Here is a 57,500-nt window from a genome sequence, read left to right as displayed (position 1 = left end):
CGTAACAATACTATCACTTTATCATGTTGTGACTGCATAAATCTCTCTGAGAGATTTAGAAATATATTTTTACATTTAATAATGTTTCATATAGCAGTCATTCTTTGGGCGCCTTAGATCATTTGAGTAGCACGCACTCACACACACACACACACACACACACACACACACACACACACACATATATATATATATATATATATATATATATATATATATATAAATATATACACATAATATACACACATAATATGAAATGATATAATGTAATCTATATCTATAAAACTGAGAATGTCTGTGTGTGTGTGTGTCTGTCTTTCTATGGAGTATCATGGGCCGAGGAGGTGTCCTCCTGGGGCTACAAGCTACAGTAGCATCCACCCTTAGGGGTTAGCCACATTTAAGTGTCAAATATACTTCACAATGTCGTGCAGCTACTGTTTATACTTCGCTCAGAGATTTATTATTACTGATGTATATATATATATATATGTGTGTGTGTGTGTGTGTGTGTGTGTGTGTGTGTGTGTGTGTGTGTGTGTGTGTGTACATATGTATTTATACATATATCTGTGTGTATGTGTGTTTGTGCATACAGATAGAGAAGGAGAAGGTGAGGGAGAGAGAAAAATTAGGTGACAGAGAAAGCTAGGCTTCATAATTTACAGTATACACCCATATACTTAAATAAGTTGTTTGTACAGTAGATATTGCAGTTAATGTTGTGACCTACTTTGATAACAAGATCATATACTTTACAATTTACAAATACATTCATTCTTAACTAATCATCATATTCAAACATGACTACCTTAAGTCTCCAATACAGATTGGGTTTATTTACATTTGCGAAGAAAAAAAGATACCCTTCCCCCACCCCTAACACTAACCCTAACTGGTGTTTGTGGAATTTCATTGGACTGGAGGTGGGTGACGTCAGCATCTTGTGTTTGTATGGTGATTTGGAGCTGCGGTTTCGAAATCCGGGTGGAAGATTGTTACTAAAATTTTATTGTTTTTTTGTGTTGAAATTGGGTGTTTTTTCTCTTCTTTATACTGCTTTTTCTTCTTTCTAAAGGATATTTAGCAGTGGTTTATATTTTTTAATCAGTATGTTTTCCTTATTTAAACGGAATTGGGTTGAAGTGGTCCAGTGCATTGATAGAGAGGGAAGATTTGGTATTTAGGGTTTCATTTAACAACATTGAAACATTTTAATTCAACATTGATTTGTCAACATTGAAACTTATAACGATGTTTTTTCTAATTTTACACTTTTACCATTGATAAACAAAAAATATTGTTGAAACTAGTTTGGTATACATGTAAATAAATGTAGTTTAAACATTTACGAGTTTTTGAAATTTAAGTGCATTTTCAGCAACACATTTTCCTATATATTTTTTTTTTCTGCGTGGAAACACCACTCCCTCTTTTGCTATATATATATATATATATATATATATAATATAATATAATATAATATAATATATATATGTATATATATATATATATATATATATATATATATATATATATATATATATATATATATATATATATATATATATATATATATATATATGAAAATAATGACTTCACTGGTAGTTCTAATCAATTTAATTTTTTAATGATATAATTTGGGTCTGTAGATCTAGTAAGTTCTTTGTTAATTTCGGGAGATCTTTTAAAGATTCCTTGTTAACTTTGCTAGAGAACTTTCTCGCATTCAGGTTGTGTTGTGCTGTGTGATTCTATACATAAGAGATTTAGGTGTGTCTGGGGTGAGGTTGGGATTTATTAAAATGTGTGGGAGTGATGGAGTGTTGATTAACAAGAGCTGAAAGAAAATAGTGAGTGGTAAAAACACCATAATTGATTGAGAGTGGAGTTGGGAGGGGGAAATTTCTCCAGCAAAGTTAACAAGAAATCTTTAAAAAATCTCCCCAGGCCACGATTAACTTAATACCACTAACTGGAAAAGATGATGCGTGTTTGTGTGTCTGTCTGTCTATCTATGCGCATCCCTAATCACTAAGACTCGAGACAAACGCAACCGATTTTAATGATGTTTTACCGAAAATGTGTCAAGTCCAACAGGAAACTGTGTTTCCTAGGGCTAAATAACAGTAGCAGTCTTCCTTTTTATGGGACTGTAACATTAAGTTGACAACAATACTATCACTTTATCATGCTGCTAATGCATAAAACTCTCTGAGAGATTTAGAAATATATTTTTTTACATTTAATAATGTTTCATATAGCAATCATTCTTTGGGCGCCTTAGATCATTTGAGTAGCACACACACACACACACACACACAACACACAATATACACATAATATACACACACGAAATGATATAATGCAATGTAATCTATATATATAAAACTGAGAATGTATGTGTGTGTGTGTGTGTTTGTGTCTGTCTGTCTGTCTATGGAGTATCATGGGCCTAAAAAAATGTTCAGCTTCTTGCTTAATGTGAGCCCAGAGCAATCTCTTAAACTGTTTCGGTATTACATGTACAAATGTGAACCAATAACATCTCTATTAATAGTGAGACTATTAAAAGTGAACCTATTATCTCACATTACTGATATACATGCATACATACAAATATACATACATACATACATACATACATACATACATACATACATACATACATACATATATATATATATATATATATATATATATATATATATATATATATATATATATATATATATATATATATATATATATATATATATATATATATACATGAAATTCAAATGAATTAGGTACTGAAGTTGAAGCACCAAAAATTAGTGCAGTATTATCCGTACAACAAAATATCGTGAGAATAAGTGGGATAATACAGAAGTTTGAATTGGGTGGGTGGATAGGATAGGAGTGATTGGAGTGATTTTAGTAAATGATGGCGAGAAATAATATAGATGCTCAGGGGTGCGGGTTTCTAGTTCTGTTACAGAATCTGGTCAACAGGTCCATAACAGAGGTGATGCATTTCGACCGTTTCAAGTGACAACAGCATGGACTTCGTCTGTCTTCTTATCCTATGAGAGGATTTAAGTTAAATTATAACAACGTGTCTGGGAGCCACTTGAAACGGTCGTACTGCATCACCTCTGAATATCCTGTTGGTCATTTTTATTTTATATATATATACATAAGAAACGGCGAGCATTCTTTCCTGTTGACCCCATACGCTTCCTGGCTTCCGGTATGTGGAATTCTAGCTGGCAAGGGTAGTGAGCTGGCAGAATCGTTAGCCCGCCGGGCGAAATGCTTAGCAATATTTCGTCTGCCGTTACGTTGTGAGTTCAAATTCCGCCGAGGTCCTCTTTGCCTTTCATCCTTTCGGGGTCGATAAATTAAGTACCAGTTACACACTGGGGTCTATGTAATCGACTTAATACCTATGTCTGTCCTTGTTTGTCCCCTCTATGTTTAGCCCCTTGTGGGTAATAAAGAAATAGGCATGTGGAGTTCTCGACAGGAGAAGCCTCAGGAAGGACAAGAAGAAAAAAGAATGGTACCAGTGGAGTCAGAAAAAGAAAAGGCAGAGGAAGAGTGGGAAACCACGGGAAAAGGAAAAAAGAACAAAGAAAAAGATAAGTCCAACGCATACAAACACCCCCTTACAACTACTCAAGGCCCACCCATACCCTCTTTGTCCTACCCTCTCCCTGCAGACACTAAGCCTTCCAACACAAAACAAAAGAGAACACTTACAATAATTCACAAACTTCCCCTCCCATTGGTTGTTTTGCGTGTGTGCTGTATGAGGACGCGGAAGACGAACTGGTTGAAAGGGTGACTGAATGGGAAAACACAGTATATGTTGGTGTAGAGGATGAGAGTATTGGCGAGCATACGTGTTTATTAATAACAGAACAACAAAGGAATGAAATAAAGGTATACAAAGGAGAATGTGAGCTGCGGAAAGTAGACTACGGCATGGGAAAATCACCAAAGTCTATAGAATATAAGAAACTGAAAAAACGTTACGGGATTGACATAATGGCGAACAGAGGAAAGGGACGTGATGTTACTCGGTGGGGCAAGTAACACCATTTTCATTTCTCATTATATCATACCTATTTCTTTACTACCCACAAGGGGCTAAACACAGAGAGGACAAACAAGGACAGACATGGGTATTAAGTCGATTACATCGACCCCAGTGCGTAACTGGTACTTAATTTATCGACCCCGAAAGGATGAAAGGCAAAGTCGACCTCGGCGGAATTTGAACTCACAACGTAACGCAGACGAAATACCGCTAAGCATTTCGCCCGGCGTGCTAACGTTTCTGCCAGCTCGCCGCCTTCATTATATCATTATATCATTCTCATTATATCATACCGTTTTATTATTATTTTTTCATTTGTTATATATCGCCAGATGTGTTGTATTGTACCGCTTTGTTGGCTCATTATGGGTAATAAAGAAACACCGTAACTAATGTTAATTGTTGAATTGCTGAATTATCGAATTGTTATTTTGCCTAATTGTTATTTTGCCTAATTGTTTTCTTCCCCATTTATGGGTGAAGTTGTTACAAACGAAATAATTAGAAAGTCGACCAGGTCCAGCCGGTAGCTATGCTGTAGTAACTGGAAAATATTTGACTGCTGATATATTACAAGTGAGAGAAGTAAAACTAGACGAGAAGAAATTGAAAAAGGTTAAGAAGATAACAGCTTGAAGTTGACCCCGCTGAAAGAAGTGACAGAAAATACCACTAAAAGGACAGTAATTTATAGAACGCTGTCCACAGCAACTAAAATGATCAAAATAGCTACAGCGGATGCAGTAGAAGAATGTCTAAAGGGCATGATAAGCCTCATGACATTCTATACTAGAGGCAAGAAATATGATTCGTTAAAAAATTGATGACGTTTTTCTTCCGGGACCTTATCTTTTGAACGGCACATGTCAACACAATTTCTAGTTAACTAAACACTTTTAAACTTCGTATACTTGTAGAATGTGTTTATAAAACATCATTTTTTTTCTTGGCTTTATTGAGAAAATTCTATAGTTTGTAAGATATTTCGTCTGAAATTTCGAGCATTTCGGCAATTTTAACCAATCGCTGACCTCCATTTGGGGTAAAAACATTCCGTGCTGTATGAATATGTCCCTCGTTTAAGAAACAAATTGGGTTTATTTACATTTGCGAAGAAAAAAAGATACCCTTCCCCCACCCCTAACACTAACCCTAACTGGTGTTTGTGGAATTTCATTGGACTGGAGGTGGGTGACGTCAGCATCTTGTGTTTGTATGGTGATTTGGAGCTGCGGTTTCGAAATCCGGGTGGAAGATTGTTACTAAAATTTTATTGTTTTTTTGTGTTGAAATTGGGTGTTTTTTCTCTTCTTTATACTGCTTTTTCTTCTTTCTAAAGGATATTTAGCAGTGGTTTATATTTTTTAATCAGTATGTTTTCCTTATTTAAACGGAATTGGGTTGAAGTGGTCCAGTGCATTGATAGAGAGGGAAGATTTGGTATTTAGGGTTTCATTTAACAACATTGAAACATTTCAGTTTTTCAACATTGAAACATTTTGATTTGTCAACATTGAAACTTATAACGATGTTTTTCTAATTTTACACTTTTACCATTGATAAACAAAAAATATTGTTGAAACTAGTTTGGTATATATGTAAATAAATGTAGTTTAAACATTTACGAGTTTTTGAAATTTAAGTGCATTTTCAGCAACACGTTTTCCTATATATTTTTTTTTCTGCGTGTAAACACCACTCCCTCTTTTGCTATATATATATAAACTTAGATAAACTTAGATGTGTTTCGACCAATGATTGGTCCAGGCCATGTCTAACTTAATAGCACCACCTGATAGGATTATTTGAATCCTGTTTAAGTCAAGTTTTGTTTATGGTCCATTCAAGTTGTGAATTTTTGTTGGGTGAGTTGTATCCAATTATGGGTGGCTTATCTGGTATTCTTTGAAGGAATCTATCCAGACTCCGTTTAAAGTTGATGGGATCCTGTTCCTCTTTGATCTCTTTCGGGACAATCTTAAATAAGGCAGGGCCTGTTGAAGAAAAGAAATTATGTTGTAGTGTATATGTATGCTGTGATCTTGAATTGGGCAGGGGACGTATGGCCCGTGGTCCCAGTCCTGGATGAACCTTGAAGCTTATGTTCAGGTCGTTTGGGCAAAGTTGGCGGTATATTCTCCACATCGTACAAATGATGTACCGCTCACGGCGACGCTGGAGAGAGTAAAGTGTCAAGGCTTTAAGGCGATCCCAATTATCGAGAGCAGCCATGCCTTTATATATATAATATAATATAATATATATATATATATATGAAAAGAATGACTTCACTGGTAGTTCTAATCAATTTAATTTTTTAATGATATAATTTGGGTCTGTAGATCTAGTAAGTTCTTTGTTAATTTCGGGGGATCTTTTAAAGATTCCTTGTTAACTTTGCTAGAGAACTTTCTCGCATTCATCGGTAGCGACTGTCAAACTGATTTCAGGTTGTGTTGTGCTGTGTGATTCTATACATAAGAGATTTAGGTGTGTCTGGGGTGAGGTTGGGATTTATTAAAATGTGTGGGAGTGATGGAGTGTTGATGAACAAGAGCTGAAAGAAAATAGTGAGTGGTAAAAACAACCATAATTGATTGAGAGTGGAGTTGGGAGGGGGAAAGTTCTCCAGCAAAGTTAACAAGAAATCTTTAAAAAATCTCCCCATCGAAGTTAACAAAGAACTTACTAGATCTACAAACCAAGCTGTAAAGTTATATTATTAAAAAATTAAATTGATTTGAACTACTAATGCAGTCATTCTTTTCCATCTTCAAATATACAGGCGCAGGAGTGGCTGTGTGGTAAGTAGCTTGCTAACCAGCCACATGGTTCCGGGTTCAGTCCCACTGCGTGGCATCTTGGGCAAGTGTCTTCTGCTATAGCCCCGGGCCGACCAATGCCTTGTGAGTGGATTTGGTAGACGGAAACTGAAAGAAGCCTGTCGTATATATGTTTATATGTGTGTGTGTTTATGTGTCTGTGTTTGTCCCCCTAGCATTGCTTGACAACCGATGCTGGTGTGTTTACGTCCCCGTCACTTAGCGGTTCGGCAAAAGACCCGATAGAATAAGTACTGGGCTTACAAAGAATAAGCCCCGGGGTCGATTTGCTCGACTAAAAGGCGGTTCTCCAGCATGGCCGCAGTCAAAATGACTGAAACAAGTAAAAGAGTAAAAGAGTAAAGAGTATACCTAACTGTACCAAGGATGTCACACATTTTTCAATACACACACACATGAATAAAGATTTTATTATTAATAATAAATAATAATATAGGTGGCCAGTTAGCAAAAAAAAACCCAAAAAAAAACAGAAGGCAAATTTATAAACAAGGGTACTAGATAGCACCAGAGTCAAAAGAGACTCAATTAACCACAATAGAAGTTAACAAGCAGACGAAATCGGGGGAGCGAGAAAAATAGCCAACATATCAAAACGAGTTCGAAATCATGTGATATGGGTATATCTGCAATTTCATTTGCGATTGTCGCTCGCTTTGGTATGCTGGTTGTTTTTCTCGCTTCCCTGACTTCGTCAGCTTGTTAAGTTTTAGTGCTATTGTGGCTAATAATTTCTAACAACGCTGATGCTGCCTACTACCCTTGTCTATATGTATGTATGTATGTATGTATGTATGTATGTATGTATGTATGTATGTATGTATGTATGTATGTATGTATGTATGTATGGACCTGATAACCAGATTCTGTAACAGAACTAGAAACCCGCACCCCTGAGCATCCACGTTATTTCTCGCCATCATTTGCTAGAATCACTCCTATCCTATCCATCCACCCAATTCAAACTTCTTTATTACTTCACTTATTCTCACGATCTCCAATGTCCCTCGAGGGCATTTCCTGACATAGTTTCACCACAATCCCTCTCACTATCGCTCTCTTTTCTTTTCCAACTGGGATATCTATGTATTCACTCTACAGTAAGACACCTATCTCTGTCCCTTTTTACCTTTAATGTGGGGGTGGCACAAATCCACCCCCACATCCCACATCCCAGTGGGGGTTCTTGTTTTGCAAGATACTTGGTGACCTTGTCGATTATAGGGCCACATAAAAAGCACCGGTGCTGGAGCGATGTAAAAAGTACTGGTGTTAGTGCCACTTATAAAGTATATTCTGTAAGGTGGTTGACGTTAGGAGTAGCATCCGGCTGTATAAACCATATCAAACAGACATGGTGTGCCTGTCAGTTCGTCCAACCCATGCCAGTATGGAAAACGGGTATTAAATGATGATGATGATGATGATATTTATAAATATCTTTTTGTTAAAATCAATGGTTAAGTTGTTTTTAACGCGTTGAGTGTAACCAATAAAATATTTCCCCATCAAAATTAAGCATCAACCTAAAGCATTTTTCACTTTTAGATGGATATGGTTGTGGAGCCATCTAATGTGACTCTACTCAGAAAGCTGTAGTATCATTTGACAAGAAACCCGGTATAAAGAAATATATGGAACAAGGTGGTAACTTTAAATGTCTTTAATGCCGGCCACATATACATATACACAAACTGAATGATAAATGGAAGTGGTTGATGTACATTTATTCATATCTACATGCATCTGCGTGGGTTGTATGTTAGCTGTTAACCCTGGTGAGAAAAGTTCACAAATAGTGATATGTTAGAACCAGTGCAGTGTGTTGGTGCTGTGACGGCTCTGGTGAGAGACATGATGGTGGTGACGAAGATGGAGGTCGCTGTATGTGGTCAGCGGTTAGACCTTAGAAGGTCTGGAACCAACAGACTTCGAGGCTAGGAGGAGGTGAGTTTATATAGCTAACGGTAGGCTCAAATGCAATTTAGAACAGACTATCTCACGTGATTTATTTGGAGGCTGCGATCGGTTGGCATGCGATGGAGTAAGAGACAAATTGCACCAATATAAAGCAATCTGAGTGGTAGACACAACAGGGTCCAAAACAGCGTCCAAAGGTTAGCTGTTACCTGCTACGTTCGTATGTATGTATATGTAATAGAGAGAGAGGAAGTTCACTAGAGTTCGCTACACACCTCTCAATAAGAGGTATCTTTAGTCTATTAAAACTTTTTGATTCAGGGAATTTCTGTGCTGTATTTGCCAGGAAGGTGAGTTGGTTAAAGAGTGTGTATTGAAACTACAGCGACTGCAGCGTGGAAGACACATAACTAGTACTCTTTCGGTTAAGACAACGAGGGTTCCAGTTGATCAGATCAACGGAAGAGCCTGCTCGTGAAATCAACGTGTAAATGGTTAAGCACTCCACACACACACGTGTAGTTCTCGGGGAGATTCTGCATGACACAGCGTGTGACAAGGCTGGCCCTTTAAAGTACAGGTATTACTCTTTTTTTTTTGCCAGTTGAATGGACTGTAGCAACGTGAAGTAAAATAACTTGCTCAAGGACACAACACGTCACCGAGAATTGAACTCGAGACCATATCATCGTCAGCCGAATACTCTAACGACTAAACCCGCGCCTTCACGGAAGACACATAGCCATTTTAATACATAATGACTCCAGTTGAATCGCTTCAGGGCGATGTTTCGGTTGTCGTAGCACACGCTTCCGTCGATTTCCGTAAAAAAATTCTATTTTTTTACATAAGTAATGAGAGCGAAAGAGACTAAGAGGAAGCGATTTTATGACGTGGAAGTTTCTCTTTGAAGTCCCCGTGTGTGTGTTTGATGGGGTGTGCGAGACAGACAGTATGATGTGTAAGTGAAGTGCTTCTGTTAGTGTGTGCGAAGAGACAGAGAGAGTAATGTGTGAAAGAGAGAGATAACTGAAAATTGTTACTCGGTGTATGTGTATGTATGCATGTGTGTGTGTGTGTGTGTGTGTGTGTGTGTATGTATGTGTATGTATGTATGTATGTATGTATGGCCGATTCAGTGTTTACATATTTTACGGAAATCAATTTGTACAATCGTTTCGATGTGGTTACGCCAGTACCAAATTAGCTAGTTCTCTTTAATTACTTGATCAGCTTTTTATTTCAACATCGTAGGATACCTTATAGTAATTTTAAACCGACAATTGGCAACGCTAGTATGAAAGGTAAAGATTGCTCTAACCGGATATGAACAGGTGAATAAATAAATAACCTTAACGTTTTACATTCCGATGATGTAATGGAAGTCAGCCTTTTATAGTTAAAAAGAAATGAAACGGTAGCGATTGTCAAAACAACTTTGCATTTGAGACAACCCCCCACACACACACACATACACACATGAATATATACGTATGTACATAGATACATACATTTGTGTGAAGGAGAATATAATGTATGTAAAGGTGACATGCGTGCGCATGTTGTGTATTGTATTTTTCTTTTCAATTGAAAAGTATACGTAATATATGTAGACAGATACAAACAACATAATAGTATACACTTTTTTCCTGCTTTAATACTGCGATTCATAAATTTCTTTACTGTCACATTATTCTATCAGTTATAATTGTGACTGGTATCTGCATTTTTAAAAGAAAATTTTTACCAACCATATTTTCCTGTGTGGCAATAGAACGGTAATACAAACTTCAACAGGTAATTATTTTAATTTTATCGACTTCTTCACATATATGTCAAACTTTGTATCTAGAGCAACCAAAGATATACGAAGAGATAGCAAGACACATGCCTCTTTTACCACTTTGATCAAAATGTATTCATTTATGTGTATAACATGTAGTTTAGGTGTTTAAAAAAAATTAACGAATTTTATGTGTATAGCAGGTCTTGATTTTATATACTCAAAGAGAACGACGTGAATTTCCTGAGAGAGTAATCAGATTATCATAAAATGTTTTTAATGGCGTTTAGGGATGACCATTTGCGTAGCTGATATGATTTTGGTAATACATTGAACATTTCTAATATATATATATATATATATATATATATATATATATATATATATATATATATATATATATATATATATATACGAGGGGCGTTCAATAAGTAATGCCCCTGACCCACTTCCCATAGCAGTAGAGCAACGAAACTTGGAACAGTTATTAGTCTTTTTCTACATAGGAACCACCCAGAGTTACGCATTTCTCCCATCGTTTGATGCAGCTCTGAAGACCGTTTTTGTAGAAGACCCCAGCTTGGTCCTCCAACCACGACGTGACTTCAGAAATCAAGGCTGCATCATCTGGGAAACGCTTTCCTTTCAAAAACAACTTCATGGCTGGGAAGAGATGAAAATCAGAGGGTGCAAGGTCAGGAGAGTAGGGGGGATGGGGGATGAGTTCATAGCCGCACGCCTGTGCTTCTGATCTGGCAACACGCGAGTTGTGGATCGGAGCGTTGTCCTGCAGGAGGAGGATGCCTTTGCTGATCTTGCCCCGCCTCTTGATTTTGATAGCTTCTCTTAATTTCCTCAAAAGTGAAGCATAATAGACTCCTGTAATTGTGGCACCCTTTGCCAGGAAATCTGTCTTCACTACTCCGTCCTGGTCCCAGAAGACTGTAAGCATGATCTTGCCAGCGGAGGGCTGCACCCTTGCTTTCTTTGGAGGAGGTGAGTCACGGTGCTTCCACTGCATTGACTGGGCTTTGGTCTATGGATCATAGTGATGGACCCAGGTTTTATCCTATGCAATCAGTCTTTTGAAAAATTTTGACTCATCTTCTTGGCACATCTCCAAATTCATCCTCGAGCAATCGACGCGTTCTTGCTTCTGGAAAGGTGTGAGCAACCTGGGAATCCATCTGGCAGACACCTTTTGCATATGCAAATGGTCATGAATGATCGTTTCCACAGACCCGGTACTAATCTTGACCTCATGGGATATTTGGCGAATAGTTATGCGTCGATCTTCCAAAATGGCAGCCTCAACTTGACAGACAGATGCCTCATCAATGGCAGAAGGGGGCGACCAGTTCTGGGAGCTGTTTCCACAGAGTTCCGACCATGTTTGAATTCATGATGCCAGCCTTTTACAAGGTCATATGATGGGGCATCATCACCATAAGTTACTTTCATTTCATCAAAAGTCTCCCGTGGTGTGCGTCCTTTCAAATACAAAAACCGGATCACTGCTCGACACTCAACATGCTCTATTTCACACTTGACTCAGTTCAAACACCTGTAAATCGGAAACCACAATTAGTTCAGAGCTGTAATTTGCCACTTAATCTATAGAGATATAAATAATTGCACATGCACAATTTCAGCTAGATCAAACAACTGCAAGTGGGTCAGAGGCATTACTTATTGGACGCCCCTCGTATGTATATATATATGTATATATAATATACATGTTTGTATACATATGTATATATATATGTATATATACATATGGATATATATATATCTATTTATAAAACTGAAATGCGGAAAGTTTGTTTGTTTGTTTGTTTGCCTGGTTTTGGCATTGAGAACGGGTTAAAGGCCACTAGACCCCGTCGGATTGACTCCAAAATTTACAGGGACATGTAAAATGAGGTGACGATGCCAGTGGGCTAGGTTAGAAGTCCCCATCTTAAAAGGTGTCGTTGCTTGGACCAAAAACGCACTTTGACAAGTCTACTCTCATTATTTTATGTATCTGTCTTCCTCCGTCACTCACCATCTTTCCTCCCTTCCCATCACTTTCTATATATAACGTCGTCTAATAGCGTCTAACTCCCCTTCACTCTACTATCCTCAGATTCTATCCTTTCAAACTTTGGTTTCCAATTTTTTTTTTTTTTATTCAGCTCGCAAGTTCGTCTGTCCCTTTTAAATGTTAATGTTTTGCTTTCTGCCTTGAAGCAGACCTTTCCGTTGTCACTGCCTGATATTTATGATTGACCTTTCAAACTACTTTCTTTCTCAACTTATTCAAGATCTTTTGTTGTTTGTAAATGGGAGAAAGATAAAGAAAGATAGAGAGTAAGAGAAAGCGAGGGAGAGTCCGAGAGAAAGGAAGAGTAAGAGAGTGGGAAAGGGAGAGAGAAACAAAGAGGGGGAATCATCATCATCATCATCATCGTTTAACGTCCGTTTTCCGTGCTAGCACGGGTTGGACGGTTTAACCGGGGTCTGGGAAGCCAGGAGGCTGCACCAGGCTCCAGTATGATCTGGCAGTGTTTCTACAGCTGGATGCCCTTCCTAACGCCAACCACTCCGTGATTGTAGTGGATGCTTTTTTCGTGCCACCGGCACAGGTGCCACGGGGAAGGGGCGCTGGCAGCGGCCACAATCGGTTGGTGCTTTTTACGTGCCACCGGCACAGAAGCCAGTCGAGGCGGCGCTGCCATCGGCCACGTTCGGATGGTGCTTTTTACGTGCCAAAAGGATGCAACAGAAAATAACAACCACACTCTTACCCGCGCGTAGAGCGGGTCACCTTAAGCTAGTGTATATATATATATATATATATATATATGTGTGTGTGTGTGTGTGTATATATACATATATATATGTGTATATATGTATATATATATGTGTATATATGTATATATATATATATATGTGTGTGTGTGTGTGTATATACATATATATATACATATGTATATATATATGTGTATATATGTATATATATATATATGTGTATATATATATATATATATATATATATATATATATATATATATATATATATATATATGTATATATATATTTTATTTTATTTATTGTTTATTTTATTTTATCTAGTTTCAGCTCACTAGCTGTGGCCATGCTGGGGCACCGCCATTCGGTGTTGCTACATGATTTTACCTCACGAATGCTTTTTAGCAATTGACATTTGGTGCATGAGAGAGTTTGATGCAGCTGCCCTCATCTGCACCTCCTGATGTGAAGTTGGTTCATCTGGGACACTTGACAGGAAGAGGTCCAGCTTTATTTTGAAGACATATGCATCCACCTCATGCAGGTCCCTCAGGTCCTTCAGGAGGATATTGAAGAGCTGTGGACCTCTGAAGCCCAGGCTATCGCAGTATCTTGTCCTACATCTTCATGGCAAATTTGGAGTCCTTGGCACTATGCAGTGGCGCCCAGTTCTAGTATTTGTGTAACTCTCGATGCCAAAGTTTGGGACAAGTCCTTCCAGGATCTTCCAGATGTATATTATGGCATATCTTCTCGCCTACGCTCTAAGGAAAAGAGTCTTAATCTCTTGAGTCTTTCCCAATAGCTTATATGCTGCACAGAGGCTATCTTCTTCGTGTAATTTCGTTGGATCGCCTCAAGTTCTGTGATTAATTTGACACTGGTTGGTGACCATAGCTGAGAGCAATAGTCAAAGTGGCTTAGGACAAGTGTCCTCCAGAGGACCATCATGGTTTCCTGGTCTCTTGTTCTAAAAGCTCTAAGAATCCATCCGGTCAGCCGCCTACATTTCATTGCCAATTTAGCAACATGCACATGAAAGGTTGCATCATTACTCATGTAAATACCCAGGTCTCACACTGATTGTGCCTCTGGGATTGCAATCCCTCCAGGTCCAGTGTATTCATTGGGTATTGCATTTAGTTTTGCATGCTGATAGCATAAAGCTTGAAACTTTTCAGCATTGAACTACATACTATTCTTTTCAGCCCACTTGTATATTTTGTCCAGGTCACATTGCAGGTGCATAGTGTCTTCAGGGTTCTGTATTACCTGTGAAACTTTTGTATCATCTGCATAACTTGTGATCGTGGCTCTCTGCGTGGCTGAGGGCATGTCTGAGAGGGCCATTATGAACAGCAGTGGTCCCAAAACAGTGCCTTGCAGATCACCGCTCACTATTTGCGTGTTATTGGAGGTGGCCCTATTGGCTACTACCACCTGACTTCTATCCTTCAGAAAGTCATGAAGCCATTCTCCCAATTTTTTAACTATGCCAAGATCACGCAGTTTGTAACATATCATTCCATGATCAACTTTATCAAAGGCCTTTGCAAAGTCGAGAAATATCACTTCCACATTTGAGTGGTTGAGCAGTTATTTCAGCACCCAGTCATAGTGTTGTAGGAGCTGAGTTAGCCAGCTTCTTCCTGGTCGGAAACCATGTTGGGTGTCAGGCAGCAAGTCATTTTCTTCAAGGAAGGCGATTAGTTTTCTTCTGACTATTCATTCCCTGACCTTGCTGATGTGTGAGGTCAGAGAGATAGGTCTGTAGTTCTTAGCCACCGCTCTGCTACCTCCTTTATGAATAGGGCACATTTTACCCTCCTTCAGTTTTCTTGGAAGTTTGCCGGTTGCAAGGAAGCTCTTAAAGAGGAACTGCAGTGGTCTTGCTAGGACTCTCTTACATACTTTTAGAAGGATTACTGGGAATCCATCGGGGCCAGTAGCTGAGTTTGAGTTCATTTCATCTATAGCCCTTTATTACATCGTCTTCCTTTATATTGATGTAATCAATCATCGTTGCCTCTGATTTTATATCTGCAGTGGTAAAGAAGTCAGTTGGATTGCTGACTTGAAAATGCCCTAGGGATGGAGTGAAAATACTTTTGAGTTGCTCATTTAGTATTTCACTTATTCTCATTGGATTTCCTGTGAGTGTACCATCCTTTTCAAGGAGTGGCCCTATCCTACAGTGCACCAAAGCTGTTTCTTTGGTAAACTTGTAGAAAGCTCTGGGGTTAGATTTTATGTTGTCTATAGCCCAGGCTTCTTTGCTCTTTCTTTTTCATGGGAGAGTTGCAGACATTTTTCAATTTCCAGCAGTTTTATTTTCAGGTGGGACTTTTCACTGCTTTCAATTTGTTTGTTTAGGCGATTTGAAACTTTTGCACGTCGTCTCATAAGAATTCTTCTCTCCCATGGGGATTTTGTTCTTGTGTACAGTGGCCTTTCTCTCTGGGACACATTTGTAGCATATGGCTTGCATTACAGACATGAATTGTTGAAGTTTCATGTCGATGTCTACTGAGGAGAGACATTTAGGTCAGCTTTGTTTGAGGATCTCTTTCTCAATTTGTTTCCAGTTTGCCTTATGGAAGTTCAAGCTGGAAAGATTCTGAGAGTTTCTTGTAGGCTGCATGTCCATGCTTTCCTTTGGCCTGTACATGGTCAGCTCTACCATGTAGTGATCCGAGAGTAGCGGCGGTGTCACTTTCACATTATGGATGAGATCCATATTATTTGTGAAGCAGAGATCTAGTATGTTACCTGCCCTGGTTGGTTGAAATATTATTTGCTCCATGTACAGAATGTTGATGAGGTTCAGGAGGGACCTTGCATGTCCTCGTTCGCATCGTGTCATTCCTGGGAGAGAAAGGCCCTCGAGCCATCTGACATTGGGCAGGTTGAAGTCTCCCATAAGAAGTACACTTATGTGTTGTTCTAATGTGACTAGAATTTCTTCTAATTTTGTAAGGCAGTCTTCAAACTTGCCTACATGACTTGGAGCATCTGGAGGGCGATATGTAGCACATATAACTACACCGAGTTGCCTTATATGTACAATTAGTGTGTCACACACCGAATTTGAGTATAACAAAAAGGACCTGGAGTGTGAAGTCCTCGCGGATGTACACAGCAACTCCACCATGACTCCTTTCTTTTCTGTCGGTCCGTAATACAATATACTGTGGTATGTGTATTTCCGCATCTGCTATATCTGATTTCAGGTGTGTTTCCGTAATTGCTATGCATAAGGCTTGATTGCATGCAACAAGGTCTCTCAAGAAAGGGATTTTTGACCTGTTACTGAGTGTTAGCAGTCCTCTGATGTTCAGTAGGAGCATCGAGGTGATGTGTGTGTTGTTGCCAGTGGTGTCCACCTTGGGTCTATTTGCTGTGGTGGTCTTGTGTATTTTGGATAGTCCCATCTGTGAGTTTGAGTTTGATGGAGCCAGGTTAGCTGCTGTATAATCTTTCGTGCTATGCACAAAAAAGATTCTTGTTCAGCAGCTGCCCTTTCGATAACATGTTGATGGTTTGTAACAAACACGCACTACATCTGCGTACCTCCGTTTTGGGGCAGGTGGTGAGTAGTCCTTTCCTTTTCCTTTTGGCAGGTGGTTTCCGCCGTTTCATGTTCATGTGGCGGGGTCTTTGGTGTGCAAAACGGAAGCCTGCACCTTCCTCTCCATGCCAGCAGACACCTTTCAGGTAGAATTTACCCATTCGTGTGTGCTGTCTCTTTCTATCCTTTTGGTATATGGATAGTCAGGTTTGCTTCTTTCCTTGGCTGTTTCATCTTTTGTTTTTCTTTTAGTTTTTCCTTCTTTTACTTCTTTTTTTTGGCTCTTTCATCTCCATTGTTTTGCCTTTTGATGCTGGTAAGGGCACTTTCACTTGGGTTTACTTCCCGGGTAGGTTTCTCACTCGAATCTTCTTTGTTGTCCTGGGTGTCTACCAAGTGGGGTGACATCTTCCATCTGCATCCGTGCCTCCATCCTTGTAACCTTGGCTTTGTTCGTTGTCAAAGATGGCACCAAGAGTGCTGACATGGGATCTTATAAGTGCATAGGAGCGTATAAACTCCTGCTTCTTTCGCTCTATCTGTGCTAACGTCCTGGTGTAACCATTGCTCTTCAGCGCAGCTGTAATTGTATTTAGAGAGACTGAGCAGGTGAGAGAAGATAAAAAGAGAGTGAGAGGAGGAAGATTGAGAGGCTGAGAAGAGAAAGAAGGTGTGACAGAGAGAGGTGAAGAGACAGAGAGAGAGAAATTAATGAAAGAGAAGTTATGCAAAAGATTCTACTTGGATAGTAGAATATATAAATAAAAGTAACAAATATATATATATATATATATATATATATATATATATATATATATATATATATATATATATATATATATATATATATATATATATATATATATATATATATATATATATATATATATATATATATATATATATGTGGAGGCGCAATGGCCTAGTGGTTAGGGCAGCGGACTCGCGGTCGTAGGATCGCGGTTTCGATTCCCAGACCGGGTGTTGTGTGTGTTTATTGAGCGAAAACACCTAAAAGCTCCACGAGGCTCCGGCAGGGGGTGGTGATCCCTGCTGTACTCTTTCACCACTCTTTCTCCCACTCTTTCTTCTGTTGGCGGGGTGGCGTCATTCGAAGGGTAAAATAATGCGAACGCATTGTGACCAGCGATGTGTAACTACATCTGATGGACTGGTCGGTCATGTGATCACGTGATATATATATATATAGTAACAAATAAATATATACCTATCTGCAACTACGAAAGTTCTCTTCTAAACTAATTATAAATATATACCTATCTGTAACTACGAAAGTTTTCTAAACTAATTACGATTATATTTCTAATGTTCGCGTCTATATATTTGGGAAGATTGAGAGGCTAAGAGGACAAAGATGGTGTGACAGAGAGAGGTGAAGAGACAGAAAGAGAGAGAAAGTAATGAAAGAGAAGAAGTTATGCAAAAGATTCTACTTGGATAGCACAATATATAAATAAAGTAACAAATAAATAAATATATATATAAATATATATAAAGGTTCTCTATATTTCTAAATAATTTTTTAAAATGAAACAATTTTAAACAAATGAAAAGGATTTCTGAATAATTTTATAGAGATAGAGTGAGAAATTGATAAAAGCGAAATGGGCGCTGCAACAGAAATTGAAAGAAGATTATTCACAGAATGTAAACAGAAATGAGGTCCTATATATATATATATATATATATATATATATATATAAATTAGAAAATAACACCTTTTATCAATTCAAAATGAACAATTAAATTACACCATCTAGAAAATTACATGTAATAGAAAAATTAAAATTAGAATAACAATTAAGTGTAAAGATTAAGTAAATTGCAAAAAATATTAATAAAAACGTATATAATAGGTAGAAAAATGACATGTGTTTCGTGGCTATATTTAAGAAATGATTATAGTTGTAGAGAAATCACTTCGATATAAATGTAGTCGCTCATCAGGTTAAAAATAAACTAGAACAATAGAATAATTAATTAATAAATATGCTTTAATATATATATATATATATATATATATATATATATATATATATATATATATATGAAAATTCTAAATATACATAAGGGAAAAATAAAATAATACATAAATAATTAAATACCTAAAAATTAAATAAAATACACAAAGCTAGTAGAAGTCATTAAATTGTAATCAAAGTAAGAAATATTTCAAATATAGACAAACTCCTTAAATAAGCTAACCAAATAATAAATATACATGTGTAGTATCTAAAGATTTAATATAACAATCTATAACAAAATTGACTAAATATCAAATAATATAATACCTAATTAACTTAAATTTAGTATTACAAATACATAAGCCACCTTCTTCCCTTCTTTCCTGAGCGTCCAATAATACTTTATTTGTTCCACATCCTTGCGTTGTTGTCTTTTTGTTTTCTTGTTTGGATTAACTTTATATATATATATATATATATATATATATATATATATATATATATATATATATATATATATATATATATATATATATATATATATATATATATATATATATATATATAATATAATATAAAATATTATAATAAAAAAAGAGAGAGATATAATAATTAATATCTATCGTAAGTAATATCTATCAATATATATAAAATATATAAAAAAGATATAATAGCGAGAATAATATGTTAATGGAAAGTAAGAAAACCTATCAACCCCAAATTAAAGAAAGGTGCAAAAATATTAGAACCAAAGAACAATACACTATGAAGATGTACAATCACAATCACCAGTCCTCTACCAAACCAGTCAATAACAATAAATATAATAACAACGATCAAAGTCAAAATAATAACAGGATCTAACTAATATTGATAAGCAAACTAAATTACTAATTTCAACGATTCTGTTAATCTATCTAGATTTTAAATTTATCAATATAATAAGAGTATCTTAATTAGACGCTTATCATATTGATAAATTTATTTGAAAGATCAATGAAGCAAATCCATTTTTAAAGGTATATCCTTTAACTAGTTTTGATCATATCGTTGTTCCTGTTCTATTTTAACAAAACTGGTATTTGAGTACTCTGGTACTCGAGTACTCTTTTTTTCCACCTTGTTTCACATTTATGTGCTTACTCCGGTATATAGGTATATATGCATATATATAAGTATGTATATATATATATATATATATATATATATATATATATATATATATATATATATATATATATATGTATATATATATATATATATATATATATATATATATATATATATAGGTGTATATATATATGTACTAGCAGTATCGCCCGGCGTTGCTCAGGTTTGTAAGGGAAATAACTATAAAGCATTTTTAGAGAGTTATAGCCAAAAAATAGCAAAAAAATGGAAAAAAATGATGGTAAATTTTTTTTGAGATTTAAAAAAGGTAGAGTTGCGTCCCCTAGACTATTTGTGGTTCGTATTCCTGATTCTCGACCCCATGTCGAATTTATCGGTTTTTTTCAGAACTGGGGGAACTTTTCAAAATTTTCGCTGCGTTAGTTTTGAATTATGACATTGGGCTATGTGTGTGTCAAGTTTCATCAGAATCGGTTGAAAGCCGTGGTCAGGGTGAGGGTACAAGCAAACAGACACACAGAAACACGCACAGACAAACTGCCGTTTATATAGAGAGAGAAGAGATATATATATATGTATGTATATATATATATGTATGTATATATGTATGTATATATATATATGTATATATGTGTATTTATATATATGCATATATATTTGTATATATATATATGTATATGAATGTATATTTGTATATTTTTCTGAGAAAAATCCAGTGGGTAAAGTTCCATCTTTTTTAGCTGTTTCTCCTTTCTACTTGTGTAGAGTCGCTCAATTTTTTTCTAAAAAGGAGCGGGTTACACCGGAGTAAGCACATAAATGTAAAACAAGGTGGAAAACAAAACTGTCCGACGAACGGGAACGTGAAAATCTGAGTAACAGTTTTTCTTATATTTCTGCTGCTTTTAAATAGAGCATATTACTCTACCTTTGGTATTTGAGTACTCTTTTTTCCACCTTCTTTATGAAGGAAAAAAATTAAGGAAATTAACAACTCGAATAAGATCTTCGTTATTTCTGATAAGACAAGAAACATGCACTTGATAAAGGAGTTTGCAAGTGTCTAATTTCGAATAGCATCACGGATACATACAAAAAAGATAACACAAATATATACAAAGAGGTGAATTTGGAAGCAAGAAGAATAGCTAACAATCTTAAGATTAGCGATAGGATAGAATATCTTTCCCCGCAATCCGCTTTTATTACCCTAAAAGTCCATCATAGAAACCCTAAGTGTAGATAGATTTATCCGGCTAAAACTGAAATAGGCATTATTAGCAAATATATTTTGGACCGTATTTTAGCTAAGTTAGATAGTGAATTAGATTTGAGAATTTGGAAGAATAGTAAGTCAGTTATAGATTGATTCAAAGAGATTAACTATAAGTATAACTGCAATTTTATGCAGTTTGATATTATTGACTTTTACTCGTCAGTATCTAGGCCTTTACTCCTAAAAGCATTAGACTTCGCCAAGCAGTATGTCAACATCGATAACTCGGAAATAGATATTATTATACATGCGAGGAAATCACTTCTTTTTTACGAGGATTCCACCTGGGTTAAGAAGAATGAGGATTCTCTTTTCGATGTACCGATGAGGGCATACGACGGATCTGAGTTATGTATGCTCATAGGAGCTTATATTCTACACAATCTAAAACTAGAATTCCCGATTATAGACGCAGGTTTATATAGGAATGACGGCCTTATAGTCACTCATAATTTCAACGGCCATGAATCAGATAAACTTAGGAAGGACCTTATTGCTTTCTTCCAAAGGATAGGTTTACGGGTTACGATAGATACTAACCTGAAAAGTGTAGATCTTTTTAGATGTAAATTTGGATTGAAGGTCGGATAGATTTAAACCTTACCGTAAGCTTAATGATAAGCTATGATATATTAGCAAAGAATCAAATCATCCGCCAGTTATTCTTAGGAACTTAGTCAGTCATGTAGGTAGACGAATATCGTCAATTTCTTCGGATGAGGCAACATTCCAAAATGCTGCACCTTGTTACAATAACGCATCTGAGAAGATCCAGTATAACCTACTTAATGCTAGCAGTAATGCTACACGTAGAACTAGGAGTAGGAAAGTTTTGTGGTTCAACCCAGCTTTCAATTTGGCCGTAAAAACAAATGTAGGTAGGGAATTCTTGAAATTAGTCTCTAGACATTTTCAACCTGACCATAAGTTTTATAGAATATTTAATAGAAGAACGCTTAAGATCAGCTATTATTACTGCAGAAACTTCGCCTTTTTCATTAGCCAACACAACAGTAGGATAATTGCTAATAACCATAGTGCCAATTCTCTTCTTAAAAATTGTAATTGCAATGATGGGTCCTGCTGTCCGTTGGAAGGAAAACGTCTGGAGAAAGGAATCGTTTATAGAGCCAAGGTGCAGATAGAAGGCTCACACGAATATAGAACTTATACAGGGGCTTCCGAAAATTCTTTTAAAACCCGATTCTATTCGCATAAAAATTCCTTCAGAGACCCCGAAAATAGGACGAGAACCAGCCTAGCGAAATATATCTGGGAATTAAAAGAAAAAGAAGTCCGATCTTTCAATGTGACATGGAGTATTTTGGATAGAGCTGCACCGTACAGGCACGGTGCACATAAAAGAACTATCAAGTGCGACTTATGCCTGTTGGAGAAATATTTCATTTTATTCCCAAACAATAACTCTTTAAATCAAAGAAGCGAACTCTTGAATTCTTGCAGGCATGCAGCTAAATTTAAGATGTCGGCTAGCAAATCACACTGTTGGATTTGTTTCTTATTATGCATGATTTATTTCTCATCGCAAAGTTATTATGTATATTTCGACATATTTCTTTAGGAAAACCTTCGAATGTTATATACAAATATTATTTTCTTGTTTAGGATTCTGCTTTTATTTTATTTTATTTCATTCTATTGTATTTTATAAGCCCATTTTAACCGTTTAATTTATAGATAATTCGATATAGGGTGTTCTATTTTGCATGTCTTTTATCTAAATTTTATTATCATGCACTCAGCAATTTTTTAAAAATAATGATGTTTGTATATATTTCAGGACCTAGACATGTTTTTATGTGAATATTTGTATTGTTAGCCTGCATATGTATTCGTATGTATGTGCCTATGTATATGTGTAAGTAAGCATGTATGTTTATACTTATGCACATACATACACGGATGTATATGTATGTATGTATTCACTTGAATTTGTGTGGTTGTGTATATACGTACTTATCTCTATATATTTATATATGTGTTCTTATATGTGTATTTACTGCTAATATACACTTTTATATACACATGTATACGTAATTTTATTTTGTGTAAGTTCGTTACGCATATTCAGACTTCTTGCTTTTTTCCTTTCTTTCGTTAAAGAAAAGTACTGTTTCTCCCCCTATTCGTTACTTGTATAGAGTCCTGTAATTGTACACCCCCTCCCCTTCTCTTACTTCTTTAGCTATCTGTTGCTTATAAGATCGTTACCTTTTCTTTTTCTATTTCTTTCCCCTCTCTGCGTTTTACTTCTCGTCTATATGTATACACCAAGTGATTTTTGCATGCGGGCAAGATTGTGTATACATATGTATATGTGTATTTGTGTGTATATTTACGTCTTGCATATATATATGTCTGCATATATATGTGGTCTGTGTATTTGTATGTATATATGTATATTGATGGTTTAGTATACGTATATACTGTTGTGAAATATTAAAATTTTTAATGTATTAATTGTATTAATCGAATTATATTTCATATATAATTAATGACAGTATGTATTTTGAATCCGCTCTTCGATTTAAGGTTATTCCTCGATTTTTATAATTTATAATTTATATTGAATTCATTTATTTTTGCTTATTTTGTTTATCGCATGCTTAAGACCGTTGAAAGGACCAATGAAACAAATCCATTTTTAAAGGTGTATCCTTTAACTAGTTTTGAACATATTGTTATTTCTGTTCTATTTTAACAAAACTGTCCGACGAACGGGAACGTGAAACTCTGAGTAACTGCATCTGAGAATATTTTATGTTAATGGTTTTTGTAAGTTAAGAGTGTTTGAAAACCAGCAGCAAATGTCCTCTCTATTTCATTTGTATTGAACTTTTTTTTTGATTTTAGATAAGTCTCACATAACTATTGAAGATGCTTGTTCGTCACACATACTCAGGGTTAACATTAACAGGTATAATGCATTTGGTCCTTGGGGGTTTTTGTTTTGCTTCTTCACTGGTTGCCTTCAATACAAAGCGTTGGTTTGGCAGACAACTACTCTATTCACCCTACTATGGAGTCAACACTGAAGAGCTGCCCTACATATCTGCCGTATTTGGATGTATTGCAAGCCTGTGGGTAAGTATTGACATTCTTTGTAACAGTTGCATATTGATCAAAGATATATTGATTTCCAAGTTTAGCACAAGGCTAGTTTAGGGGATGAGGTAAGTCAATTACTTAGCCCCAGTGCTCAACTGGTATCAAGGCGGCGAGCTGGCAGAAACGTTAGCACGCCGGGCGAAATGCTTAGCGGTATTTCGTCTGCGTTACGTTGTGAGTTCAAATTCCGCCGAGGTCGACTTTGCCTTTCATCCTTTCGGGGTCGATAAATTAAGTACCAGTTACGCACTGGGGTCGATGTAATCGACTTAATACCTATGTCTGTCCTTGTTTGTCCCCTCTGTGTTTAGCCCCTTGTGGGTAATAAAGAAATAGGTATCTATGTTATCAACCATGAAAGAATGAAAGACAAAGATGACCTCAGCAGAATCTGAACTCAGAATGTAAAGATGGACAAAAGGCCACTCAGTATTTTGCTGGGTATGCTAACAATTCTGCCAGCTGGCCACCTTACACTGATCAAAGTTATATTGCAATAAATATTTTCACTTCTTACTGTTAATATTCATGGCAAAATATTTAAGGACTATTAACCTGAGCCCTTTCAATTTTTTACTTTGTAAATTATGACATCACTTTTCAAACTATTTCATCAATTGTCATCAGGTGCCAAAATTGGGTGGATTTTTTTGTTTTGTTTTTGTGGGGGTCTTTTTAAAACCTGAACAAGAAATAAAGAGTTAATTTCTGATGGCAGAGATCAACTCTTTCAAATGTAATGTTTTATCTGTTTCATTCAAATATGATAAAAATGGTTCAAAAGTTTCAGAATTTTTCACAGAATAAAGAGTATTGGACATAAACAAGATACTCAGAATTGCCCAGGAGACAAAGTGGACAGTTGGTAGCCAATTTGTTGAATGCTGATAATTGTAATTCTGCATAAATTTAGTATTTCAAACAATGTATATAATATTTGTAACACAAGTCCATGATCATTTTTACCTCTTAAAATGTTACTTATATTTCATTAACTTACAATAAAAGGAATTAACAGAATGATTTATTACTTTATAAACTGGCCTTCACCTGTAATAAATATAGACTGCTCTACTTCTTAGAGTGAGCTTCTTCACCAGATATATGTTTTTCTAAAAAAAATTGTGTGTGTGTGTGTGTGTGTGTGTGTGTGTGTGTGTGTAATGTATGTATGTAATGTATGTATGTAATGTAATGTATGTAATGTAATGTATGTATATATGTAATGTATGTATGTAATGTATGTATGTAATGTATGTATGTAATGTATGTATGTATGTAATGTAATGTATGTATGTAATGTATGTATGTATGTATGTATGTAATGTATGTATGTATGTATGTATGTATGTATGTATGTATGTATGTATGTATGTATGTAATGTATGTGTGTAATGTATGTATGTATGTATGTATGTAATGTATGTATGTAATGTAATGTATGTAATGTAATGTATATATGTATGTATGTATGTATGTAATGTAATGTATGTAATGTATGTATGTAATGTAATGTATGTATGTATGTAATGTAATGTGTGTATGCAAGGTAATGTATGTATTGCAATGTATGTATGTAATGTATGTATGTATGTATGTAATGTATGTATATAATGTATGTAATGTATGTATGTAATGTATGTAATGTATGTATGCATGTAATGTATGTATGTATGTAATGTATGTGTGTATGTAATGTATGTATGTAATGTATGTATGTAATGTATGTAATGTAAAGTATGTATGTAATGTATGTATGTAATGTATGTATGTATGTATGTATGTAATGTATGTATGTATGTAATATACGTATGTAATGTATGTATGTATGTAATGTATGTATGTATGTAATGTATGTATGTAATGTAAGGTATGTAATGTAATGTATGTAATGTATGTATGTAATGTATGTATGTATGTATGTATGTAATGTAATGTATGTAATGTAATGTATGTATGTAATGTATTTATGTAATGTATGTATGTATGTAATGTATGTATAGAAATATAAACAGGTAATGTTTCTGGCCACTTTAACATGACTGTTCCATATGGAGCAACGTTATTACTATTTTTTAACCCCAGGAGAACACCTCCAGTTGGTAAATGACACAACCTGTGTCCACTATAGCAGGGCAGTAAACCCCAACCATCTAATGATTTGACAGGACCAGTAGACCAGCCTGGTTTCAGAGTATTTGCTCCTCCTCAGTACTGAACACCTGTCTGCTAATGGCAGCCATTCGCCCCAGCTCGCAATATATAAAAAAAGTAAGCGACATTCAGCTGCTGATCTTACAACATGCAAAGTAGCTAGTTCTTGCATCTCTATTAGAGATGTAAGTAGTAACTCTGCTAAAAAGTGATGTTTGTTGCCACTTCAACATGGCTATTTGGTATGGAACGACATCGTTAACCAGCTGAACCCTGAGGTTGAAAAATAATAGTAACGTCATTCTGTATGGAATAGACAATGCTGAAATGGCAACAAACATTTCTTTTCAAACTCAAAAATACACACACACAATGGGCTTCTTTCAGTTTCCATTTACCAAATATACTAACAAGGCTTTAGTTGGCCTGGGGCTTTGTTAGAAGAAATTTGTCCAAGGTGTCACACAGTGGGACTGAATCCACAACTTGGTTGTGAAACAAACTCTTAAAAAAAAACTATGCCAATTTTGATACAATTGAAGCATTCCTATTGATAAAAATTTTAATTCACTCTCTGTATTAGCTGTAATAGCTGTATTAGCTGTAATGCAGAAAAAATTTGTGTATCCTGAATATAATGATTTTAACTGGAAATGTTAGAAAATATTGATGAGCTGACTGAATGTGACTGTTTGTTCTCATGTGCAAAAATATTGCCATATACTAAAAGTATGCAAATTTAAATAGAGCATTTAGCATCCTAAGTCAACTCTGATTTAAAACATATGATTACCAGCCTTTTTTTTTATTTTAACTCAAAGAACAATACAAATCAAAATCAATAAGAGGACAATAGGAAAATCAACATTAATAAAATATAACGCATATTATCGATTCATGTTATGCCCCCACTTCCGTCAGTCAGGAGTTTTGTCTTGTGAGTTACATGGTTACTTCACCTGTGCTAGTGTCATGTAAAATGTACCCAGTACATTATGTGTGAAGAGCTCGCTGTTAAGAAGGGCATCTAGCTGTAGAAACCATACCAAAGCAGACATTGGAGCTTGGCACAGTCCTCTGGCTAATCAGATCCTGTCAAATTGTCCAACCCATGCCAGCATGGAAAACAGGCATTAATATGATGAATGTGATTTGAGTTATGTAGTGTGATGGAGGAAAAAGACAACAGAAAAAAGAAGCAAATGGGAGAAAGAAATACAAAGGGCCTTACCTATTGGGCTCAGCGGAATGAGCGGTCACTCTCAATAAACATGTCTTTTCTCGCTGCTGTCTCTGCTCGAACTGACCACACATGCTTCCTGTCCATGCATGCCCCTGTGGCTCTTCTGCCAGCCCCTGCAGTCTTCACTTCCCTTTTACCTCATCTACAATCCTCTCCACCAACACCACATAGCTCATCACAGCACATAACACCGCTAACACCACAAGTTATCGACAAGTGTAGGTAAACAAAAGAAGTGGTTATATTCTTGCTGAAGCTATGGGAACATGGGAGATAAGACTAAAAGATATTCTTTTGTATTTGTTTCTATTTCTAAACATACGTTTTTTTATAAACTTCATATTTGTTTGATTTTAATATGTTTTATATTATTATATGACATTTATATGATTTTAGGTTATGGTAGTTGGGATATTTGGAATGATTGTTGGTAAAAATTCAATCTCACCAATTCACTCTATGAAACTGGTAAATATTTCTACAATTATTAATCCTTTCTATTCAATGTTCAAAATATTTGAAGTTTAATTAAAGTGCGAAAGTTATTGAAATGGCTGTATAATTATATACATATTGACTATATCCACTTAAAGCTAGTAACACAGTAGAAATTTCTTATATTCATCTGGTCTTTCATTAGTAGACCTCATACTTGACAGAAACAATAAGCACTAATATGTTGCAAACAAATGAGGCATCTATCCATGGTTGGTTGATGTATTAAAAGTAGCTGTCACATCACAATCTATTACCTTTAAAAATGAAGGACACATTGGTTAAAATAGCCCTAGGTATACTGAAAACTATATGGTCATGCTGAATAGTGATGTTAGAGCACCTTTCATGATATATCTGTTAGATCATGGCTGACCTGAAGTTAGACAACTACTAATGCTTAATATAAATATCAAGTCATTAAGAATGAAATGTCCAATTTCGAACTAAAAGTTTATTTTACTTTATCTCAACAGAAAGCAATGTAGTTAATCAAAGTATACACCTAAATTATCAATACAATTTTGCCATTTTATCAATAGCTTATTTATGCCAGCAGTGAAGAATTCTGGAGAACAAGAGGTGGCACATATAAAGCACCATTTGAGCGTGGCCGTTGGCAGTACCACTTGACTGGCCCTCATGCCAGTGGCACATAAAAGCACCCACTACACTCTCGGAGTGGTTGGCATTAGGAAGGGCATCCAGCTGTAGAAACTCTGCCAGATTAGGTTGGACTGTGGTGCAGCCATCTGGTTCGCCAGACCGCAGTCAAATCATCCAACCCATGCTAGCATGGAAAGCGGACATTAAACAATGATGATGATGAAGAGGTGATGAAACCTCAAAAGGCTGTTTTTGCATCTTCTTCAGATTTGAAATTTTTTCCTTGCAAAAAGTTGTCTAATGCCTAGAAAATGTGATTGTCAGTTGGCGCAAAGTTAGGTGAATATGGTGGATGACAGAGTACTTCCAAGTTCAGTTCCTGTAACTTGAGAAGCGTTCTTTGAGCAGCATGTGGTCATGCATTATCTTGCAAGAGAATTGGCTTGTCTCTGTTGATCAATCTCAGTAGTTTAATTGTGAATTCACTCATCATTTCCTCCAGTTGGTTGATGTATACATCTACTGTAATTGACTTACCAGGTCTCATGAAGCTGTAGTGGATGGCACCAGTGCTGGACACCAAACAATAATTAGCTTTTTTGGTAAATATTCTTTTTTTGATTGTGTTTTGGTACTTCATCTCTAGCCAACCACCATGCAGAACGCTTGCTATTTTTAAAAAGAATTCATTTTTTATCATGCATAACAATACAATGCAAAAATGGTTCACTTTTATGTCGTGACAGCAAAGAGCAGCAAGTTTTAAGATGATGTGTCATTTGATGCTTGTTCAGTTCGTGTGGTACCTACTTGTCCAGCTTCTTTACCTCCCTGATTTGTTTCAGATAGTCCAATACAGTTGGAATTGAAACATAAAACCTTGCTACTAACTCACATGTAGTGTGAGATTTATCCACTTGTACTACAGTTTGCAACTTATCATTATCCACCTTGGTCTCAGGTCTACCACAGGGCTGATTTTCAAGAGTAAAGTCACCCAACAGGAACTTCTCAAACCATCAATGTACAATGCACTTATTCGCCACATCTTCACTAAACACCTCATTGATGTTTCGAACTGTCTGGGATGCATTGGTTCCACGACGGGACTCATATTCATAAACAACATGAATTTTTTATCTATCCATGGGCTCACAAAAACTGATTTATATATATATATATATATATATATATATATATATACACATACAATTGTCCATTTTGTGGGTATTTATGTTTGAATACTTTACATAAACACACATCTGTCTCTCTTTCTCTCTTTCTCTCTGTATACACATCCACCCAGAGAAAGAGAGAAAGAGAGACAGATGTGTGTTTATGTAAAGTATTCAAACATAAATACCCACAAAATGGACAATTGTATGAACTGACAAAATTAGTCAACACTCCCTGCACAATCTCATATACACACAACCATACATGCACACAGTCACATACAAATATCTATGTCTGTATGCACACACATACACACACACACACACAAACACACACATACACACACACATGCATATTTATATACATATGCACATAAATATGTTGAAAACAAAAAACTAAAACTCTTTAATATTTCGTTTCAGAAAATTACCTATATGATCCTTTCCATTTTGTCAGCATCTGTCTTTGCACACACTGGAATTGGTGCTTTTGCTAGCCATGCATTATGGCTTGTAAGTGTATTTTTAACCAACTGTTTTCTGAGCTATATACTTAAATTCAAGAACTATAATAAATTGTCTTCTTTGAATTATTGTACACCAATTAATTGCAGTTCTGCTATCCATTCTGTGGGTAGATAAGTTCATCTGTAAGTGACTAGGAAGAAGGAGAGTAAAAGAATAAAAGATTTTTCCTCTCTGTGTTATCAATTAGAGAAAGTGAAAGTTGTGTAGTCCTGCAGTGACAAGCCGGGTATTTTTAATCTGTACATTAATTTTTCATCATAATTATAAATTTACTATCATGTTGATAGTTGTGAGTACTGAAAGTTCTAAGTGAATTGATTCAAGAACTTGGTTCTAATTCCTTGTAGAAATCATTACACATGTTTGTACTCTCTTCAAAAAAGGGCATGATTCCCCCAACTTTTAACATCTTCCTTGTAATGGAAGGATTTTATACCAATATTGAACTTTTGACCACCTCTCACTCTTCTCTCAAAAAATTTTGATGGGAAGCATTTGTAGATTGTTAAACCCATTTTTTTTTTTTTCTTTCATTTAATTAATTTTTTGTTATGGTTTTGTTTGTCTTCAGGGCCTTGTATTTGTGTTCAGACTGTGCATATCACCTGTTGCTAACCAGTGACTAAATAATTCAAAATTCTGTTTTACAAAATAAAAACTAAATTACAAAACTCATCAAACACCAATTAGCATTAACATTAACTAACATAAAAGACAATGTGGGTACTTTAAAAATTAATTTTAGATATTTGGAATTATGGTGTTATTGTTTGGCTGAAATAGTCAGAATAGATAATCATTTGATGTTGCAGAACAGTAATATAATCATTAATAATTGGATATTATTACTTCATTTTTTCAATAGTTTCTCTAATAGAAATCCTACAGTTAGAATTATGTGTGTGCATTTTATAAACTTCTCTGTAATAATTTCTATAAAACTTTACTTTCCTGAAATTTTCTCTGAGAAACACTGTAATATTTATATGAATTTATATACAAGTTGCTGGATGTAGAAATGGTAAAATGTCTTACAGAACAGGTAGTGATATTTGGTTATGTTCCTTTAGGTTTTGAGTTCAAATCCTTCCTTAGATCAACAACTTTGTTTTTCATCCATCTGAGGCTGATGGAATTAGAACCAGTGAAAGTACTTTAAGTTGACAGGTTGATATAATCGGCTATATCCTTGAAGGTGGTACTCCAGCATGACCACACTGAAATTACTGAAACTAGTAAAACAATAAAAGACTACATTTAAACCATTTTGACATAATGGTTTTAAGAGCAAAATATCAATTTTGCAAGATTAATTCCCATACCACTAGAAAAGCATGGAAAATAACTTTCTTTGTAACAAGATAATCATATCAGTCACTTTCTTTCTCATTCAACTATTCTTTTTCTTCTTTTTCAGCGTTATCATAATCCAACAAGACTCTATATTTTGTTTAGTCTTGCAGCATTTGCTATGGTTGTGGAATTCGTTTTGTCAATTGTCTCTTCATCCTTGTTGTGCTGCTGTTCAATAAATGAGGTTAGTTCGATTTTATTCTTTACTTGATAATTATTTCTTGTATTGCAAATGTCACACCATTTATGTTATCTTAGATTTGGAGCAACCATATATGACATTGGTCATGTTTAGACTGCAAGAGATTGAATCATGTTATTTGGAGTTACTTCAGCTTATAATCCACAAAATTTTCTTTTCAAAAGGAAAATAGTAGAAACAGAAATATATAAGAAATGTGAAGTATATGATATAGTAGGAAAATTATAGACAAAGGTAGTGCTTGTGGTCAAGTACCAGGACAAAATGTGTCCCAAGCAGTAACATTCTAGCAAAGAGAAGAAAGTATTCTAGGACAGAGAACATGAGAATTGTTGCACATAATCTAGAAGGTTGATAGATTTTAAAGGAGTCCATCAAAATGCCTTGTGTTTTGTTTCAGAATGCATTAAGGATTGATTAAGAGAGTATTCTTTATACAGTAAATCAGAGCAAAACACACAGATTCAGTATATGCCACAAAACAAATGCAAAATCATTGACAATTGTTTAGCTAAGGAGCTATGAGTGTACTGTCAACATCAGTTCTTTTTACCACCATCAGCATCAACACCTCTTAACAGTCAACACCAACATTGTACTGTCAAAATCAACACCTCTTACCATCATCAACACAACACCTATTAATACCATCAACACAACACCTCCTATCATCATCAACACTTCTTATCACTGTCAACACCTCTTTTCACCGTCAACACCTCTTTTCACTGTCAACACCTCTTATCACTATCAACACCTCTTATCACCGTCAACACCTCTTTTCACCGTCAATACCTCTTTTCACCGTCAACACCTCTTTTCACCGTCAACACCTCTTATCACTATCAACACTTCTTATCACCGTCAACACCTCTTTTCACCGTCAATACCTCTTTTCACCGTCAACACCTCTTTTCACCGTCAACACCTCTTATCACTATCAATACCTCTTATCACTGTCAACACCTCTTTTCACTGTCAACACCTCTTTTCACTGTCAATACCTCTTTTCACTGTCAACACCTCTTATCACTATCAACACCTCTTATCACCGTCAACACCTCTTTTCACTGTCAACACCTCTTTTCACCATCAACACCTCTTTTCACTGTCAACATCTCTTATCACTATCAACACCTCTTATCAGCGTCAACACCTCTTTTCACTGTCAACACCTCTTTTCACTGTCAACACCTCTTTTCACCGTCAACACCTCTTTTAACTGTCAACACCTCTTTTCACCGTCAACACTGCTTTTCACTGTCAACACCTCTTAACACTGTCAACGTCAACACATTTTAGCATAGTCAATACCAACATTTTCCTATATAGTCAACACCAACACCTCATGGCATAGTCAATAACAACACTTCTGAATACAGTCAACACCAAGATCTTTAATATCATCAATACCAACATCTCTTAACAGTATAAACACCAATTCCTCTTAAGACCATCAACACCAACACCTCCTAAGACCATCAACACTTCTTAACACCATCATCAAAACACCTCTTAAGACCAACAACACCAGCACCTTTTACCATTGTCAACAGTAACACCTCTCAAGCTTATGTAAGCATGACCTCCAAATTTTTAAAATCATTACGTTATTTACATACTTATTTAGGCATGCCAGTACATCAAACAAGTTTCATTAGCTTGCTACCTACAATGTTTATAAAAAGAAATTTATAACATAGAACCTCCAATAGAAAGCCTTATCCAGAGAGAGAGACGTTACACTGGAAAACTGCAAACCGCACAAACTTTATATGAATATATGGTTGAAAATCTTATTCACCAAAAATAACCTCCTGGGAAAAATTACTGAAAGTACTCCTTCTTTTGATCATATAAACACGTCAATCTTTTCAATGCCATCAAACTGATAGCACTTCTATAATTTTTCATTCCTTAATTTTATTCCTTAATCTATCTGAAGCTTTGTTTACATTTTTCATTTCCATTCATCTTTTTGTAGTCTCCATTCATCTTTTTGTAGTCAACTGTAGTATATTGATTTAATGGTTTAACCATGAACCATTTACTAAGTTACTACTGACAATCCACTGTTGTTGTGTATATTAGTTAATTATTTCCTATTACTGCTCATACATACAGATATACACTTTTCTATTTGTATGTATTAGTAATTTTCTGCATGGTGAGTGAGTACATATATTTGTTTGTATATATAAATCTCTCTCTCTCTCTCTCTCTCTCTCTATATATATATATATATATATATATATACATATATATATGCATGTATGCATATATGTATGTATGTGTATATGTATGTAGGTATATATGTATGTATGTATGTATGTATATATATTTATATATATATGTATGTATGTATATATATATGTATGTATGTATATATATATATTTGTATGTATGTATATATATGTATGTATGTAGTATGTATGTATGTATATATGTATGTATATATATGTATGTATATATACACACACACACACACACACACACCATATATATATATATATATATATATATATATATATATATTATTAGAAAAAAAACACCTTTTATCAATTCAAAATGAATAATTAAATTTCACCATGTAGAAAATTACATATAAAAGTGTACATGAATTTTTGTGCGTGTATGTGTTTCCAAGCATAACTGTGTGGTAGCCAAACAGGCACAAAGAAAGAGACTGCACTTAGATTTGAAAACATGGTCACATATATTATTTATACACATATTATATGTTCCTTTTGTATATTTATGTGTGTGCATGCATATGTGTACTTATCATTTACTTGTATATAAATGTACATATGTATTCTCATTAATGTATGATTGCGTATACTAGCAGAAAGATCAAACTGTAAGCAGTTAGCTGCTGGTCACTGAATATTTACACATTTGATTCTGAATTTGCATAAATTCTCTGAATGTGTTACATCTAACTTTCCTTTGTATCTTCTATTTGTCTAATAGTATTCACTTACTCAGTAAATATTCCTTTCATTATCTTATTGCAGTCTTAATCTCTCTATTTTAAACAAACTCAAAGGTAGTCAGTCCTCTATGCGATGGTTTATTATGCTGTAAATAGCAGGAATAACATAGGTGCAGGAGTGGCTGTGATATAAGTAGCTTGCTAACCAACCACATGGTTCCAGGTTCAGTCCCACTGTATGGCATCTTGGGCAAGTGTCTTCTGCTATAGCCCCGGGCCGACCAATGCCTTGTGAGTGGATTTGGTAGACGGAAACTGAAAGAAGCCTGTCGTATATATATATATATGTATGTGTGTGTTTGTGTGTCTGTGTTTGTCCCCCTAGCATTGCTTGACAGCCGATGCTGGTGTGTTTACTTCCCCGTCACTTAGTGGTTCGGCAAAAGATACCGATAGAATAAGTACTGGGCTTACAAAGAATAAGTCCCGGGGTCGATTTGCTCGACTAAAGGCGGTGCTCCAGCATGGCCACAGTCAAATGACTGAAACAAGTAAAAGAGTAAAAGAGGTGTATTCTAAGGCCTAAAAAATACTAAACAATCATACCAGTAAATTCACCTCTGATTTTTTTTTTTTTTCAAATTATGCTAGTGTAGTGATTTTAGATCCCACCCTGCTACCCATTCAGCCTACCTCCTGGTAATTTGAAATTGCATTCAGATTCAGGAAGAGCTAAGATTACCCTTGAGTTCCTGAGAGTGATTTGAAATAATGCCAGATTATTCCCTGAAATCTTTCTCCAGATGTTTGTCGTATTTGTGGCAAATAAAGTTTGTTTTCTTTGTGTGTGTAAATCATAAAGAAAAAGTTTTGAGTATTCACTTTGTATGTGTAAATCATAAAGAAAAAGTTTTGAGTATTCACTTTGTTGGTTAAAGTTGAATAAGCCACATTTAAAATGTGTGAATATATTTATTTAATAATTGTATATTAATACATTTTGTTTTGTATAATATATATTTCGATTGCTAGTTTGTTATTAAAATGCTTATATCAAAAAAAAAAAAAACTTGCGGAAACAGAATCTCTGATGTTCAAAGTGTTATTTAAAGATAAAAATGCTTGCAGATGTACTGGGAAAAAATCACATTAAAAAATCTTATTGTTGGTTGTAACACCTGCGATTATATAACATTTCTTTTCTGTTGGCATATATATTTGTACATTTTAGTTTTGATAACTTATATAAGCACACAACTACAGGTAGTACACAGAGGAGAAATGACTTTTTTTCTCCCCCATTAATCATATATGAACTCCAGTAACATGAACAGTGGAGGGTTTAGTAAATGCTACAAAAACAAAATAGTGAATACATAAAACTACTACAACCAAAAGACCTTAAACTAAGACCTATTATAGCTGGTTCAGCTTGTCCTACACATCATCTGAGCAACCTCACTGATATTATCCTAAAACCACTATGTAGTCACATGCCCAGTTTCAATTGGGATTGATTTCCTGTCACATCTTCCCAAAACAACAGAATCTGATTCACTGTTAGTTTGTTTTGATGTAACAAACTTATATACGAACATTCCACATGATTTGGGAAGTACTGCCATAAAATATTGGGTCAAGAAACATAGAGAAGTGATCCCCAGTAGATTTACTGTAACATTCATACTAGACGTAGTCAGCCTAATCCTTGAAAACACTCTATTCCTTTTCAACGGAAAAAAACTACCTCCAAATTTGAGGCACAGCTATGGGAATGTGATTTGCTCCAGTTTTTCATGAACATAGTATTGGGGTACTTGGAACAAAACATATATCAAAATTTGAAGAAAACTATGGCATGACCTTTAGAAGGCATATAGAGGACACATAGAAAAGATACCTCAATGATAGTTTCCTAATTTGGACCAAATCCCTAGAAAATCTGTAACAATTTAGCACCCTCCTCAACAATCTACACCACTAGTCTCAAATTCAGAAGAGGAATGAGCAACACACAATTACCATTTCTTGACATAATGGTAATTAAAAACAACACCACATTCACAACTGATATTCATTACAAAAGTACAGAGATACACACCAGTACCTAAGTTTCAAATCATGCCACCCAACATACACAAAATGCAACATTCCGTACTGTCTAGCCAGAAAAACTTGTATTATAGTAGATGATCTAAATACCAGGAACATATGACTTGTAGAACTCAAAGGATTTCTGCTCAAGCAAAAACACTCTTTCCTACTTATAGAAAATAGCATACAATGAGCAAAAGTGATACCTATAGAACAACTTAGGGCAACATGAGAAAGACGAACTCATCAACAGAACACAATACCATTTCTAGTAACACACAATCCACATCACCAAAACATATTTAACATCATCAAAACAAATTTGCCAATCATGAAACAAAGGGAATAATTAAAAAGCATAATAACTAATCAAACACTTATCTTAAGCAAAAGGCAACCACATAGCCTAAAGAAACTATTAAGAAAGGCAAAGTTCAACAAACGGGATAAAACATTCACAGTATCCAAGTGTAATACATGCATTCTGGTAGATCCATTAGAACAAAAAAATTGGCAGATTTTCACAAATGCTAGATATTAACTGCAAAAGAAGAAATTTGATCTAGTGTGTTAAATGCCCCTAATTACGAGGGACTATACATAGGCGAAACAGGGAGTGCATTATCAGAACACTTATGAGTTCACAGTCAGCAAATCCAGAATGCTAATGTTTGCTAAATTCCATTGAAACATGTGGTCAGAAAATGTTTCTAATTTTTCCTTTTCACAAACTACATGACACAGGTGAGGTTGGAAGAAAGGCAAAAGAAAAAAACGTTTTATTAAAATGTTATAACCTGTTCTGAAAGAAAATAACATCAATAATATAACAACCAGTTAATGATGTGGATTAAAAAATATCTTTAACATATGAATATAAACAAATTATAGAAGACTCCCACTGACTGAAATAAAAACGATCAAAACCAACTAAGTTTACTCACTCATAAAACCATTACATGTAAACTGCATGCCAATTAGTTAAAATAGAGGGATCTATCCCAGCAATATTGATGTGCCTGATAGACCATGATGTTTAAGATGCATGCTGATTGGTCAAAACTATTCATTAAAAAAATGCAGCTTGTCAGAACCTTCTAAAAGGTATAAAAAAGAAGTCAGTCATTTTACTACAGTTATCAACTGTCAGTCAATACATTTTGAAATCTGATGATTACTACTAACGTATGAAAGCACTAATTGAACTTATGAACATTACTAAATATTATATTTTTAAGGTTTAACACGCTTCAACATAGTAAAATTTGTTCATATACAATAATAAAAAAACGCGAAAACCAGACCATTTTGTAACTTTATTCAACTGATATATCATTCTATACATATTTACACAAATTCGTATATGTGTGTGTGTGTATATATGTGTATATATATATATGTGTGTGTGTGTGTGTGTGTGTGTGTGTGTGTGTGTGTGTGTGTTAAAATACAAAATGGGACTGCGTTCTTGTCCCATTTTGTATTTTATACATATGTATTTTATACATATGTATTTTATACATATATATATAGTGGCATACATACACTTTGTTCTCTCTCTCATTCTCTCTCTCTCTCTATATATATATATATATATTCATATGCACTCACTATAATAATTGATGGAAATGGTCGTTTAAAGTATTTTGTTTTAAATGATACTTCTTTAAAATATTTTGGTTTTAAGGAAATTTTATCTTTTAAAATCTACTTTGGCTTCTGCAGGGAACAAGTGTTTGGGTATCAACAAACCAGACAGCTGAATTTATAAACCCAGCATCTGATATGAATGTTGCACCAGCCATTGGATATCCTCCAAATGTTGTACCGGCATATGAGCCTGTACAAGAAAAACATGGATTTGAAATGAAATGCCCATAAATTGTGAAAATGAGAAATAGTTCGGAAATATGCATATGTTAATTTTGTGTTTTGATTAATAAATTTGATTCAATAACAGTAACTAAAATTTTCTACATTAACCCATTCATTTCTTGTTTTACAGTCATATCTATATAGCACATAGATATACTAACAAACATCTATATTCAACTGTTAAAGCAGTGGTTCTCAACAAGAGTTCATATGGCCCCTTGTGGGGATCATATCAGATTTTGTTGTTAAAATTTATGAAGAATAGTTCTACAATAAACAAAACATTTTAACAATTTTTAAAAAATTTCCTACTAATATTCAGTTATATAAATATTACAGTATTTTTTAAACATTGAATAGCTGGGAGGGTCTATCCAAGTAAAATAGGAATTTAAAAAATCCATAGGCAAAATACGTGTTGAGAATCACTGTTAAAGTAAACAGCCCTTGCCAATTTGTACTATTTTTATTGAAGCTATCCCTATTCAAATATCCATCTGAGCTATTTTACTGTTTAAAGTTCATGTAAGGAATTTTAAAATTCCCATTAATTTAGTGTACATATTTACACTACATATTTTTGATTACTTTTTATTTTTCTAGAATAAAATATCTTTCATTAACTGCCATTTGTATTTACTTTTGTCTTTTAAACTAACTGTTTTGTTCTCCATTCTGTAATGTTCAACTATAATTCTTTTAAATGTTTGTACCAACTGTCCCTAAATCTTACTATAATGGACGTTATATCTGTCTGTCTGTCTGTTCCCTCTTTACGATCAAACAGCTGGATTAATGGTGACAATCTTTTTCAGGATTACAAAGGAAGTGATCAGGAAGGGTTTTAGCAAAAAAAAAAAAAATGTGTAAAAGTATGATTATTTAGTAGATATTGAGTTTTGTATTAATAAATTACCTTTGATTTTTTGTTGTTGTTAAAATTTCGGCAACAAGGATTAACTCTGGATTCTTCATCCCCTCCCCACCCCGTATAGTTCGTGAATTTAGAGGGTTTAGATTTGCGATACTATCCCTTTATTTCCCATCATAGATGGGCAAATTTACTAGCTTACTATAATGGGCATTATGTCCATCTCTTTGTCTGTTCCCTCTTCATGCCAAGGAAAATAGCCTCTTCATTTTCCTAGCCAAGGCAAATAACCCATTCATTTTCCTTTAATTACCCTAGACACTACCAAGCTCAAAGTTAATAGCCAAGGGATGCAAACTGACAACAGGTGGATCGTGCCCTACAACCCATTGCTGTCTAAAACATTGCAGGCCCATGTTAAGGTTCAGTCATGCAACTCTATAAAAAGTATTAAGTATGTATGTTTTTGGAATTAGGCAGGCAGATGAAATTCAGCAATATAATTTGGGCAGGTATATTTTCTCTAACGAGGGCTTTGAAATCCATGAGCGGCATCCAACAGTGGTGAATCTATCTGTAAATCTTGAAAATGGTCAGCATGTATATTGCACAGAAGACAATGCTCAAAATGTAATTCTGAATCCATCAGAAACCATTTTGACAGCTTTCTTCAAATTATGCCAATGTTATTTGTTTGCTCGAACACTGTTGTATGTTGAGGTCCCCGTGTACTTTACCTGGCAATACAATAGATGGAACAGACACATGGAGCATGCATTGTTGTCTTCAGAAGTGGGGCTATTGGGCGGGTGTACACTATGCACCCTAATCAGCAGGAATGTTTCTTTCTGCATCTGCTGGTGCACACTGTCAAACCATCGAAGACACAATGGGGAAGTCTGAATGGCCTGCAGAGAAACCTGCATCAAACATGGACTACTGGAGGGCGATGCTCACTGGTACCAGACATAGGAGGAAGCAGCAGTCAGCAGAGCACCAAGTCAACTGCACCAGCTATGTTCTATCATGTTGATGACATGTGGTTTGGGCGACCCACAAAACCAGCACGGCAGAGGACATCCTACAAAGGATTCAATGGCAAACCTCAGCAGAAATTGCCACATTCAATAACGCCATTTACAATGGGGCATTACTTGATCTGGACACCCAAGTGCAAGCTGTGGGAGGTCAAGGCATTACCACATTTGGTCTGCCTCAACCGAAGCAGACAGCAAACAATCTCAAAATTGAGTACCTGCTATGACATTGAGGAAATGACAGCGTATATAGCTGATAACAAACACAAACTGATGGAGGACCAACTGGATGTTCATAAGACCATTATTTCAAGCATCGAAAGTGAAGGAGGAGGTCTTTTCTTTCTGGATGCTCCAGGTGGAACTGGCAAGATATTTGTCATCAACCTTCTTTTGGCTAAACTGCAGTGGCATCAAGTGGAATAGCTGCAACTCTGCTAAGAGGTGGCTGCACAGTTCATTCCAGTTTCAAATTCCCTTTGCACCTGTCAAAGAAAGAAAAAGCAAACTGCAACATCAGTCGTGGTTCTATAAAAGACAAACTTCTGAGTGAATGCAGATTGATCATCTGGGATGAGGCGACAATGAGCCATAAGGTTTCCTTTGAAGCTCTTGACATGGCTCTTCAGGATCTGAGATACAACACCAGGCTCATAGAAGGAGCTACAGTCTTGCTTGCAGGAAACTTTAGACAAACCCTTCCTGTGTTTCCAAAGTGGACAAGAGCTGTTGCGGTAAATGCCAGCATAATGTTGTCCTATGTATAGAGCAGTGTGCAAAAGCTGAGACTCACAACCAACATAAGACTGCAGCTCAGTGGTGATGATGCAGACAGAACCTTTTCAAAGCAACTGTAGGACGTTGGTAATGGCACTTCGGTTGGCAAGAAGGATGGCTGGGAAAGCTTGCCTTTTGGACCTATGGTATCTAATTTTAAGGAACTAATGAATAAGGTATTTAACAACCAGAGGAATCGGTTTACAGACCGCAAATGGCTGAAAACCCGTGCCATTTTAGCTTCAAAGAATGTAGCAGTTGATGATTTGAACATCAAACTTTTGGAATAGTTGCTAGGTGAGCATCACATCTACAATTCCATTGACACTGTACTCAACATCAATGAAGCTGTGAATTATCCAGTTGAATTCTTGAATAGTCTAACATCACCCAGCCTCCCACCTCACAATTTTCACCTCAAGATTGGGGCACCAGTTATGCTGCTTTGAAACCTTAATCCACCAAGGCTTTGCAATGGTGCACGACTTATAGTAAAGATGATGATGCTATTTTAAAGCATTCACTCATTACAAGGTCTTTAGACCACTGAAAACTACTAGATTAAAATGGACGCTAGAGAGAAGTCAATAGGTGACAATGTACATTAAACTTAAAAGACTGGAGGTCATATTGAAGAGGAAAACAAGACCGTGGAAGAGAATTCGACAGCACAGAGATGCGAAGGAAGAAACTGGTACTGTAAAGTGCTTTACTGGTACTTTAGGAGGTTGCACAGTATACAGATGAGAATTGAATGCAAGTTTAGTTGATTGCTGATAAGTTCTTAAAGGAGGAACCAGAAGCGAAAGCTCAGCTGAACAATGTCCATGAAAATACTTATAGAAAAGAGACAAGAAAGCCACAGAATAACAATAAGAAGAGTGAATTCAATTTAGAAGATTGATCATGACCAATAGTATTACAAGTACGGAGTTGAATGTGGCCCAACAGAGTTAAACAATCCACAGGAGCACCTGCCCGCATGTGACAACAGTACTCAATGCAGGGGATGAATGGTGGACTTATAAAGATAAAGAATAGTGTCAGAAGTGAGATAACTCCTCGAACAAAGGAGTGAGCCTACCTTCAGTGCAGCCAATTTAGCAATAGATTTAATATCATCATCCTCATCATCATCATTTAGCGTCCGCTTTCCATGCTAGCATGGGTTGGACGGTTCAACTGGGGTCTGGGAGGCCAGAAGGCTGCACCAGGCCCAGTCTGATCTGGCAATGTTTCTATGGCTGGATGCCCTTCCTAACGCCAACCACTCCGTGAGTGTAGTGGGTGCTTTTTACGTGCCACCAGCACAGGTGTGAGACGGGGCTGGCAAACGGCCACAGTCGGATGGTGCTATTTACGTGCCACCGGCACGGGGGCCAGGCGAGGCTGGCAATGGCCACGATCGGATGATGCTTTTTACGTGCCACCAGCAGGAAAGGAAAGAAAAGAAAGAGGGTTTATTATATATATATATATATGTATATATACACGCATACATGTATTTATGAATTTGTGTTGCAGGATTCCTGATATGAAACCGTGTGTTCAAATGCATATTTCGAGATGGTAATTTTTTTTTTTCCAAATAAACTCATGCACTATATATTCATTCTCCACTCGTTTATTACTGTTCTTATTTTAGCTCATGTCTTTTATCTAGAAATCTTTCGTCACACATCTGTGACCTCTTCAGCGACACTTTCTCTCCTCATATGTACTCCTACTCCGCTTAGTCCATTCTGTTCTTCAATTTGTATCATTATAAGTGCGTGTGTTTGCGCCTGTATATATATATATATATGTGTGTATATATGTATATGTATATATATATGTATCAAGGGTTGAACAGAAGGAACACATGAAAAAAAATTTAGACAGAAGCAAACGGAGCTTTAATCTAACTTTTTCTCCTTGTTATCTTCTTTCTGTTCAACCCTTGATACATCCTTGTAGCACAATACACACCCTGTTTATTTAATTTATATACACATATGTATATATGTATATATGCGTGTGTGTGTGTGTGTGAATATATATGTATATGCATATATGCATATATATATGTATGTATGTATGTATGTATGTATGTATGTATGTATGTATGTAAGTATGTATGTATGTATGCATGCATGTGTGTATGTATGTATGCATGTATGTATGTATGTATGTATGTATGCATGTATGTATGTATGTATGTATGTATGTATGTATGTATGTATGTATGTATGTATGTATGTATGTATGTGTATGTATAGAAGCGCAGGCGTGGCTGTGTGGTAAGAAGTTTGTTTCCCAACCACATAGTTCCAGGTTCATTCCAACTGAGTATCTTTTCCTATATCCTAGAGCCGACCAAAGCCTTGTGAGTGGATTTGGTAGACGGAAACTGAAACACACTCACACACACACACACACATACCCACACTCGTGTGTGTGTGCATTTGTGTTTGTGTCCCCCCCCACCCACTATCGGTTAACAACCGGTGCTGGTGTGTTTACGTCCCCATAACTTAGCGGTTCATCAAAAGAGACCAATAGAATAAGTCTTAGGCTTACAAAGAATGAGTCTTGACGTTGATTTGTTTCAACTGAAACTTCTTAAGATGTTGCTCCAGCATGGCCGCAGTGAAAATGACTAAAACAAGTAAAAGAATCAAAAAGTATATATATAGGGGCAGGAGTGGGAGTGTGGTAAGTAGCTTGCTTACCAACTACATGGTTCCGGGTTCAGTCTGACTGCGTGGCACCTTGGGCAAGTGTCTTCTACTATAGCCTCAGGCCGACCAAATCCTTGTGAGTGGATTTGGTAGACGGAAACTGAAAGACGACTGTCGTATATACATAGGTGTGTGAGTGTGTGTGTGTGTGTGTGTGTGTGTGTGTGTGTGTGTGTGTTTTGTGTGTCTGTGTTTGCCCCCCACCCAACATCGCTTGACAACCAATGCTAGTGTGTTTACGTCCCCGTCATTTAGCAGTTCGGCAAGAGAGACCGATAGAATAAGTACTAGGCTTACAAAGAATAAGTGTCGAAGTCGATTTGCTCGACTAAAGGCGGTGCTCCAGCATGGCCACAGTTAAATGACTGAAACAAATAAAAGAATGAAAGAATGTGTACACACACACACACAAACGCACACACAGGCACAGATAAATAGATAGATATTCTTTTCATCTTGTTGAGAATTTATTGACTTGACAAAATACCAAAAATGCATAGGAATAAGTGCAGTAGATAATCCAAACTCTAAATAATGCTTCGTACCTAATTTTTATCTTCTAGATAGAAAACAAAGTCATTTCTGGGAACATCTAAACTTTACCGCATATGCTTTATACGCACTTTTGACAAGTTGAGGTGCACCTGAGCACTATATACAATAATTTCATCATTACATAAGGATGACGAAACTAAACACTGCAAGTTTTGTGCTGTCATTCGTATACCTTCAATGACAGAACTTAACACATCTTTTCATCGCTCAACAAAATACTGAAAGTAGTGTAGACTCTATGTAATTTATCTAATTCACAACGAAGATGGTAAGAACACGCCTTCTGTTTAATGGGACAAAACCCATTATTCACTAGTGACAAAAAGAAATCTAAAAGATCATGTAGAGTTGTGTCTCTTGGAACTTGGAACTATTTCGTTGATCACAAATTTTAGAACGTAAAATATTCCATTATTTGCTTTATTATAAACTAGCAGTATCGCCCGGCGTTGCTCGGGTTTGTTTCGACCCTTTAGAATTGGAATTTTTGAAAAGTAAAAAATTTGCATTATGTAGCTTGTTATTCTCTTTAAGTGAACATTTTTCTGGTTGAAATACACCGAAAAAATGGCGACGCAGCAGTCAAAAAATCGTAAAAAATAGGGATTTTCATAGAACAAAAGCACCTTTTTGATGTAAATAATTTTTGGTGTTAACATGGTCCGATTTGAATTTTTTTCTTCTACGGAATGAAGAGCAAGCCTTCTATCATACTCTCAATTTTGGTCAACTTGCGCCGAAGGGTCTCGGAGGAGATTGTGCTAGTTGAAGGCTACCAAACCTGCCCTACACAGACAACTTCAGCTTTATATATAGAGAGATAAGTCCAACCGATTTTAGAAATCTGATTCACTACAACAGGATTTTCTTGCATTCTATTAAGATAACACTTTGCATTTATCCATATAAGGATGAATTTGGTGATACACTGTACAAACCTATGTAATAAAATAGAAATACTTTACAAATGCATGTCCCACCATACATAGGGCTATCACTCTAATTATCTCTCCCAACACTTTTCTCCCCACATGTTTTGGATGTAGGAAATTATATCTTTCCTTGGTATGTAATATAACTATACTTTTTATTTTATTTTATTTATATGTTTAGGCGTTGGAGTGGCTGTGTGGTAAGTAGCTTGCATATGAACCACATGAGTCCGGGTTCAGTCCCACTGCGTGGCATCTTGGGCAAGTGTCTTCTACTATAGCCTCCGGCCGACCACAGCTTTGTGCGTGGATTTGGTAGACGGAAACTGAAAGAAGCCCGTCGTATATATTCCTTCTATATTATGTGTAAATTTTGTACACTTTATGTGTACTCTTCTACTCGTATTTTTTCTTATATTCATACTGACACAGCACCTTTACAACTCGAATATCATTACGACCATACTGCCATTCGAAATCCTTCTCTCCTCTGAAATAATCTTTTTTATATATACTAAAACATAACTTCTGTATAACCAACACATTCCTATCCAAAGTCTTATTTTTGTTACTCCCTTTTCTCCGCTTATTTATCTCCCCTACATTTATTTTGGTCTATCTAACTTCATTTTCAAATTCGATTTTTCACCTTTACATACTACTTTAATTGGGATCTTTTCGGTTTGAACGGCAGTTTTTTCTAGCGGTGTCATATGAAATTGTCACCCATAATTATGATCCTAGTATCGATCTATTGCATTTCAATCTGTTTTAGGGTTAGGGTTAGTTAGGGTTAGTTAGGGTTAGAGTTAGGGTTAGTTAGGGTTGGGGTTAGTTAGGGTTTGGGTTAGTTAGGGTTAGGGGTGGGGGGAAGGGTATCTTCTTTTCTTCACAAATGTAAATAAACCCAATCTGTTTCTTAAACGAGAGACATATTCATACGGCACAGAATGTTTTCACCTCAATAAACGTCATAGATTGGTTGAAATTGCAGAAATTGAAGAAAAAAAACAACAAATATCTTACAAACTATAGAATTTTCTCAATAAAGCCAAGAGAAAAAGATGTTTTATAAACACATTCTACCAGTATACGAAGTTTAAAAGTGTTTAGTTACGTGGAAATTATTTTTAAAAACTGGCGGTCAAACCGAAAAGATCCTTTAATTGTAATATTAACTACTGCTTTTTCTGTTTTTACACATTTTTTTCTACGCTATCATTAATACGTGTTACCTGATATGATATTTTTATTCAAACATTAGTCCTTTATATACATCGTCTTCTATAACTCATTCTCCCTCCTCTATTCCTTCAACCATTTGTTTACGTTAACAATCTAGTATTACCTTTTCATATACCACTTCCTCACGCTAAACTTTATTCATATGTATAGAATTTTTTTTTTAATACATTATACTACGTACTGATTTCAACGGTTTGTTCTTATTTTAATTAAAATTCTGAATTGTCTTCCCATTGGATATTTTTAATACTTATTTGCCCTACGCTATTTATACGGAGCTATAATTCTAATTTCCATTCTCATCCATAGAGGGAACATCTCCGATACCTCTTTACTTATATCTTCGAATAACCGTTGAAGTCGTTAGTTATGGTTAAATACCCGACATGACTCCCGTCTCTTTTTCACACGGATACCAATATGAATCTCCTAGATGCAATTTTCCTCCTATATTTCTTTTTTAAGTTCCTTGTGTTATGGTTTCTTTCTTTCCTGCACTGAAAAGGACGTTGGTATTCAATTAATCTAATTTAAATCAATCATGAATTTCATTTCTTATTATATCTATGTACGAAACGATCTTCTGCAAGAATTGAACTTCTTATAAATTTTAACAACTTGTCTCCTCCATTTTTAATAAAATTGATGGGATTTATGAAACTTCATTCCATAAATTCACCATACATTATATATATATATATATATATATATATATATATTAAGTATAGGAAAGAATGGAGCTGAACGAAGATTTAACAAAATTCCTTTATTTTATTTTCGACATATGTTTCGAAGTCTGCAAAGCCCCTAATTCCGAGTGAATAAGGAGTCCATTATGCAGCTTTCTCTTCAGGAAAATCCAGGAACTTAATTCTCCAACAAAATGCACAACAAGCTTTTCGACGACTGCTCACGAGGAGCCCATAAAAATAATGATAAATAATGTCTATTTATAGGGTTTGAGGCTAGATTGGATGAAAGCAGAAGAAATTGTCCGTTGACATAGTTCAAGGGCAGAATCAAGGTAGGAGAAGGAAGGTATAGGAAACTTAAAGAGAGTGAATGTATTCTGTATGATTGGTGTTTATATTTGATTTATTTTATAAATGAGTGCTCGAATGTATGAGTGTGTAAAATTGCCTTAATGTGTGTGTGTGTGCGTCATTGAATGCGTGAAAGTGTGTGTGGAAGGCAGAGAGAGAGAGATAGCAAGAATTAACGGTCAAGAACTGAAATATATATATATTATATATATATATATATATATAATATATATATATATATACATACATATAATATGACCTCGTGTGTACAGTTGGCGATTTTTTTTCCGCTGTCTTCCCTTCTCTGGATCTTTCCTTCTCCTATGTTTCCGACGAAGAGCTCCGCTCGAAACGTTAAACCCTCCTTCTTTCCTTCTTTCCTGAGCGTCCAATAATACTATATTTGTTCCACGTCCTCGCGTTGTTGTGGGTTTTTTTTTTGTACTTTCTTGTTTGGATTAACTTTATATATATATATCATCGTCATCATCATCATCATTTAACGTCCGTTTCCATGCTGGCATGCGTTGGGCGGTTTGACTGAAAACTGCTAAGCTGGGGAGCTGCGCCAGGTTTCAATCTGATTTGGCGTGGCTGGATGTCCTTCATAACACCAACCACTCCAAGAGTGAAGTGGGTGCTTTGTAAGTGCCACCAACACAGGTGCTGGTTACGAAACACAGGCATCAACCATGACTACAATCTAACTTGGCTTGACAGGTCTTCTCAAGCACAGTATATTCCCAAATTTCTCAGTCACTTGTCACGGCCTTCGTGAAGCCCAGAGTTCGAAAAGTACTTTTTACATGTCACTAGCACAGGTGCCAGTTACGCGAATATGATTTTACTTGGCTTGACGGGTCTTCTCAAGCACAGCATATCGCCCAACACCTAGTTATAAGTAGTAGGTCGTCCCTATAAAGACCACCCTCTATATTCATAAATTCTATTTCTAGTTTAGATAAGAGATATAAACCTACGAAATCAGTAACCTCGGCTGAATCCAGAACTCGAGGAGAAGTTTTAGGTGTGGAAACAAGGATTAGAATCAAAGGGCCTTAGAGTCAACCTAGCTAAAACCAAAGTCCTAAGTAGGAAGGCAGGCAAACCATAAATCCCTTCAGGTAGATGGCTCTGCTCGATCTGTAGTATAGGCGTAGGTAGAAACTCTATAAGATATACCCAGTGTACCCATGGGTATATCAAAACAATCTTTAGTGTCTTTTCTTGCCCATAGCTTATCTTTATATTTTATGATAGATTTCCTCGCAGCCAATACCACTTTTACTTTTTCAAATGATATGCCACCGGCCCGAGTGCCAGTTATGTGACACTGGCATCGGCCATGATTGCATTTTCACTTGGCTTGATGGGTCTTCTCAAACATGGCATATCACCAAAGGTCTCAGTCAGCAGCCATTGCTTCCGTGATGCCCAGCGTTGGGAGATCGTGCTTCACCACCTCGTCCGATGTCTTCCTGGGTCTTCCTCTTCCACAGATCCCCTCTACTGTCAGAGATGAGCACTTCACACCAGCTGTCCTCATCAATACGCATCACATAACCATACTAGCGCAGTTATTTCTCTTCTGGACAACCTCTATGACCTTATCCAACCAAGAAGTATGCCCACATCACTTACCCTGTCACTGTTACCTTCACAGAAGATTTTAAACCTATGTGTCTGGCCTGTGAAGAACCTGGCTGAAGCTCCTCTCCTTACCTTATATATACAGATGTATGTATGTATGTATGTATGTATGTATGTATGTATGTATGTATGTATATATGTATGTATGTAGAATGGAGGATAGAAGGATTCCAAAGCAGATGCTCTATGGAGAACTTGTGAATGGAAGGAGACTGCAGCAGAAACCAAGGCTGCGATTTAAGGACTGTGTCAAGTCCTCGTTAAAGGCCTTTGATATGCAGGACACTGACTGGGAGAACAATGCTGTCATCGCCACAGATGGAGGAAGCAGGTTAAGGAGGGGATCGACACTTTTGAGAGAGCACGTATCCAGCAGAGAACTTAAGCGAGCTGCGCGAAAGCGCACGGCTCGTATATGAATGGGGAAAGCATGGTCTGCATGTTTGCAGTCGTATATGTTTGTCAAGAGCAGGGCTCATTAGCCACCAACGCAAGCCGCAAATGCAAAATATACGTTAATCCTAGACGCACAATGTTCCTGAAGGTCCAATGGTCTTCCTCGTCACGAGTGGACGGCCATCATTTATGTATGTATGTAATGTATGTATGTATGAGTATGTATGTATGTATGTGTGATGTATGTATGTATGTATGTATGTATGTAATGTAATGTATGTATGTATGATATGTAAAATAGTATGTATGTATGTATGTGTTGTGAGAGAGAGAGAGTGTGTGTGTTTTGTGTATAGCCATCTAAGAATTCGTAAGTCGGAAAAAACATGTTTATAGAGTGGGCATATTAACTGAAGTGTATAGTATTATATAACCACAAGTATATGCATGTCATAAAAAATGCTGACAGTTTTACTAATGACACAAAATGGTACATCAGCACAATGGGAGAAACCATTAATTGATGCCAGCAATCTAGTAAATATATGTACATACAGAGAACTGACGCATTTGAAGAATCAGGTGCAGTCGTACTGCCTTGGAAAATATTTCCCACAAAATGTGTGTGTGGTGTGTGTGTGCCTACACATTGATAATTCATTTTATACTTTTTGAGATCTAGTTATAAGTTATATGTTTTATAAAAATATATATTATTTGTTATTTATGTATTGGTTTAGTCTATCACTGTTTGAGTTGCATAATAGTGGTTTTATCTCCAATTTATATTTATATATATATATATATATATATATATATATATATATATAATCACTTTTATCCTTCGAAACGTAGAGTAGATGAAACCATAGCGACTGAAGAGGTTTTTTTTTCTTTGTGTTAATTGTCCTGTACTCTATTTTTGGCTGTTTTAAAAAAAATGTCCAGTTCCTTTGTTTGTGTCTATGTTTTCGTTTCACATTGTGTTCGACGTCCTTTGGTGTCCTGTACTCATATATGCGTGTATATGTACATGTAGAGGTAGGTACGTACATATATGTTTATATATATGCATATGTTTTATTATATTTATTAATATATTTATATAATATATATATATATATATATATAATATATATATATATATATATATATATACTGGCAGGGAGATTGTCTATTGTATAGATATCTGTTAGGGCATATGTGCATCTGTGAGTTTGACCAAGATATACACAAATGCACTCACCAACACACAAACACACAAGCGCACGCGCACACACACACACACACACACACACACACACACCACACACACACATACACACACCCTAACAGGCTAGACATCCACCCAATAGACACTTTTCATTTCACTAAATTCATTCCCATCCTAATGGATGGAGTGTTGCTCACCAACTGAAAAAGCAGCATGCATTCGTGTGTTTGTTTGTGTCAGCATGTGTGTCTTTTAGATTCCTTTCTTAAAAATAGCCTGAAGTTAAACTACAATTATAGTGGACAATATTTGTAGTTTTGAGGAACTGTGTCCCTTTAATGGAATTTAGATCAGTTCTATAGAGGCTGGTTACCACTTCTTTCTCTACTCGTGAAAGCTATAAAAATAAAGATATATATATTAGCAAGAATCCAAATCTCAGTTGTAAGAATTCCAATTCCTATTACAAATTTTATTTATTTAGATGTATTAGTTTTATTTATTGATACTCTTTACTCTTTTACTTGTTTCAGTCATTTGACTGTGGCCATGCTGGAGCACCGCCTTTAGTCGAGCAAATCGACCGCAGGTCTTATTCTTTGTAAGCCTAGTACTTATTCTATCAGTCTCTTATACTTATTCTATTGGTTGTCAAGCGATGTTGGGGGACAAACACAGACACACAAACATACACGCGCACACACACACAGACACACACACACACACACACACACACACAAATATATATACATATATACGACGGGCTTCTTTCAGTTTCCGTCTACCAAATTCATTCACAAGGCTTTGATCGGCCCGAGGCTATAGTAGCAGATACTTGCCCAAGGTGCCACACAGTGGGACTGAACCTAGAACCATGTGGTTCGTAAGCAAGCTACTTACCACACTGCCACTACGTCTACGTTTAGGTTTATTATATATATTTTTAGTTAACTTAACTTTTATATATTTAACGGGGTTATGATTCACTATGCATCACATGTATGGAGTTAGTCTATTTACAAATGGTGAGGGTACATTTCATTTCAAGCTTAGTTCCTGTGTTTATTTTAATTTTTATCATTCGCGGACTGTTTATTTAAATATAAGCTATTATTTAAAAATTTATTACACACACACGCACGCACACACACACACACACACACACACACACACACACACACACACACACACACACACACACACACACACACACACACACAAATATATATATGTGTGTAGACACTTATGTATATATGTATATACAGTGGAGGCGCAATGGCCCAGTGGTTAGGGCAGCGGACTCGCGGTCATAGGATCGCGGTTTCGATTCCCAGACCGGGCGTTGTGAGTGTTTATTGAGCGAAAACACCTAAAAGCTCCACGAAACTCCGGCAGGGGATGGTGGTAATCCCTGCTGTACTCTTTCACCACAACTTTCTCTTACTTCCTGTTTCCGTTGTACCTGTATTTCAAAGGGCCGGCCTTGTCACTCTCTGTGTCACGCTGAATATCCCCGAGAACTACGTTAAGGGTACACGTGTCTGTGGAGTGCTCAGCCACTTGCACGTTAATTTCACGAGCAGGCTGTTCCGTTGATTCGGATCAACCGGAACCCTCGTCGTCGTAACCGACGGAGTGCTTCCATATATGTATATATATACACACACACATACACTCATACATATATATACATATATGTATATATATATATATATATATATATATATATATATATATATATATATATATATATATATATTAAATTAGGCAAATCATACAATGAAAAACTTAAGCCAATACATAAGATTAATTATTTTATATTATTTTAAATATACATCAAAATTATTAAAAAAAGATAATTAGTATAACACTACGATCGTTTAACTAAGTTAAATATTTAAATCACCTGAAGAATGACTGTAACTCGAAATTTTAAGAATTGGACAGCCATGAAACGATCGTAGTGTTATACTAATTATCTTTTTTCAATAATTTTGATATATATTTAAAATAATATAAATTAATTAATCTTATGTATTGGCTTAAGTTTTTCATTGTATGATTTGCCTAATAGTGGTTTTATCTCTAATTTAATATAATATAATATTTTACTATAAAATTGGATTCAATCCTAAATCTGATTTTTCCCTGTAAGTTTGGATTTATTCCCTAATATTTTTATTATATATATATATATATATATATATATAAATATATATATATATATATATATATATATATATATATATATATATATATATATATATATATATATATATATATGTACACATATATATTTATCTTTTTCTTTCCTTTGTGAATATAACAAGCACATGCATATGTGCACACACACACACACACACACATATATATATATATATAATGCATGTATATATGTATATATGTAATGTATGTATGTGTATATATATATGATTCAAAATGTGACCGCGTGTGTACCGTTGGCGATTTTTTTCCCTCCGTTTTCCCTTCTCTGGATCTTTCCTTTTCCTATGCTTCTGACGAAGAGCTCCGCTCGAAATGTTAAACTCTCCTTATTCCCTGCCTTCCTGAGCGTCCAATAGTACTATATTTGTTCCACGTCCTCGCGTTGTTGTGTTTTCTCTTTGTGTTTTCATGTTTGGATTAACTTTATATATATATATATGGTATATATATATATATATATATATATATATATATATATATATATATATATATATATATATATATATATATATATATATTAATTCGAGACAAAACCACTATTTTGCAAAACAAACAAGGAAAGACTTAATCAATACATAAAAATTTTAATATAAAGTAAATAAACCGCCACTACAAATAGTGGTTTTGTCTCGAATTAATATTATATAATATTTTACTATAAAATTGGATTTAATCCTAAATCTGATTTTTTCCCTGTAAATTTCGATTTATTCCCTAATATTTATTATTATTATATATATATATATATATATATATATATATATATATATATATATATATATATATGTATGTATGTATGTATGTATGTATGTATGTATGTACGTATGTATGCATGTGCATATGTGAGATAATAGTTTCAGTATTAATAGTCTCACTATTAAAACTGAAAGTATTATTTCGCATTACAATAGAGATGTTATTGTTTCACTTTTGACACGTAATACTGAAATAGTGTAAGAGATAAGAGATTGCTCTGGAAATTAGAGATTGCATTAGGTAAGACGTTGAAAGTTATTATGGCCCCCATGAAACTGCATGGACTCTAAGTAAGGTATGTGTAAAATTTGAATGAAATCAGTTCTGTAGTTCTCGAGTTTTAGTGATGCACACACAGACAGACTGACAGACTCACATTCTCAGTTTTATATATATATATAAGTGTGTGTGTGTGTATGTATACACACATACACACACATATATATGTATGTATTTCTATTATATATTTATTTCCTCGTGTCCTCGTGTTACTTTTCTGTTGAAGAGCATTGGGTCAAAATGTAAAAGACTTTCTCACTTTCCCAAGTATCAAACTAATACACGTGCTTGTTGTTTATACACCTGTCTTCGTCTTGTTTTTCTGTAAATTTCAACTATACATACATACATACATACATACATACATACATACATACATACATATATATATGTGTCTGTGCTCGTTCTCTATAGATATCCCTAGGCCATTATTCTTAAAGAACTTGTACATTTTCTTCTTAAGACATTCTAATGACCTATTAGTACAATTCCTAGTTATAAGTAGCAGGTCGTCCCTATAAAGACCACCTTCTATATTCATAAATTCTATTTCTAGTTTAGATAAGATATGTAAACCTACAAGATCAGTAACCTCGACTGAATCAAGAACTCGAGAAGTTTCAGGTGTGGAAACAAGGGTTAGAATCAAAGGGCCTTAGAGTCAACCTAGCTAAAACCAAAGTCCTAACTAGGAAGGCAGGCAAACCACAAATCCCATCAGGTAGATGGCCCTCCTCGATCTGTAGTAGAGGCATGGGTAGAAACTCTATAAGATGTACTCAGTGTACCCATGGGTATATCTAAACAATCTCTAGTGTCTTTTCTTGCCCATAGTTTATCTTTATATTTTATAATAGACTTCCTCGCAGCCAACACCACTTTTACTTCTTCAAATGACATATTTACCTTTCTCATGGCATATGATAGGGCCTTATTTAAAACCACTTCATTTATAGATGAATAATGAGTCTCTATATCAATTTGAAGGAATTTACATCTATTTTTATCCTTAATATTGTTAAACCATTTTATAGTATCCCGGGTACAATTCCAGAGTTTAAGGTTACCTAACTTATTTAATTTCACTATATATTTATCAAATATTAATTTACTAAGGCATATTAATCTTATTGGGGATTTGAGTAAAAATTATCCTTATGGTCTTTAAAGGTTATTTTAACGTACCGATCTACCTAGTAAAATTATTAATTAATAAATTGATTAATTAAATAATTAATTTTACCCTTTTGTTATTAATATATATATATATATGTATATACATACATATATATATATATATATATATATATATATATATATATATAATATATATATATTATATATATATATAATTATATATATATATATATATATATATGTATGTATTTATGTATATGTATACATACATATGTATACATGTGTATAATATATACACACGTGTGTGTGTTTGTGTGTGTGTGTGTGCTAACGTAGTAGGAGATATCCTATTTCCAAAATATAGCCAAGAAATATAATAAAAATAACAATCCAGGTTCCCTGCCAAGTGCTACAAGGCAAGGATGAAAATTAATGTTGCAAAGCGAGATTGATTCTCTCAAGAAATTCTTCCCGGTGCACTCTTCATGCAAGTGGAACATCACTGAGACGAGTGGAGAAGTTTAAGTATCTCAGAGCCATAGTCATGAGTGATAGATGACAGGAAGTGAATTGGATGCAAGAATTGCAGGTGCTGACATAGTAATGCCCCAGCTGCAGTATTTGATCCTCAGAAGAGAAGTTGACAAAAAAACCCACTCGTTATCTTCAATTTAGTTTTCGTACGATCGCAAACATATGCAGTCAAACTACGGTTTCTTTGAAGATTGTCTGGAATAATGTTATTTGACAGGATGCATAGCTGAGAGATGAGAGAATCTCTCTAAGTCAATCTGCTACTTCTACATGTTGAGCGGTCACAGTTCCAGTACTATGGATACATAATTAGACTATCACAGGAAAGAATCACAACACAGATTCTTCAAGCCAAGCCAACTGGCAGAAGACCGAGGGTTAGGCCAAGAACAAGGCAATTGGATAATATTCAGTCTCGGTTGATCTCACTTGCGAATCTAGCTGGAAAGTTTGACAGTTGCTTCTGATGGAAACCCGTGTAGGAAGTGCCTGACGACTCTTTTTCCCACAACCCTCTCAAGAATAATGGACAGAGAAGACGGATGGGTCGCTGGATGGATGGATAATCAAATATAAAAGAAATACTATAAATACTAATACTAGAAGTAAATATAGTAGCTATAATATTAAAAACGCATATATTAAGGAACAATATACCTAAGTAACAGTACAATGCCATAAATTAAACTGACAATAGATATATAGGTTCGATATCAAACTCCTTTAAGTGGTGCTATAATATGTACTAGGATACATTCAATAAAAAAATTATGCAAGACATCACCAGTGGAATACATATCAGATTTGTTGACACTTTAACCGTCCTTATTTCTTTGCATGTATGTATATTTACACGTGCGTGTGTGAATGTCTATATGTATTATATATATATATATATATATATATATATACAAGTAAAACGCCCCCCGTCCAATGGACGTTGCTGAATCATATCTG

At 35.3% G+C, this 57,500-nt stretch overlaps 1 protein-coding gene across 2 annotated transcripts; it reads left to right on the top strand.

Moving 5' to 3' along the window:
• The first annotated feature begins 10,353 nt into the window (after positions 1–10,353).
• Positions 10,354–39,801, top strand: LOC115217098. 2 transcript variants are annotated; one of them, XM_036507729.1, is made up of 7 exons: positions 10,372–10,644; positions 24,258–24,488; positions 28,306–28,377; positions 30,609–30,698; positions 32,131–32,250; positions 37,492–37,496; positions 39,031–39,801. In XM_036507729.1, the coding sequence occupies exons 2-7, from the start codon at positions 24,282–24,284 to the stop codon at positions 39,176–39,178; spliced, it is 642 nt and encodes a 213-aa protein (XP_036363622.1). In that variant the 5' UTR covers positions 10,372–10,644; positions 24,258–24,281; the 3' UTR covers positions 39,179–39,801. The 2 variants fall into 2 exon arrangements, with proteins under 2 accessions (XP_029642555.1, XP_036363622.1); XM_029786695.2 differs by lacking the exon at positions 37,492–37,496 and having other exon boundaries at positions 10,354–10,644; positions 39,023–39,801.
• Positions 39,802–57,500: the final 17,699 nt, after the last annotated feature.

The sequence above is a fragment of the Octopus sinensis genome, linkage group LG11 (genome assembly GCF_006345805.1).
Source record: "Octopus sinensis linkage group LG11, ASM634580v1, whole genome shotgun sequence".
Taxonomy (NCBI): Eukaryota; Metazoa; Mollusca; class Cephalopoda; order Octopoda; family Octopodidae; genus Octopus; species Octopus sinensis.
This window is presented reverse-complemented; position numbering and strand designations above follow the sequence as displayed.

Bases quoted from the DNA above. Each gene is read 5' to 3' on its own strand.
- LOC115217098 (XM_029786695.2), top strand. From the start codon at position 24,282: ATGCTTGTTCGTCACACATACTCAGGGTTAACATTAACAGGTATAATG. The intron at 28,378-30,608 runs GTAAATATTTCT...ATTTCGTTTCAG, and splicing joins CAATTCACTCTATGAAACTG to AAAATTACCTATATGATCCT. The intron at 30,699-32,130 runs GTAAGTGTATTT...CTTCTTTTTCAG, and splicing joins CTAGCCATGCATTATGGCTT to CGTTATCATAATCCAACAAG.